The sequence below is a fragment of the Papaver somniferum genome, chromosome 6, assembly GCF_003573695.1.
Source record: "Papaver somniferum cultivar HN1 chromosome 6, ASM357369v1, whole genome shotgun sequence".
Lineage (NCBI taxonomy): Eukaryota > Viridiplantae > Streptophyta > Magnoliopsida > Ranunculales > Papaveraceae > Papaver > Papaver somniferum.
Window position 1 is genome coordinate 165,056,389 of NC_039363.1, and position 72,089 is coordinate 165,128,477.

Genomic DNA, 72,089 nt, shown 5'->3' on the forward strand with positions numbered 1-72,089 from the left:
TGGATAATGGGTAACCCTTTCTCAAAATTCAAAACCCGAAATTGACAAAAATAAGCCTCACGCCTGCAAATTTGGTGATTGTGATTTGGAGCTGTTTGAGTTAGACTAAACCTATGAAACTAAATGGGTATTTTCCTTGGACCTAAAGAAAGCTATTATGAGTGATCTCATCGACCCAATTTGGCTAGAACTCGAGATAATTCAAAACATAGCTTTTAGGGTTACGGGTCCCTGTTTTGATTAAACTTGGAATTTCGGGTGATTTAATGGCTAGGATAACTTCCTAAGATATATATATATACCTATTGAATATTTTACAAGCAAAAAGAAAGCTCATAAACGCGTAGAAATTCTAAAAAACAAATTGCCGCAACTTTGCCGTGAAGAGAAAGGAAGAGGTTTTGGAAGATTTGAGAGAGATTTAATCGGTATTTTAGATATAAATAGATTGTTTGGGTCATATATAAGGAGTTTAGAGAGTTTGGGGTCGAGAGGAGAGCTCAGGAGGCGAGAATCAGAGATTACAAGAAGCCCGTCTCTACTGTTGCTGCTGCTACACGAAGAACACGAAGAACAGAACTGTCGTTCCTGAACAGTGACAACGATAACAGGGAGGGGGTCTTAGAGATACAGTGACAACATCAGTTTACTTTTATAGTTCTTTTGTGGACGCTTGTGGGGGTCGTTGATTCACTGTTTTACACATTTTCATCCTTTTAATCAACTTTTGAGCAATAAGCATGTATTTTGAGCAAGTGATTAAAATGATGAGCTAAACCTTGACACTAGGATGGCGAAGGAAGACCTATTTCACGCATGTGGTAATTTAAATAATTCTTTTATGACTATTTGCATTAGTTTTTAATTGATTTATGATTTTTATTGAATGGATGTGATTTCGTTTGATATGTATGCTTGGTCTATGTATTTTTGATACATCATGCTTGTGATTTACAGTCATTGCTTTTCAAAAATATACTTTTGGCAAAGAATAAGAGTCCATATTTTTAATATTTGAGCTATAATTGATTGGAATTATTACCTGAGTCACATGAATGGAATTTGGTGGAATCCTGAGTCTCACTACCTCTCGATATTGTGACAACCTTTTGTGAATATATTTTCTTTATTTTTAGTGTTTTCTATTTTTGAGTCTGAAATCTAGTCTACAAAAGTCCGAGTGAACGACACTCTACTTACCACTTGAAAAATCACATCAATTTTTGGCACCGCCGACGCGGACTTGTTTATAGATTTGTTTTTAGGTTTATTTTTATTTTTAGTATTTTGTTATCTTTTACCCGTTTTGGTATTTTGTTTGCTTTCAGACTTGGAGCTGAGTTAAAGTAAGGAAAAAGATATGGAGTGTTGAAAAGAAAAGCAAAGCCAAAGAAGGAAAGGAAAGAAAAACCCAAACGGAGTAAAGAAGTTTTTTTTTTTTTTTTTTGTATATAGTTACTTCTATTTATTTTTAGAAATTGTAAATACGGTTTTACTTTTCGTAATTTTTTGTAATTTTTGGACTTTCCTTTAGAATTTATTTTTTGGATATTGGATATTATTTTTAAAACCTTAAGGAAGGGTTAAAAAAATTAAATAAACTGTTTGGAGGGAAGGATGACGATTACGATACGTCTCGGCCCATCGAGTTCGCACACTGACATTGAAGTCGGTGGCCTGAGTCGACTTCAACGGTTCATCGCCCGTCTGTTACGGGAGGTAAGACTCTATCCACCCACGAATCCCCTGTCAGTGGGTTTTATTTAACACAACAAATACCCGTGCAAATAGAATGTCGAACTGGTATTACAATAGCCAATGCAACGAATATCCGACCGAGTTTCCAAATTGGACGTTACAACTTTGACCATAATGTGAAGAATGGTTGGGAATATCAACCTTTTCAAGGTTATGGATCATACCATGGTGAGCTCAATTACTATCCACACGGACACCAGTCATACGAGTAAGAAAATAAGGAATATTATAGTACTAGTTCCTCGTCTTTGGACAATATAATGAAAATGTTGAAAACTAGTCCTTATTATGATCCTTCTGAACCCGTTCTTCCTCTAGAAGAGTCTCTTAAGCAGTTAACCGAGAATACAAATAGGTTTGTGTTAGAAATGAATAAACAAACTGCATTCATGAGTGAGCCTTCGTTATAAGATACTATAAGAAATTCATGTGAATCGACTCAAAAGCTTTTGTTAGAGGCCCAAAAAAGAACTGGTCAAAATAATCTTAATTTCCAATATAGTGTTCCCAATAGTACCCTTGAGGATAGTTATTTCCATAATCAGGATGACGAGGTTAGAATCGATGACACTATTTTAGATAAGGTTCAACCATTTTCATGCTATTATAATGACGATTATGACGAGGATAGTGTTGATGAAGAATTTGAAATGTGTAGGCATAGTGATCAGGAATTTGTTACTCCGAATATTGAGCTTCACGAGAATAATGTTATTTCTAGTTCAGATCCTAATAATTTTAACAATTATTCACCTATTCAAGAGAACGAGGATTTGACTAGAGATATTGTTTTAGACAATGTAGTATTTCCTTTTGATTACGAAGCCGATGATGATTTAGAGGAACCGGTTTATTTTGAGAATACTGTTTTCGAGTCGACCTATTTAGACAGTAGTTGATGATGGTTTCGAGGAACGATTTTATCCTGAGAATATTGTTTTAAAGTCCTACGATTTAGAAACAATAGTCTTAGATGAACTCGTAGAGATGAGTGAGGATGCACCGCAAGATTATAACTTAGAAAAATCAATTGTCCATTTTCAAGAATCTGATGACCTAAAAATTAGGGAAGTTGTGACTAGTCTATCTAGGGACACTGAAAATTCTAAGTTTGTGGCTGATTATCATACTCCATGTACTTTAACTCTTATAAATTTCCCTCACTTGGGACTTGACATATGTGCCTCAACCATTCTAATAGATTATCTTTATACACGTTTTCCTGAATCTAATGATATCCAGAAACAAATTCAGTTGTTAGAAACGAATCCTTTGGTTAATGTTGTTTACCCAGGCTACGATACCCAGATCGATTTTGTTTTCCCACCAAAAACTTTTCTACCAATTGTGGGAATGTATGAGTTTAAAATGTGTCAGTTATTTAGTTTTGAGACTATGCCTAAGAACTTTAGGAGATTAGAATTGACACATTTGATTAAGAATGACCATCACTTTCATTGTGGTCAAATTTGTAAGTCAAAGCTGATTGACTTTAAGGATCCTCAATTATTCAGGTTATTATTGCGTGCTTCTAAGTTTTTAGTTGAGTTTTTCCAGACTCTTAAACGTGAACTTTCGGATCCCACCTATGAATAAACGTAGCTAATGAAAATATTTTATCTAGACTCAGTTATAGAACCTGAACCTGAACCACAACTAGATGTAGTTTTATTAAACAGGAAACTAGGCAAGGGTTTGCTCGGTTTATTCACTTTCTTGGTTTGTTGAAGTTTCCCTTTGTCTGCGATCACACTTTTTAATACAGACGACCCACAGTTGTTCCGGTTATTGCTTTATGATTCAAGGTGACTAATCCTTTCTAGTCTGGCTGAAGACTTTAAACTTAGCACTTCTTGGGAGGTAACCCATTATCATGCAACTAGTTAATATCTTTCATTAACTCTTTTGCTTCGAATGGTAATAGTTTCACCTTGTTCATGCTGTTAATTTTATCTTTAGAACATTGAGGACAATGTTAGATTTAATTTTGGGGGTATGAGAGAAAAATTTTAGTTTCAATAAATATACTCCATAGGCTAGAAATTTATGCCTATTAAGGATGACACTAACCAATCTAAGTGGATGGAAGCATCTTGGTTGTAGGAGTTGAGGAACCAATCTGACTAGATGGAAACATCTAAAGAGTCAATTCATAAAAGCACAGAGCTCAGGTGTTAGAAATAACATGATAGTTTCGCCATATCTCGTTGAGTCCTTTTCATTTCTGTTTTTATTTTATTTTCTTTAAAATATGTTTCTCTAAGTGATTAGGTGGGGCTCACGATTCAAGTTTTTACCGCTGCTAGGGTGAAATATAGTGATTGAGATTCCAAAAAAAAAATATTATGAAAAAAAAAAGATTGAAAAAAAAAAAGGAAAAAAAAGATAAGAAAAAAGAAGAAAAAAAGAAGAAAAAAAAGTTATGAAAAAGAAAAGAAAAAGAAAAACTGAGACCAGACCATTAGACCAAACTGAATAAAATTCAATAAAGTCGAGCATTGGTACCCTTGCATATGCCAGTGAGTTGATATTTGTCAGACCAGTATTTCAGTCATTTAGGATAGGATCATTTTGGTAGTGGCCTTCAGACAGATATGAGAAACATCGTTCACTTAGTCAACATCAAAACCATCTATTTTTTTCAATATCCATCTCTTAATCTATCCATGTGATTTGTTGACTCCGGATATTGATGTCCATAACGCGACTATCTGAGTGGAGCTTTGTCACTTATATATGAATTTTAGTATGCTTGAGTGGAAACTCGTGTACAACAATTGGAATTTCCCATCAGGGTACTTCTTCCCATAATCAATAAGTATGCCATCCAAGGAGGTTCTTTAGTGCATTATAAGGTTCTGCGTAGATAGCTAGGGTCTGGAGTAAAGGTTTTGTGGGTATATCTCTGGTAAGCCCTCCCGAGACTATAACTCGGCCACTAGGGACACCTAGGGGTTTAAAGGCTTATTGCATACGCTAAATACAATCGACGATCCCTGCAAAAGAGAGTTAGGATTTTATTTTGTAGTTTTGATTTCCTTGGGACTAGAAAACAATAAGTTTGGGGGTATTTGATATACGCATTTATGTGTCTAGTATATCTCAGTTGTATATATTGTTAGTACTCGACTTTGTATTTATTCGGTTATTTTATGTATTTGTAGGTGTTTTTGGAAAAACAAGATTTTGCGTCGAAATTGGCTCAAAATGTGACATTTGAACCTCCGTAGATAACGTACCAGAAGCACCCACAGAAGTATGTTGGAGACACCCCAGAAATACACCGGAGGAACCCCGAAAATGTGTTGAAAACATCCCAGAAAAATTATTAAAGTCACCTAAGGGACGAGTGTTATGCAAACTCCAGCAACAGATAAGGGGCGACCACTGGATAAGGGGTAACGCTTTCTCAAATTCAATCCAGGAATTGGCGAAAATAAGCCTCACGCCTGCAGATTTGGTGATCGTGATTTGGAGGTATTTGAGTTAGACTAAACCTATGAAACTAAATGGGTATTTTCCTTGGACCTAGATAAATCTATTAGGAGTGATTTCATCGACCCAATTTGGCTAGAACTCAAGATAATTCAAAACAGAGCTTTTAGGGTTACGGGTCCCTGTTTTGATTAAACTTGGAATTTCGGGTGATTCAATGACTGGAAATCTTCCCTAAGATATATATACCTATTGAAGAGTTTACAAGCGAAAAGAAAGCTCAGAAACGCGTAGAAATTCTAAAAAAGAAATTGCCGCAACTTTTCCGTGAAGAGAAAGGAAGATTTTGGAGAGATTTAATCGGTATTTTTGATATAAATAGATTGTTTGGGTCACATAGAAGGAGTGTAGAGAGTTTGGGGTCGAGAGGAGAGCTAAGGAGGCGAGAATCAGAGATTACACGAAGACTGTCTCTACTTCTGTTGCTGCTACACGAAGAACAGACATCCCAGAACTGTCGTTCCTGAACAGTGACATCAACAACAGGGTGGGGGTCTTAGAGGTATAGTGAGAGCAGCATTTCACATTTATCGTTCTTTTGTGAACGCTTTGTGAGGGTCATATATTCATTGTTTCACATTTTCATCCTTTTAATCAACTTTTGAGTAACAAGCATGTATTTTGAGCAAGTGATTAACATGATGAGCTAAACCCCAACGTTGGGATGACGGATGAAGCCTTATTTCACGCATGTGGTAATTTTAATAATTATTTTATGACTATTTGTATTAGTTTTTAATTGATTTATGATTTTTATTGAATGGGTGTTATTTCGTTTGATGTTGTATGCTTGGTCTATGTATTTTTGATACATCATGCTTGTGATTTACAGTCATTGCTTTTCAAAAATCTACTTTTGGCAAAGAATAAGAGTCGAACTTTTTAATATTTGAGCTATAATTGATTGGAATCATTATCTGAGTCACATGAATGGAATTTGGTGGAATCCTGAGTCTCAGTACCTCTCGATATTGTGACAATATTTTGTGAATATATTTTCTTTATTTTTAGTGTTTTCTATTTTTGAGTCTGAAATCGAGTCTACACAAGTCCGATTAAATTACACTCTACTTACCGCTTGAAAAATCACATCATGGCACACAGAGGCACCTAAGATATTGCGAGATCTCCTACCACGTTTCTAGATGAAGGAAGATCTAACGATGCGAAAGAAAGGGAAAACCATACAGGAAATGGCCCGAGGAGTACCATAACATGCCATTAAGTCACCTTTATCATATCTCAAGAGATATTTGAATTTAGCGAACGAGATGAAGTACATCTGACACTGAGGTGACAACTGTATTCACAGCTGTATTCACAGCTGTCTTGCGCATACTGATTAATTCAACCACCCGCATTAAATGTGAAGAAAACAAGATATGTGTCATGCATCCAGTGGAGGAAAGAGGAGGCATATCAGCATTGTGGAATGATACCATTAGAGGCAGCGGCACATACGAAGCCACCCATCCGCGCCAGCACGTTAACCAAGGAGATAAGCTCTGACAGTGATAGAGGGTAGGTCCCCACTCAAAATGCCTATAAATACCAATATCGGCTAGAGGAGAAGGGGGTCGGAAAAATTAGAAGCGAGACAACTATAGGCAAAAGACGCCATAGTGATAGGAAGAGAGATTGTAATAATAAGTGTGAGTTCTATCTTCTTCCCCTTAGCATCGATTCCCTTCCCAGAGTCACTTGACTTTCAATGTAACCTTATATCATCAATAGTGGATACACAACCCCCATGGACGTAGGTTTTAGTGCCGAACCACGTAAATCTGCGTCTCTTTACATTCTGCACTTATATAATGCTTATATTTATCGAATGAATATATGAGCGTCATAGATGGAACTGTGGCATAATTAACGCTGGGCACCATGATGTGCCCGAAGGCTCATAGTCCCACTTAACAAATCCGTTATTTAGTTTAAAAAAGTTTATTTATTATCAATGATAAAGCAACATTGCGAATGTTGATTGGGGCACCGATGGTACCTTCGTTATTTTGGTGTTCACAATTCATAACCGTTTTCGAAACTTAGTCACGTTTTTTTAACATAATTAAAATACTTTGTTTATTTAGGTATAAGGTTAATTGGGTAATCGACTCCTAATATAATTAATTATGAGTTCTTTATATATCCTTTCTTAATGATGGGTTTATAGAAAAAAAAACTAAATTGAGCTAGAGATATTTTTCCCATATGTTTTTCATATTAATTGTTACCACATCATTTGTCCCCCATGTCCCCATCAAAAAACGTCCTCATCAAAAAAAATATCTGGATTACCCAAGATATCAAGTCCTTAATTAAAAGAATTTTAAATCTATGCCCGAAATATTAAAAGACATAGATATCCTTATGTATATTGTCAAGACCATAATTAAATAAAATTTAAATTTAGGCCCAAAATTATTAAAATATAGTGTGATATGTTCCAACCACCTCCAACCACCACAAACACAGACAACCATCTCTTACCACCACTGCCAGCCACCTCCGACCACCACTGCCGCCCACCGCCGTCGCCACCCACCACCACCAACATATGGATGTGTACACGGAAGTTACACATGCATATGGCATATGTATACAGAAGTTACACATTTATATCACATGTGTAATGCAAATTTATACTTGTATATAGAAGTGTACTCAGTAGTTACACATGGGTACGCAGAAGTTATACATGCGTATGGCATGTGTATCTATAAGTTACACATGCATATGGATGTGTACTCATTATTTATATATTAAAACTACACATATATAAAATACATGTATTACTTTAATATTCATTTACAATAATTTGTTTGTTTCTCAATTATAATAATTGCTTGTTATACACAATAAACGAGGCAAAACACTAGATATGTAAAACGAAATCCTCGAAATAAGCCACGATATCCTACAATAAAATTTTTCTCTTCCCTTCTTGTCTTCCTCGATTCCAAAATGCTTGGATATCTGAAAGAAAATAAACACCCATGGGATTATGTTAGGATAAAAAAAAAGAAAAAAAAAAACAGAATTTCTAGAGCATATGCCATGTAACCAACTTAAAGTAATCAGGAAAAAAAACTATGAAGAGATACATGTAACTAGAAATTACACATGCATAACTTGTGTATACACATGCATCAGACTAGTGTATTCTAGAGTTACACATGTTATATACATGTGTAACTTATATTTACATACATGTATGACTTGTTTAAAACAAAAACAGACCACAAATCATTTCAATTCAATCACTAAAACCAGAAGTTACATACTCAATCAGTATGTGTAAGTAAAAGATACATATATAATTTGCATGTGTAACTAAAGGTTACACACATCTATTTAGCTTGTGTAATTAGAAGTTACACAGTACACATCCCGACGAACATAAAAAATAAACAATCATTCTTAAATCAAATTATTGCCTCTTATTTTCAAAAATATACCATCCATAACCTACAGTCTCACATCCTTATGGCTTGTGTAGTAAGAAGTTACACATCCATATTGATTGTGTAATGAACGACTACGGTAAATCTATTCAAACAATTCCTAATATGTGTTTGTCAATGTCTAACATATGCAAGAACTTTCCAACTATAAAAATTAGTACCAAACAAAAACCAACAAAATACCATTTGAAACCAATAAATAGTCTACCTGAAGAACCAGTATCAACTTACGATTGTTCACACATGCTCTAGCAAGATCATGACTACTAACATATAAAAAAAAAGATAAGAAAAGAAGAATGTAAAGTAAACCCAACTTATGTGTCTAGTACAACTCCATCATCCATGTCAAACCTCTCATCTTCATACCAAAACACCACCACTAACTCCAATCCAAATTATCCTCCGAACCTGATCTAATTATAAATAAACTCCATTTATCGATAGAATAAAATTACAACACAAGTCACTGAAAATCCAAATCAAGTACCACAAATTTCTTCCATATTCACTACTATATGTCTAGGTTCATGCAGAACCCCACAAATTTCTTCCATGTCCAAAAATGTCCAATCTCTTTCACAAAAACTAATATCAACAATCCAATGAAAACAAAAACAACTTAACATACCACAAAATCATTTCAACTCAATCACTAAAACCAGAAGTTACATATTCAATCAGTATGTAATCAAAAGTTACACATCTGTTTAGCTTGTATACCTATAAGTTACACATCTGATTATCATATACATATAACTTGTGCAGCTAAGAGTTACACACGCATGACTTGTGCACTTGGCATGTACACTATATAATATTTCAATCACTAATCAAAAACCATTGCCACTACCAAAAATATGCTGACATACATACAAATGCAAGTGTAATCTATTGGTGCACATGTGCCATATGCATGAGTAATTAGGAGTTACACATGTCGAGACCTTACTTTGTTGTTGCAGGATACTAAAAAGTTATAATTAATTAGATATGACTTCCCTGTAAATATTTATTTACTATGAGATTAGGTTGGATGAAAAAAATAACAAGTAGAATTGAAGGAGTATACCATATAACCAACTTAAAATAAGCATAAAAACAAGACTACTGTAATAGATGTGTAAACATAACTTGCACATTCATATGTCATCTATAACTGAAAGTTACACATGCATTTTTCATCTATAATGCAAGGTTGCACATCCATACATCATGTGTAATCCGCAGTTACACATTCAATTTAAAAATTTCCGCAATGCATATCATGCCATTCTTAAATTATTCCAAAACTAAACATGAAGCCAGTAAAAGCATCAATGCTACCGCAACAATCAGTGAAATGATATGCATGCCAATATATATGAAAACAATTTTAAACATGTATATGGATTTTGTAATCTGCAGTTACACATGCAATGGCTTGTGTAAACGACAATAACACATGTATATGGATTGTGTAATCTGCAATTACACATCCATATGGCTTGTGTACTTAAATCATATATTTTATTTTCATTAACACTAGAAACAGTGGAATCACATAGATCTACTTGCGATATTCTTAAAACAGTAATGTATAATAAATATAAATAAGATCAACGGACACGTAATCAGGTGAAAAAGGAAACATATTGTTTGCAAGTTATATAACTAGCAGCTGTTAATGGCACTTCTTTACAGTCTAAGCAATTTAATTTACTAGATGAAACAAGATTTTATGTTTGTATGCACACAAAAAAGTATTCAAATTCATGACTTTGAAGATAAATAAATGCTAGTGCAGTTGGGAGTTATACACCAAGTAACTTTTGTAACTGAGAGTTACACATGCATATTGCATGTGTAACTAGGAGATGCACATGCATCTGACTCGTGTAAATTTTAGTTACACATGAATATGGCACATGTCATTTATCATGAACTTGCAATCCTAAGTTACCTGAAGCATGGTGTTAAAGTTTTTAGCCCAATCAAAAGAAAAATATCAGATACATACACTAAGATAGGGTAATTGAGTATGAAAATATGGATAAAATTAATTTGGCAAAGTGTGTCATGTATTCATAATAAACATGCCACAAAGATAGGGTAACTGAGTATGAAAATATGGATAAAATTAATTTGGCACGATAAGACAAAAAAATATGAAGTTACCTGGCGATAAGAAATTTCTCTTCTAATCAGTGAAACCAACTCTAAATAGAACTACACCCACCATCTATGTCGTCTCCCACCATCATTCAACAATTAGTCTGAATTTATCCAATAATTACACATGCAATTTAGCTTGTGCGCGCAACAACAATCACACACCAACTAACCTGCAAAAATCAATAAGCAAGAAAAAAACTACTACTAAGCAGCAAACTAACGCAATTCAATGTGGAAAGTTAAAAATAAGAAATCAACTCAACAAAATTAAAAGGTGCAACAACCAATAAGTCACTACACCAAAATCCCTAATTTACCACGTTTAGTAACGTTGCTAATAATTTCAGCAACGCTTATGTACGTTGCCCACACGATGTCACAATTTATTGGAAACACATATAAGCTTTGATTTAATTAATTAAAGCAACGTTTGAAACGTTGCGTCATCCGTTGCTCTAATTAATTAAAGCAACATATGTATTAATTTAGCAGCTCTTATACCCATTGATAGGTGTCTAAAACACCTGGATATTTATCTATTGTTTATGCTTTCTTTGCTAAGTTTTCTTGTAAATTATGTATCTTATGATTAATTTTGAGTTTTAGGTACTTCGGAGAAAAAGAAGAAGAAACGTCGCTTAAAAGAGCTAAAGTGTCATTTCATGTGCAAACTGCTGTTGGAGGCGAATAATCTCTCATTATTTTCTTTTATTTCTTCATCTCTATCTAAAAAGCATGTCATCTTTGGTGATGCATGTTATGTATGAAAAGCGTGACAGCTTTAGTGATGTAGAAAAATTGAAGAAAAGAAGTGAATCTGAGAGGTAAGAGACAGCTGTTGTTAGTGGAAGAATTGCCGGAAATGCGTTGAAGGCACCCGGAGGAATTACTGAAGGCACCCGGATGAATTACTGAAGGCACACGAATATTTGGATTGCGCACCCCACAAATCACTATTTCCGCCCCAAATGCTAAAATATCGTTGTTGGATAAGGGGACGTCATCTTCTCCATTTGAATTTCAGATTTTTGGCGGGAAAACTAGTTTTAATGGCCGCAGATTTAGGGTTTGCAAATTGAATGTGTTAGAATGAGACTAAATCTCTGAAAATTCTTGAAAGGGTCTGTTTAGTCTTAACAGGGATGTTAAGGTCGATCGATTTGTGTATAATTGGCTGGAACGTCGAGATTAAGCAAAACATGTTTTGGCGGGAACAAAAAGGTTTGAAATTCAGTTCTGCGGCAATTTCAGGCGAAGAATTTGGACGTAATCTGATGAGACTCAAACAAGGATTTGGGTTGATATAGGCATGTTATAGATAAAAAGGCTGAGTATGGGAGTTTGGATCGAGTAAATTTGTCCAGATGATTGATGCTCATTAAACAGGGGAAGTGAAGAAAACCGAGATTTCCTGTTAACAAGTGTGGAGTATTTTGACGAGATTTAATCGCTCAATTGGTTTGAGAATATCCTGTTTTGTTGAAACAGGAAAGATAAGTGACGTGTTGGAACTAAAAAGCGAAATCAAATCTTCATATTATCGGAAACAGGGAAGAAAAGTGTATCCACGGAAACAGAGTAGGAATCTCGGCTATTTTGGAGAATATATACTCTTCGAGATTTTTTTACAATCCTTGACAACATCTGGTAAGTTTGAGAAGGAAGAGACGCATAAGAAGACTTGGGGAAAAAATTCCCGGAGCTTGGCAGGGAAGAAAATAATTTAGGGAAATTAAATATTTCCGAGGAAATAGAACCTATTCGAGTCTTAGAAGGGGGACGGAATCTTTAGGGAGATAACAGATAGCTAGGAATCGATAAATCATAAGCTGCAGAATTGTTCGTCTGCTGCTGCAAAAAGAAGAACACGAAAAACATCGCCTGCCCAGGACAGTCGCAAAATGTATGTTTTTCAACTACAACATCCACATATCATTTACCGTTCAGTTGCAAAATACTTTTAGCAACTATCTGTCGCTCTCTTCTTTAGTAGTTGTACGTTCGGTTCTCGCAGCTAAAGACCTTTAGCGACTTTAGAAGTATTGTAAGGTTAAGTCTTATGGGAGAGAATGGATGGCTAAATTGGCCAAAAAGTGTTGCAAATCATGAAAAAAGTGTGGGGAAAAAGTTAACACTTTTTTTGGCTACTTCTTTCTCATAGCATTTGCTCGACGTTTCACTATCAGCGAGATTGAAACGCTAAATGGTGCGGCGTTCAAAAAGTAAAACAAAACGCTGAATGGTTCAGCGCTCAGAAAAATCACAAAATCTAACGGCTGAGATTGAAAGAGCCGAACCATTCAGCGCTCAAAAAGTAACTAAAACGCCGAACGGTTCGGCGCTCAAGAGAATCACAAAATCTAACGGTTGAGATTGAAAGAGCCGAACCATTCAGCGCTCAAAAAGTAACCAATCTAGCAGCTATCTATCTCTCCCATAAGACTTAGTAGGTCGCCCAAACTGACGTGGATGTCCAATCTAGCAGCTAGATATCTCTCCCATAAGACTTAGCCTAAGCATATTTATATCTTCCCTGATCACTATCCAAGTCGGATGCTACAATTACAGGTAAAGTTTCAGATGGGCCTAAAAACACATACTTCAGAGTATCTGGTAATGGTTTAAGGTCCAACTTAGGAGGCTCTTCTAACGAAGGAACTAGGGTAGACTTAGAAATTGGTAGTGGTTCGAACTTTGGTTTCCATCTGTTACTAGTGTCTAACAAAGGGGTTGAATCTAACAAAGCGTTCACCTCATTAATCACATTATCATCATCAAAATCAATCCCAAAGTGAGCTAGGCATTTTTCTAATGGATCTTCTAGCAAAGTGTTTGGTAATGACTCCTCGACTAATGTTCCTATCATGTTCACCTCTTCTATACTCGAGTCATCTAGTTCAGAGGGTAGCTTACTAATATGAAAGATGTTCAGCTCAATAGTCATATTACCAAAAGACAAATTCATAATACCACTTCGACAGTTAATGATCGCATTGGATGTAGCTAAAAATGGGCGACCTAAAATCACTGGTATTTGGTTCTTTGGGTCAGGGACAGGTTGGGTATCTAGGATAACAAAATCCACTGGATATATAAACTTGTCGACCTCTATAAGAACATCCTCGATCACACCACGAGGAATTTTAACGGACCTATCAGCTAACTGAAGTGTTATCTGGGTAGGTTTTATTTCACCAAGTCCTAGCTTAAGGTACACATGGTATGGCATTAAGTTCACACTGGCTCCTAAGTCAAGCAACGCTTTCTCCAAACAGTATTTACCTAATGTACAAGCAATGGTAGGGGACCCTGGATCTTTATACTTAGGAGTAGTGGTATTCTGAATAATAGAACTCACATGACTAGCTATGAAGGCCCTTTTCTGGACACTGAGCTTATGCTTTCGTGTACACAAGTCCTTAAGGAATTTGGCATAAGAGGGAATCTGCCTAATTGTATCTAATAATGGAAGGTTGATAGTGACCTGCTTAAACACTTCCATTATATCATTAAATTTGGATTCCCTCTTCGTGGGAACTAGCAGTTGTCGGAATGGGGCTATGGGAACAAAACCAGGCTCATCAGGACCTTCATTGGCCTCTTTAGAGACTCTATCAGTCTCCTCAGTTTCTGATTCAGAAGGGTGAACTACCGTATGTTCACTATCAGGCATGGAAACCTTGTTGTCTATTACTCTGCCGCTCCTAAGGGTTTTAACAACATTTATATGATCGGATGGTCTAGGGTTGGGTTGAGTTTGACTAGGAAACTTACCTCTTTCTCTTAAAGACTCATTCATCTGACTAACCTGGGTTTTCAACTCGGAAATAGCCTGAGAGTTAGCCTGACCTATTCTCTTATTATCTTCTAAACCTTGAGCAACGGGTTGCTAAAAATCCATAGTGTTACGAGTCAATAAAGCAAGAGACTCTTCTAAACTCATAATCTTCTTATCTGATGGGTTCTGAAACTGTGCCGGAGCTGAAGGATTCTTAGTATATCCAAAGCCTGGGGGAACCTGAGAGTTACTAGACTGACCTTGATTCTGGCCCTTAGACCAAGAAAGGTTGGGGTGGTTTCTCCATCCAGGGTTATAGGTTTCTGAATATTGGTCAGGCTTCTGTCGATTATTAAATCTAGTGTTGTTATAAAGAGCATTGGCTTGCTCTTCAATCGTATGGCCTTCCCAAAAAGGCTCTATTCTTCCACTACCACTAGAATGATCTAATTCTAAGGCTTCTAACCTTTTGGCTATGGCAGCTATTTTAGCATCTGACTCATAAGATCCTTCTACCCTATTGACATTTCCTCTACTTAGAAGAATTTTTTTATGGGGTTCCCTACTATGTTCCCATTGTTGGGTCTTATCGGCGATTTCATTCAAAAATGTCATCGCTTCATCAACAGTTTTATTCTCAAACCCACCTGTGCATAAGGACTCAACCATGGTTGTTGTTGAATAATCTAAACCCTCGTAGAGGATCTGAACTAACCTAACTTTCTCTAAACCATGATGAGGACACTGAGATATTAAGTCATTGAACCTTTCTAAATACCTATATAAGGATTCTCCCTCTTGTTGAGAAAAAGTACATATTTGTGTCCTAACAGACGATGTTTTGTGCCTTGGAAAAAACTTCTGTATAAAGGCAGAAGTAAGTTGGTCATAGGTTTCAATTGACTCAGAAGCCAAAGTATATAGCCACGATTTGGCTTTATCTTTTAAGGAAAAGGGGAATAACCTAAGTTTCAGAGCATCATCATCTAGGTTTTTAATTCGTAGGGTACTACAAATTTCCTCAAATTCCCTAATATGAAAATAGGGGTTTTCATTTTCTTTTCCTAAAAAGATTGGGAGTATCTGCAAGGTCCCAGGTTTCAGTTCATAGGTTGCTTCGGTTTCGGCTAACTTGATACAAGATGGACGAGAGGTCCTAGTTGGGTTTAACAAAGCTTTCAAAGTTGCCATTTCTGGCACCACCAAAGGAATAGGAGTACTAGGGGTACTTTCGTCACTTAGAGATAAGTTCTCAAAACTGAAGTTTCCAAAAATAGGGCTCTCAAAAGAACAATCTTCGAGCTCCCTGCTTATATCAGGAGAACTACTAGGTTTTTCGTTAATCAATCGACGTAGAGTATCTCTTTTCCAAGCCCTATTAACAAAATCGGGCATACACTAAAAAAAACAGAGGAAAGAAATAAAAATCCTAACAGGAAGGTTCTAGCAATCACAAAGCAGGCTGACTCGACTCTACCACAACAAACCTAAAGATTTCTAGCAAACAACAAGCATGATGGTTCACTTAGATTGTTTATAGACCAACTTCTATCTCTCGAAGGGGAATTCGTTACAATTTAAGCAAACCCCTCTGGAATCACTCCGAGTCAAAGTAAGTTGAATCGAGGCGAGGGAAGCGTAAGAGCTTTGATACCCAAGGCCTCACCGCAGTACAAGGCGGCGCAGTCACGCATTCAACTCACAGAAACCGTCGTGAACTTCGAAGTATGCTAAAAGAATAACCAATATCCTTCGAAAATTTTTCCTAACAAGCTTGATACCCTATAGGTCTCTTTCTAATCAAATTTTAAGACTTGGGTTCGCGTTAGGTTTTGTTTTCCTAAGGCGGGCAAGAAGGGAGCGGTGATGAAATCCGAACCCTTATCTTGTCTAGGCCAGGCCTTGCCCTTTACTAGGAAATTAAAGACAGTCCGATTCGTCCTCAAACAATTAGCACCTTAAGGCAAACAGTAAACCGCTTGTAGGAGATTCGCGGGTGTTTAGATGGACTTACCTCCCATACCAGACGGGCGAAGAACCGCTGTCGTCGACTCGGGCCACGACTCCTATGCCGTGTGCGAACCCGAGGGGCCGAGGTGATATTGTAATCACCGTCCTTTCCTGCACACAATTTTTATTTAAAAGTACCCTTCCGTAGGGTTTAAAAATTAAAGTCCAAGTCCAGTCCAATCCAAAGTCAAGAGGAAAAAAAAACTAAAAAAAATAATACAAAAATTTCCTCACACACTCTAAAAAATTAAAAATTAAATAAAAATTAAAAATTAAACCCTAAAATTTTATTTGTCTTCTTTTTCTCTTTTTTTTTTTCTCTTTTCGCTTTAAGCTTTAAGCTTTAGGCTTTTTACCAAGTCCTTAGCTTCCACTTCGAACCTGCAAAACAAAGATAAAAAAAAACGTAAAAAGGAAGAAATAATAAAAATAATAAACCTAAAAAAAAATTCTACCTAAACACAGGTCCGCGTCGGCGGCGCCAAAAACTTAATGTATTTTCAAAATGTAGTTGTAGTGATGGTAAAAACTGGGTTCTTTCAAACTTGTGAAGGGGAAAATAACTTTTAAAAGTAAGGAAAACTTATGGCAAAATTTGTTTCAAGGTTTTAGAAAATAACCAAGACTCTGATTCTACTCTTATGCATAAATGATGATGATAATTATCCAAAAACTCTAATTATTTGTTTAAGTCCCTTATTTCTTAATCCACATATAATCAGGCAAATTCTCAAAAATCAATTGTATCCCCTAAGCATAGATTATCTAATCAAAGTATAACCTATCTAATTGAATCATAACTAATGAAGAAAATTATGCAACAATTTAGAACTCTGCAAAAACAGTGATTGAGTGAATTATAAATTAGAGAAAATAATATAGTTACCCATCATTCATGCATAAAAAGCTTCCTCATTGCCTTGGTTGTGGGAGAATTAGTTCATCTTCATGTTGGAAAAATACTCAAAATATATTATTATTGCTCCAAAGTTGATTACAAATGAGTAGAAATCGCAACAGGAATTGTAGAAATCGCAACAGCAATTACTGTTGCGAAGACGATGTTGAGTTGTTGCAAAGAAACAATTGGTGACGGAAATCAAAGTTTTGTGGTTTAATCAGCTGTTGCAAATTGGTTGAAGAAACTGTTGCGAAGATGAAGAAACCGTGGCCAAATCTGATGAAGAAACCGTGGCCGATTCCTTGTTCTTCAGCAGCAGCAGCGTTGGTTTTCTGGCAACTTTTCTCGATGTGAATTCGACCTCCTAAATTCCTCTCAAACCTCTCCCCTTTTCACAGCAACTTGTGCGAGTATATATAGTGTTTTGGAACCCAAAAATCCCAACATAAATGCGTATATTCTCTCATTAATTTTATATTGTTCGCTGCCCAAAAACGCAATAATTTCTAATTTTTTTCTTCTACACGCGTAAACTTTGGCGAAGAACGCTCTAATTCACTTCCTCCACGCCTCAGCACTCTCTCTACGCCTTCAGAACTCCTCCATGCACAGCAGAAACACGTTTTAGCTTGTGTTGCCCTGTTTGTGTTTGGTGAATCGAACCGAGAATTTCAGCCACTTTCGATCAGTTTCGATACCCATACTATCTTCCTTAGGATGAATCACAACTCTCTACAAATTTTCAGCCATTGAATCGGCCTAAAACTTGTCCAAATTCTCAATCGAAATTCAACAGAAGTGTTTTCTATTTTCCCGCCAAAATTTTATTTTAAAAGTTTGAAGATGGAGTCCCCCTATCTAGAATTGGGGTGAGAATAACAGGTGTCCACTGAGGTCCCCTTAGTAATTAGGTTGCCCCTTAACCAATGATGAGAGTCCGAATAACAAATGTCCTTCAAATGTGCCCCGGGCAACTTTTCGAGCTGATTTTTCCAAAAATGTTTATTTTCAAGAAATACCTAAAAACACACAAAACACCATAATAAGGACAAAATCGAGTGCCAACAATATATAGTATTGAGATCAAATTAGACACAAAAATTTGTCTATCAGCATACACCTCCGCAATTAATTAGTAGTAATCCCCAGACCTCCAATGACTGAGCCAAACACCTTGTTTTGATTTTCCCTTACTACCACCCCAAAACCTGCTGCACCAGGATTTCCAAAAGAAGCACCATCACAACAAAAGAGGGTAAAATTTTCTTCTGGAGCATTCTACTGACATTGTTTTATATATTGATATTTATAATTTCTTGGACCCAGCTTAAAAAATGATATGATGAAGTTATCATAATCTTGGTTCCATTTAAATCCTTTTATTCTGATTCTATTTTCAGAAACCATTTTCAGTACATAGCTCTTGAATCTTGTCATGTCAGGTTTTGCTTTATCAAAGAATTTTCTACTCTTTTGAAACCATAGCTCTTTTAAGATAAGACATGAAGAAATAATCCATACCTCCTGAACCAAAGAGATTTTATTCCTTGCTTTTTTCTAAATATCATTAAAAGATTTGGGAGAAGTAAACATGAAAATATAACTTATCCAGGTCCAAATCTCTACACTAAATTTGCATTCCCAAAGAATATGATTCATAGTATCTTCTGCTTCTTCACAGATACAACATCTAGAAACCATTTTATATCCTTTTTTTGACCATTTTAAGATCATGAACAAAAAGACCCTGAATCAATTTCCACAAATTACTTGAAATACTTGGATGTAGAAATGCATTCCATATATATTTTCACCAATACACCTTCTCCTCTTTTAGTCTGAGCTTGTTAACAGCTGCATAAATTTCAAAATTTCCTGAGACAGTTGCTTTCCAAATTTGCTTATTTTGCATCTCACTTACATCAGGCAAGGATAAAAATTCAATTTTAATTTTAATTTCTTCTGGAATTAGCTATTCCCCATTTTTTAAAATATCTGCAACTTTAACCATTTTATTGTTTTCAAAATACTGAGAATCTCCCAGTGTCCTGGCCAGTGGCTCTTCCCCTATCCAGACATTAAACCATAAATAAATTTCATTCCCTTTTCCAACACACAATCTCAAGTCTTTTTTGTAATGACTGCCATGCCCATTTTAAGCTAGGCTAAACAGAAGAAAGTTGCCAGTTTGAGCTCCATAGATTCAGTTTATTCTTGAATTTAGCCTTGAAAAATAAGGCCAATCATCTTGAGAGTTAACAATCTTCCACATAATCTTCATTAGGAATGCTTTGTTAATCACTTCAAGCCTCTGAATTCCCAAACGTCCTTCTTCATATGGGGTACACACTTTTTTCCAATATATGGTTGTGTATTTCCTCACTTCACTATCCTTAGACCAAAGAAAATTTCTTATGATCTTTTCACAAGTTTTGATTACAGAGAAAGGCCATTTATAGATTTCCATGTTATAAACAGAAATACTATATAGTACTGATTTAATCAAGACTAACCTTTCTTGGAATGATAGAAGTTTGCCTTTCCATGTTGCAATCTTTTTTTGCATCATCTCCACCATTAGCCAAACTGTAGAAGATTTCACTCTTCCTACTACAAGAACTACCCCAAAATATTTGTCTGGAAATTCACTGATATTCATTTGAATGATACCCTGAATTATACTTTTCCACAGTGTAGAAGTTCCATGAATAAAAAACTTACTCTTGCTTTTGTTAATTATCTGTCCCGAACTTAGCTGATATTTATTCAGTAATTGAAGAAGAGATGTTATACTTTTCTTTGCTTCATTCAAGAAGATAAAAACATCAAAATAAATGTGTAGGATGTATACCATTTCTTGTAATCATTGGCACAATAAAACCTTTATTAACCATTTCAGTTAAGTTCCCACTTAAGACTTCTTCCATGATAATGAATAAAATAAAAGATCGTTGGTCTCCTTGCTTCAATCCCCTGCCAACTGAAAAGAATCCACATGGTCCTCCATTTACCATAACAGATGTTCTGGCTGATTTAAATAAAACATGTAACCAATTGCACAAAGAATTTGAGAATCCAAATATTTTTAGTACTTGGAAACGAAAATCCCAGCTTATAGAATCATAAGCTTGAGTAATATCCAGCTTTAGACCAACATTTCCACATCTCCGTTTTTTCTTCATTTCATTTCAGAAGCCAGTAAAATCTGTTTTTGAATGCACCTCCCTTGTACAGATGCTGATTGTTGAGAAGAAATTAACTTGTTCATCAAGATACTCATTCAGTTAGTGATTATCTTGGTAAATATTTTGAAGCTTACATTACTTAGACCAATAGGTCTAAATTGATTGGGAGATTTAGCACCTTCAGCCTTTGGTAGCAATACTAAAAAATTGGAATTTAGCCCTTTTGGAATAACTTTCCTTGTCCAACAGAATTGAATAGCTTGAACCAAGTCTTCTTTTATAACATTCCAACAAGCTCTATAGAAGCACCCATAGAAGCCACTTGGGCCTGGAGAACTGTCAAGATCCATGTTGAAAATTGTGGCCTTGATTTCTTCTTCTTCAGGGATTTTATCTAATATAATTTGATTTTCATGAGTTACTACCTCTGGAATATTGTGAAACAAAGATTCATCAATTGTAACTTCTTGATATTCAAATTTTTTCTCAACATGTTTAACCAATGTCAGCAATTTCTTTTTGATCTATAATTATATTGCCATTTCTAATATCCAGCTCACTTATTATATTTCTTGTTCTTCTAATTTCTAAATTTGTATGAAGAAAAGAAGTATTGGCTACTCCATCCTTAATCCAGTTAACTCTTGATTTTTGATTTAGTTAATGTGTTGAGCTGAACTTCTCTATAACTGAAATTATTTTCAGCTTCAACCAAGGAGTTTAAGGCTTCAACATCGAAAAGCTTACCATCTGAGATTTTCATAGCTTCTAGGACTTCAATTTCAGCTTCTTTAATTTTAATATGAATATTTCCAAACACTAAATTTGTATGAAGAAAATAAGTATTGGCTGCTCCATCCTTAATCCAGTTAACTCTTGCTTTTTGATTTAGTAATGTGTTGAGCTGAACTTCTCTATAACTGAAATTATTTTCAGCTTCAACCAAGGAGTTTAAGGCTTCAACATCGAAAGGCTTACCATCTGAGATTTTTATAGCTTCTAGGACTTCAATTTCAGCTTCTTTAATTTTAATATGAATATTTCCAAACCCATTTCAATTCCAATCTTTTAATACTTTTTTCAATTTCTCAATTTTCTTTGAAAAATGAAAGCTGGCTCCCCACTTATATGTTCTGAACAACAAGACTTAACTACTTCCGTAAAACCTGGATGTGATAACCATACATTGTGGCACATTTTTTGGTTTTGGTATATTAATACTACCACCTAACAAGGGGGCATGATCTGAAGATATTCTTGTACCAATCTTGTAACACCAATCGGCATATTTCTGCAACCATGAATTATTAAAAACAACTTTGTTTAAAGCACACAAAATTCTTTTGCTTCCTTGCTGGCAATTAGACCAAGAAAATTGAAGACCAGAATGAGGGGCTTGCACCAATTCACAAATATCTAAACATTCACTAAAATCCAGTATTGAACTTCTATTTGGACTTCGACCTCCTACTTTTTCATCAATTGAAGTAATGGCATTGAAATCACCAATAACTAACCATGGCTTCTTTATTGCACTTATTGCTACCATCTCAGCCCATAAATATCTCCTCTTAAATCGAGGCACATGAACTAATTGTTAAGATGTCCGAGGGTGTAGTTTCGTGTTTGAGCAATGGAGGAGATGAATTTCCCTCGCAACATAAATGGGCAAGTTAAGATACAATTTTATAGTGGGTGAATATCCCTATTTTATATTTGGTTCTACTCGTGGAGTATTTGATCATGGAAAAGAAATTGAAATCATTAATGAGTACTCTTATTATCTAGGTGACTATAAATTATGCATTGGACATCTTAACCATGGTTACAGGAAATACTAAACTGAATCATGTAATTGATAAATTAGTATAAACCCACACAATTAACTGGTATGATGTATAAACCCCTAAATTTTAGTTACACAAACTCTTGTCAAGAATTTGATAAGGATTAAAACTAACCAACAGTCGTTATCTATAATGACCAGTCCTTCTAATTCCAGCACTACCAATGGTACTTCATCCACTATAAAAATTACGTAAGCATTAAATTCAGAAAAAGAACTTGTTCATAATTAACTCTTCTGAATATCTTAACCTACCTTCACTGCAGTAAGTCTAGTTGTCCCTTTACCATCCTATCAACAAATACATGAAGGTATATCGGTAATTCTGCTAGGAGGTTTGAAATGGTGAAGCCCATGCAAGAAATAACATACTCCTTAACTTCATACAAAAAGAGATTCAATACATAAGAAAGTGAACATTTTTTTTCTTGAAAAGAAGAGAGAACTTTAGTTGGTAGATTAGCTTGTTAAATGCTCAAATACGACATGAAAAGAAGATAGAAGTTGTAATAGGAATATACCAACCTTATTTTGACCTTTGTTATCTAGACGCGACAGTGCATTTTAGATTGGATGGGCGTAGAAATTATAATCAAAACCAACACCCTGGAAAAAAAATTGTGTTAAATATGAAGCAAACAACAAAATTAAATTCTATAATCTCATGAAATATAACAATTCTCACCGCAACATTAGGCCAGACCACTCAGACAAGTTCCTCGCACTTTCTTAATGCTTCAGAAGTGACTTTGTAATATCGTTGATCAACATCAATATAGGAGCATTAAGGACCTGTAACATTGCCAATTTACACGCTAATCAAATTATAAAATCAACACAAACGACACAAGAAGTAGTAGTTCCTTGTCATCAGATGAAGATAGTGAGATACCGAATGATTTGGGGAAAAGAGTTCGTACGCCTCTTTGGCTCTTTCCAGCTAAGAAATTTTAATATTTTCATAAATGAGAGAAGAGTTCACTTTGGTAGGTAAGGAAATGGTATATTATCTAAACTATTGGACAACAAAATTTCAGATAAAAGCAAAATGAGTTTAACATCCTTACGTGGGAACTATCATGGGTGAACCATAACGTTAATATTAATTTTTCACCTTCGATGGTCTGTTGTGCAATGATAAACAACCATATAAAAGAGAACACGCTAATATAATGTGGTAACGAGATACATGAAAGGTACCTACTACTTCTACATGGTGGATATCACAATTGTCACTTGTGTGCATCCCCAAGTCCTGAAAGAGTATAAGTTTATTTTGGAAGATAGTTAAGTATACTAAAGAAAAAGAAAATATACTAATTGCTTATTTTAAGTAATATTTTGCAATGATAATTTCGTTCTCCATAGATTGATAACTTCATAAATAAAAATGTAATCTAGTTTACTTTGAGTTTGAGCTGAAGCAGTAAACCAAAATCTTTGTGTCTATGCAATGATTAGATCTAGCTTCTTTGTCCACAACAAACCTTCAACCAGTTGAGTTAGTCAACTTAAAAGTTATTTCCATCACCGCAATAAAATATCATCTCATCGAAGAAAATATAGCAAGTACCATTAAGATGTGAGATATCTTTGACGAAGTTGGTGACCTTTTGAACACTGCCGAAGATAGATGCATCTACAAGACATGGTCAAGACTCAAATTTAGATGTATCTACAAGACATATAACAAATAATATTAAATACAGTTATAAAAATAAAACAAAATTAGTTGTTTACAAGAATAACCACCAGCTTTCAACAACATTATTCGCAATCTCTTCTAAATTTCAGTAGCACATTCGTCTCCATAAAATTTCAGTAGCACATTGTGTAATGAAAGAAGTAGACTCAACTGTGGCATCCGATAAAAATATGTAATTAGGGATGTAGAACTCATTCTCGGAATAATAAGACTCGGAACCAGTATAACATATCAGAGTTTCAACTGGAACTATGGAACAAGCATTTGCTTATTAAAAGCTCAAAATACTAAGATTTCAAAAACATTTAATGGAGCTCAAAACGAAGGTTTTTACCAAGTTGCATGAATTGATCTCTCAAGAGACAAGTCTCCATAAAGAGCTCTGCTTAAACCTCAACTTCACCGAAATTATATCCATAACCCATTATTCAATAACATGAAAACCAAAATAAAACAGAACGTAGTTAACCCAGATCAACAAAGAACAATTATAGATATCCATTTTCTGAATTGAAACATCCAAGGTTCTTAGACAAGCTATGATCCAAAAGAAAAACCTCCATGACTTCCCCAAACACAAAGAATGATTGTAGATATCCACTTTCCAAAACTACTTTATCTTGTTGATTCTCTGTTTTAGGCTAATCTTCCCAGTACCTGAAAATAAAAAACTAAAAGGTGTTACAAACTAAAACATTAACTTTAGAGGAAAATATTGCTAGAAAACTGAAATACAAACCACACAAATCTCAGATCTATGAAATTAAATTCTACTAAGAAAGACCCAAAGGCAAAAGGAACCAATGTGAAGTTATACAGTAAATAAACCTTAAATGCATGTCTACTTATAAATACAAAAAAACAAACAAAAAAACAACAAAAGTAAACCCTAGAAAATCAAAACCACCGGATGTGAGAATATACATTAACAAACTTAAAACTCAATACATAAAACTGAAATTAAAGAAAAACCATGTTATAAAACTCCAAGATATCCAACAAATAAACATAAAAATTACTTATTCTTAAGGAATTTTTACCACAAAAAAGAAGCTAAACTCACGAAATCAAAAACAACTAAATAACAAGGGGTTTTATTGAATAAACTCCATCTCTTTGGATTTGTTAGAAATCAACTATATTGACTAGTCTGCTAGCACTTACGAAGGAATGATAGGGAAAAATTACACTTCTAGGGTTTAAACCAAATTTGATTACCGGGATTTGACTTCTGAGAGATGGGTTGTCATTTACGTTGAAGGTTTAGCAATGATAGCCTTTGATTTCTGACCAATCGAGTTGGATTTCAAAACAGATCTAGGTTTCGGAAAAAAAGAGAAGAAAAATAAAGAGGAGATAAAGAAGATATTATTTCTGTAGAAATTAGAGAAACTCGGATTGTTGAGAAAATAAAAGAGAAAAAGAAGATTAATAATCAGTTAATAATAAAACAAGGTTTAAAATACAATTAAGTACTCAGTTAAATTAATAAAGTATGACCGTATCCTTTTTTTCATTTTTTTATCCGTAATATAAAATATGAAGCAACGTATATACGTTATGCGCAACAGTGAAACGTCTGCAACGTAAACATACGTTGCAAAGTAGAAAAACCAAACGTTGCAAAATCTTGGAAATGGTGTAGTGAGTTTTAGAGAAAAAACAAACTGATACAACGTTTGGTATCCAGGTTGCAATTAGTTAAGGCGTATGTGAAAACTAGTAAACTGAACTATACATCATATCAGGTTTACTCAAACTTTTACAAATTCAATTATGATGTGTAACTAGTAATTACACTTCCAATTATCATATGTAACCAGAAATTACACATCTATTTAACGACGTCCTTTCTTCATTATAGGAATTTTTCTTATGATATATCTCATGAACTTGAAGGATCTATGAATGATGCTAAAATTGATGTAACTCATGTTTCTTAAGCATTCAGAGCTTGCTTTGAACTAAGCCGAAGAAGATAGTTATGTAACATAAAAAAAAAACTCTTAAATCTTACCGGACAATAATCTGTAGAATTATCACATATAGGACAGTTGACGCCTTGAAATGTTTGAAAATATCAGTAACCTTTACGCAATTGTTTAACATAAAATACTCATTTCATATCTCACATAATCAATTAAAAAATTTCTTAAATGATTAAGAACAACAATAGAAGAACATTTATGATTTCAAACCAGATCGAAATCTGAAAGTATAAGAAACTAAAATATCGTTGGAGGGCTCACAAAGATTAAGAAGCTCTGAGTTCATAAATGAACTCAAATTTTCGTCCAGAAATACAGATTAAAAATTAGATCAAACTTCAATTCGAAACTGTAGAAATTTTGTTAGACATTTTTTTTTTTTGAAAATTTCAATCTCAAAAGAGAGATCAAGATGCAATAGTTAGAGATCTATATTTTGATCATGTTTTGAATGATGATTTATATATGAAATCAAATAGATTGGGCTTTCATAAATAAGTCAACAATATTATTTTCTGAAATCGACTTGCAAATCAACACATCAGTAGTTCAAAATCCAATGAAACGATTATGATATGTTAAACTTACCTTTCCCGTCATGATTTGATGATTGTATTTTCATTTCTGGTTTTTCTTGACGATTTTCGTTGAGTTTGTTATTCGATATGCACTGATAGTTCTAGACGCAGTTGTTACCTTTGAGAATTTAATTTCGAAGGAGAAATCTTGTTTGAGATCTGAATAGATACCATTTTTACAGCAGAAAATCTCATCTGAAGGAAAGAGAAATAAAATCTCAAAATGAAAATTTATTATGATTTTCCTATTTTATATATTCAAAAGGGTAGTTTTGTCATTATTAAAATTCGTAATAGTTAATTATGGTCCAGATCCGAAGAGAAATTGATATTTTGGGCCTAGTAACAGCATATTCCTAAAATATGGAGTTGACAATAAAGGATCCATTTGGTACAGTTTTTGTATATGTCAATTAACTATGACACAATTGCCTTTTGGGGGGAGACAACGAGTGGCGAGGATGTTGTAGTCCGAAAGGAGAACATATGCACCATTCGTTTCCGGAGATATTTAATGATCCACCGTCCATTGTCTCTCCAAATAAACGTTTTTTCCATACACAAAGAAAAACTTTCAGAAAACTTCCTCCAACTGATTCATCCTCAACCTAGATTTGCTCGGATTCACCGGGTAGATCTAGGTATATGTGAATTATTATTATCTATAATAAATTACAATCCCTATTTAGGTGATTGTCAGGGTTTCCATTTATAGTACTGTATATTATTTTCATATATTTGTGATGATCTATTCTAGTCAATCAGATTACTTATTATATATTATCATAATAATTTCATATAGCCTCCTTGAAGATGTTTATATCGATTGTATCAATCGTTTCAACCATATTTTCGAGGGCGATCCATAATGGCTTAACGTAGATCTACATGTCTATGAAGATCCATGGCTACCTAATTGGATCATGATTTCGATGCATAGTGCAGATTACTCCTCCACAGGGAGCATCCAGTCTTAATGAAAGACGAGTATTTTTCATTTCAAATGGTGGAATTTGTATTCAAACACCATCCCTAAATCAATTTCCTCAGTAAAATGTATGTATTTGATATTTTTGTATTGTTGTATTTGCTCATGTATTTTAGTTTGGATGTAGTTGATTGATGTATATAATCTTATTATCTAATATATGAATTTGGGATTGCTGCTCCTGTTCCTTAAAAAAAAAGAAGTTTGAACACATTAAAACGTATCGCAGCCTAATCAAATCTTGGTGGTTCGTTTTGGGGGTTTTAATAAGTGGAAAACTGTTGCTTAATATTTGTTCAAAGTTTTACCCAGGCGTACAAACCGTAAGGTTAATTAGGAATACTACATTCATTGGAAACCATAATTAGTCAGTTTCATCGAACTTATCTCTCAACATTTTTTACTGCAAAAAAAAATCTTTGAAATTTGATTCTTCTGTTGAATGGATGTATTACAGGGATCGTGGTTTTTAAGGGTGAGGATTGCGTTTTCAGATTGTGTCGGTTTCACTATTGCGGTTTAAAAGGTGGTACGCGAATTAATCTTTAGTATGCCTTTTGCTTAGGTGTTCTGCAGTTATTAAAACCATCTGAACTCACCGCAATCAGTTTTGCATACCATTCATAAAAGGGAACAAACTACAATTACTTTTTTATATCCACTTTCATCGCTGTTGCGGTGGAGTTTGTGGAGACAAGTTTCGAAGAACATCATAATCTCCATCCATGTACTACTTTTCAGTCAGTAAGTGTAAGTCATAGTCTTACCTTGCCCTTTTTGGTTTCCCATAGTTGTTGTTTCAACTTGACTATTCTATCTGTCTAGGAATTTTTTGTAGTGTTTTTCTTTTTTCTATCAAGATCATATTTACATAATTGGTTTCTATTTTTAACAATTTTGCTTTTTTTTGTTTGTTTGAAGACGATATGGATTTGTCTACAAAGACATCAACGAACACCAATGTTTTTAAACAATATGCCCGACACGCAGTGCAATGCCTTTACGGAAGTTACATATAAAAAAACCATGACCACACTAAATTGTTCGGCAGGATGTACAATGCTAAGTTTTCTGAAGTAAAAGTTGTGTGATTTACTAAGTAGCCTCAGTTTGTTTTTCTTAATTTTTCTTTGCTTAATGATTTTTATGTATGGCTAACGGCTATGAAACGTGTACTTAACTTCGCTTCCATTAACTTTCTTCCACATTATCCTTTTTGTTCTGTTGTATCAGTTTGGTACTCTGACGGCTATGGAGGAGATATAAATTTCTTGAAACTTTATTCTGTAAATGAAATTAACTACTGTTAGTGATGCAGTACGGTTCCCTTACCATCTCTCATGTTGGATTAGCCACTTTTTTTTAGTCAATTAATTTCCCATTGAAGTTTTATATTGGTGTATTTGCAGATCAGCTCGGTACAAAAACTGATCACTTCGTTCACAAACAGATGGCAGTAGTGGATCTATAATCTTACACATGCAAGGTCCATTTTACTGTTACTTGATTAGTATTTTCAGTACTTTTGTTGTATATTTTGCAAGAAATCTCATTCTCTTAGTTTTTCGGATAAGGTGAATCGCGATGTGGGTTGTTCCATTGTGCAATACTGGCAGGTTTCAATATTTTTATCATACAATGGCGCCACAATAACACTTCAAGAGAATTTGGTAGTTTGTCTAAAAAGTACGAGTTCTCTGTTAATTGCCGGTCTGCAATGGAATTGCAAAGTTAATTTGAAATAATTGTCTACAGTTACGTTACACTTTGAGGAAATTGATTTACGAAAATGTGTATTGTGCTTCAAGGAAATGGAAGCTACGCATTAAATTTGCAAAAAGGAATTTAGTGTGAATTTTTGGAATTCAGTGTGATCTCATGTTAATTGACCCTCATGTTTAGGCTGGGATTATTTTGTTTTTAAGAAGATAATCTGTCTATGATTTTTGTTTTGTTGTTCTTTTTCCTTTTCAATCACTATTAATTGGCCTTACTTCTCTGCAGGTGAGCCAATGGAATTTGTTTAATGTTTTCTCATCAGTTCCTCTTCTTTTTAAAGTTTGAGTACGCTAATGAAATTACTACTGGAGGCAAATGTATGTAGAGTTCCATGCACCCATCCACAAATACCATAATTATAGTTAGTTTTTGTCCGCTCCGTGTATTTCGAGTAAAACGTTTCTTTTTGTTTTTTTTGCGTTTCTTTTTGTTTTTTTGTTTCCTTCTATTCGACTACATCATCGGCCCATGAATACTCGGGGAATAAAAGCCATACATTAAAATGATGAGAACATCAACTAGCATATCTGGTATATGTTCAAGAGTGATTAGGATGCATATGTAGAGTATCACGACTCAAGTTCGATGCAATAATGTCGTTATAAAGTTGTAACACGCAATGGCTCGAGAGCAGAAAGAGATAGAAAGGAACTTGGTTTGTATTATACTGTTGATTAAAATTACAAGAAGACAAGCAAAGTTTTTTGCCTTACTCAATCATTGTTTTCATACAATACAACTTGGTGTCCTCTGGGGTCTTTCTAATCCATCTAAGTAAAAAAGCAAGCAAAAACAAAAACCCAAAAATTTTCAGTACCACAAGCATCAACATCCTCTCCACTCTGTAACTCTATCTATCCAACTACATTATATGGTGGGGTGTATATTATTGTCGAAGTTTTAGATTGGGGGATGAGCTTGGACTTGGCTTCATAACCTCAAAAATATTAAAAACCTTTACCTAGTGTTAATGTGGTTTAGGGTTCCATGACTGGATTGCTAATGTGGGTCTCCTAACTAACATGATATTAGAAGATTTCTGAAATGAAGTTTGTGGTGAACAGAGAGTAGGACAAAAACAGGATTTGGCAAGAAGTGCTGGAAAAAGTGAGAGACAGGTGAGAGAGGGAGGAACAAAACTCAAGACCAGGAATAACATTATAGCAGACACGACCAAAACAAAGGCCTGGGAGTGGGGAAATTAAGCTTTGAGGCGTAGGACTCAATCACTACAAAAGAACAAAAAGTATGATGACATCAAGGATCTTAAGGCTTAACGGGAGGAGGGAATACAAACTTATCTCGAGTATTTCCTTTGTGAGAATTCACGGATTAGCCCTTGTGGTTGAACATTATATAAGGTTGATAATTATAGGATTTCCAAAACTCCTGAAAGGGTTACCAAATTGTCCCCGTGATTACCAAATTCCCTATGATTATAGGGTTTTTCATTACTGTTTAATCAGATAACGCCTTTGTCCACGTAAAATTACGAAGGATGTTTTTAAGGCATACCTAAAATTTTCTAGGCACACCAATTAGTTTCCTATCCAGGATATCGCATAAGGGGTATCTTCTGAAGGCTATTCAATTACCTATTTACCCTTAAACCTTCATAATTATTAATCTGCTCTTTTCCTTAACATATAAACCTAAATTTTAAATCCTAAATCAGTTTCATCTTCTCTTCTTCTTCTCCTTCTCAACCAAACCTCCATCAAAAAATAAATAATTCATCGCACGAAAAATTTTAATCGTCGATTCCTTAAAATTAGATCGTCGATTAAACTCCACTATATAACAATATGGGTCGTCGTGTAAAGACTAAAGCATCACGTTCTAAAACCTCTCAATCAATTGAAGAACCAATTGAAGATGAAGATGTAGAAACTGAAAACCCAAAGAGAAATCGAAAAGAAAAATCATCCAATTGAAGAACCAACTCAAGAAATGAGTATAATAAAGTAAGTTATACAAACCCATATCACTATTTATTATTTTTGATTGTTATAATAGGTTATTACGTCAAAAAATAGGGTTTTTCGGCGGTTATAGTTCATGGTTCGGCTCAAAATTAAGTATATATTTGCGCCGAACTGCTCTTGAAATTGATCTCTGAAAATGTAAATGAACATTTAGGCTTAACAATTTAATTTAGTTTTGAACCGAACTTTGTTAAATACCACCCATGTATGTAGATTCGGCTTATTCGACACTTTCAGTTTTGAGCCAAACCATCTCCTGGTTTCCGTAAATGTAGGTTCGGCTTATTCCATGATTTCGTTATGTGCCGAGTATATGTTTTAATCCATAAGTGTAGATTCGGCTTGTTCGATACTACTAGATTTGAGCCGAATATGTATTGTTAGAATTTTTCATAAATTGTGCAAGTATAGGTTCGGCTTATCCCATGATTTCATTATGTGCCGAATATGCGTTTCATTTCATAATTTTGGATTCGGCTTATTCGATTCTACTAGTTTTACCGAATACGCATTGTTAGAATTTTTCATAAGTTGTGTAAGTGTAGGTTCGGCTTATTACATGATTTTATTATGCGCCGAACAATCAACATATTTTGTATCAAACGATTTTCACTGGTATGTTCGGCTCATACGATTTTCATTATATAAGCCGAACCATTAACATTTTTTATTCCAGAACTCTCAGGAATAGGTTCGGCTTATACGATATTCTAAATATGTGCCGAACAATCAACAAATTTTGTACCAAACAATTTCTAAAGGTATGTTTGGCTCATACGATTTTCATTATATAAGCCGAACCATTAACATTTTTTATTCCATAACTCTCAGGAATAGGTTCGGTTTTCTAGGAACATTTTATAAAAGCCGAACTAGTGTCTAGCAAATGGGTTGGAAGTGGAAAATATATGTTTGGCGCATACCTAAACAGTTTCAGCTAGCCGAACTGTTCATCAAGGGATTGGTTCGGCTCATAGATGTAAGCCGAACCTCTTCCTGGTTCGCCAAACCTCAATGAAAAAATAAAAACTTTTGACAATTTCGCGCTATAAAAGTGAGATTAAGCATAGTTGATATGTATTTGGGAATCATTTTTGTAGTTGATATGTATTTTCGTAGGTTTTTTGTATGAAGAATGACCCTCCTTATCCTCCATTGAATCAAGATTTTTTTTTCTCACTTTCTCCTTCTCAATAAAAAAAAATTTCCCCCAAAATTTATCATCTACACAAACAAACCTTATTATTCTGAAAATTATCTTAATCACTAAACAAAAATTTTAATCACTAATCCAGATTATTAACACTAATACATAAAGGGCAGATTTGTCATCATAAAAAAAATTGGTTAAGGGGCTTTCTGATTTTGTTATTTGACATACCTTTTTGTCGTCACTTGGTATGCCTAAAAACAACCTTCAAAATTATGGGTTCGATTGTAAATGAGACTCTTAGAACCGTACTTGAGAGTTTCCTACCTCATACGGCTCAGCAATCAATTATTCCGGTTCGGGTAAATAAGAAGTTGCAAATGTTATGGTCAAGCACAAAAATAATACTCCCCTATTTTTAAAAAAGAGATACTAATTTTACGAAAAATACGAGGAAACGGAGATAATATTGCACCTAGGTGCATTGACATGCGACTTAGATTTTGTTATACGTTGCAAAAAATATGAGGAAGAGTGAAATGATACACAACTAACGTTCAGAACTAGATTATGCAAAATCCAATCTATACCTTTTTAGACTCTTTTCCCCAAGTAATGCACGTTAGTTTGTTCATGTACTTTTGGTTGATGATTTAACTTGATGTCTTATCTCAATCTGGTCCGGCTATTCCTGGCATTTTGGAAATGCCATATAAGCTAAAATTTGGATATAAAAACCCAATTTTATTAATTAAATGTATACTCAAGCTAAAAAAAGAAAAAAGCACACCATTGTGATGGTCTTAACACCATTTTAGGGACCAAAAGGATTCAAGAAAAGGCGGGAAGTATGTATTAATAATTGTGATTGTACCAAAAAAGTGAGTCCAGGTAGGGTAACTCACATCAACACACCGTCCAATTCACATCCCGTTATAGACGTACGGTCATCAATGGGGCATCCTAGTTAGTAATTCTGAGAATAATGCCCGAATGATTCGAAAACTTACACGAACTGACCGAATCAGAATGATACTTTCGAACTATTTGAACTCCGAACCTAGTTCCTAGATTATATGGACCTCACGAATGATTCGTGAACGTATCCGAACTGACCGAATACAAATGATATTTCCGAACTAGAACTTTGTTTGATTTTTGTATATACTTTAAATTTAAATACAATTATTCAATTGAAATTTTCTATTGGTAGTTGTTCAACCAGTATTTATATGTTAATTTTTGTGTAAAAGTCTATAATTTAGTTTTTTAATGCATTTATGCGATTAAATTGTTTATTTCTTGTTACATAATCCCGTTAAAATGTTTTTTTCCATCTTATAAATCATATACAAATAAAATTAGTCTCGTAATAAGGTCATAGTGCTTATCAATTTATCATATACATAAACCGAATTTTAAGTGCCGAACTCACATTTATAAAAAGAATATGCACGTACATATGTTGTTCCAAACTACTGTCCGAATAACGAACCGTTGACCGGATTTTGACCGAACCCGATCTATCCGAATCCATATAGTTCCCGTATATATACCGTCCCGAACTACTACCCATACCGAATTGCTAACTAGGGGGCATAACCTAAAAGTAGTCAATTTGTTAATTTTCCAGTACAGTCGTGTCGTGTATTCTACTCTCCTCCCATCTGAAGTTTAGGAACCGGCCCATCCCATTTGAATTGACAGAGTATTTTCCTCACATGTATGCACATTAATAGCCCTCTTTTAGACCACTAATCAAGGGAATCACAGCCACTATCATGGCATCATATGAGCAAAATGAAAAAACTGTCTTGAATGAATGTTTACACTCCTTCGACATGAATTATACACACCTGCAGGAGTTGTATCCGCATTTATCCAATGCAAGCAAAATCTAAAATCTGACTCGTCTGAGTGTTATTAATCTGAGTGTTATTAATCTGAATCTGATTAAAAATTTCTAAATGATAGAGCTATCATTTTATCGAATTCTTTCAGATATATGCCCAACTAGCCAGGTGTAAAATACTTCGAAACAAATTGTCTATGACTCATCCTTCGAGTCAGATAAATAATTTGAATCAGATTTCAAGTCAGACATCAGAAAATTCTGAAACTAAAAATTCTGAATCAAATCCAAACAAACAACGTGCTAGATTTGTCCTAAGTTGATACTTCCTTGCAACAATTTCACTTGCTCTTGGTTTCATCAGTGACAACTGTTTGCCTCAATGTACGGCAAACAATTTTATAATTCAAAAAACAAAGGACAAGGCCTTTAGGGGAAATTAATATTTAAATTGATGGTAATTTAGTCAAAGCACATGATAAATCTCCCAACAACAAGAAGAAGATCAAAACAAAACAAAACAAACAACACTTCTCCACTCTCCTCTCATCCTCCTCTATCTCTCTCTGCTACTCGCGAACTCCGCCGGCTTTCGCCGACGGAAAACCCAAAGCTATCATCAGATTCCGGCCACACCCACATGAACAAATCCCACCAATAATTATGACCCAAACCCATTCCAAGCTTTCAAAAGAAGAGCAAAACATCGGTGGTGGTGGAGGTGGAGGTGGTGCTGGAGGAAGAGTAACGACAGATATGAGAATCATAGTACCATTACAAGGTGTTGTACAAGGTAGAGGAGGTTTAGTCTTAGGTTCAATTATCCCTTGTGCTCTTTTCTACTTCTTACAGCTTTATCTCAAAAGAAACCGTTCTTCATCATCATCATCTCAACCTGATGATAACAATAATTCTTCACCGCCTAATCCGTTATCACCGTCACCGTCCTCGGGACAACTGTCTGAAGTTGGTAGTGGATTGAATCGTTCATTATCTCGGACACATTTGATGTCTCCTAGAAGTGGTGGTTCTGTTCATATATCTTCTAGGGCTAATTCAATTGTGAAATCTAATGATTCTGCTTATTATATTGGACTGAGTAAATCTAAAGAAGATCCTTATGATGAGGTTGTCAATCCTAATGGGTTTATTCAACTTGGATTAGCTGAAAATAAGGTTAGTTTTGCTTAATTCTGTGTTAATTTTATGTTTAATTGAAATTGTTTCTTGCATTGATGGAATTGTGTTTAGTGAGGATTTTCGAATAATGGGTTTGTTTTGTTTATGTAGTTGTCATTGGATTTGGTTAGAGATTGGCTTACTGAGAATGCCAAGGAGTTGGTAATGGGTGGAAATGAGGAATTGAGTATAAGTGGGATTGCTACATATCAGCCTTTTGGTGGACACATCAATGTGCTGTGATTGGAGTTGGAGGGGGCATAGGTGAATGTCGTATTTTTGTAGGATCTAATGTTAGTTGGTTTGTGTGATATTGTTACTGAATATGAAGCCAAAAACGAATGCTTGGTTTTGTTCATTGATGAGTTTAAATAAAGTTTAGAAGTTAGAACACACTAAAAGTACAGGAGATAGTAATTTTGTTATCAACAATTGAAAGAAAAGCACTGTACTTTCTTTTAACACAACCTGGATCATGTTAACCTATGCACCCAGGCATAGGATTAGAGTTAATTACCAATCATTATTCTGTTACGCGCAATAATCAAAAATAAAGAAAAATGAAATAAGCAAGAGTTATTGCTACTTAGCTCCTTTATAATGGAAGTGATTGCTTTGACGAAACGAACAAGCTCCCCATATCTCCGTAATAGCAACATGACAAAACTTTGGAAAACAGAGTGAGTCGCGTGTTCAACACGCTGTCCTTAAGACATTAGCGCTCGGCTACACTCAAAAGTGATGATATAGCCCTCACAGGACGGATATCTTCAGGATAAAACACCCTAATACACCTACTACTAGCATATGTAGTAGATGCTAAACTTAAGCTTGGCAACTTCGAAAAACATTAAAGAAAATTGCGAATGATAAAGAAAGCAATACAAAATATTTTTCCTTGGGGATCTTTCTAAAATATAGAGAAACACCTGTCCCAATGATTTTACAAAAGTAGTGAATTTGTTTATATAATTAACAAATACAACTTAAGAAGAAAAACTCCTCGATGTGGGACTAAAGGTTTATATAGTCTCTTAAAACTACTAAAAATTGTAAACTGCACGGGACTAATAAGTTTCATTCACAAAATCATTGTTTTATTAATCATTTTCCAACATATTTTACATTATTTGTCCTTAATTCTCTATTTGCATTTCTCTAACTCATCATCTTCCTCACCGTCTCTCAAAACCCACAACTGATAATGGATATTTTGAATTCTAAAAAACAATCAGAAAACTATGTTTGCCAGTAGTATGAGAGGAAATCATCAAAAGTTATTAATCAGACTCCATGAAAGGGAAAAATAAATAATTAGGATCATTAATATCTCACCACATTCGATCTCAAAACTCCAAAAAAAAAATCAATCAAAATCAGTAATCTTTTTTTACAGTAAACTTTTTTTCCCAGTGAAAGCAAGCCAATAGAAATCATGAGAAAGTACCAAAAAATTTAGATGTACCCAATTAGTTCTGAAATCAATAATTAAGATCCATGTATGTAAAAAGAAACTCCAAAATAAACCTAAAAGTCTTTGATAAACTATCATATGCATGGATTATAATCTTCAAGGATTAAACTTCCCTTTAACTTAACTTTTCCACTTAATAGTAAATTGCTTTCCTCGAGTTTTCCTCTATTGGTTTTTATGTTTTCGTGACAAGAAGAGAGAGACGTGATGGAAAGAAAGTGCTTAACCGGTGGAAGTTTCTCTCTCATCGTTTTGGCAAATAAGTTGAGAGATAAAAGGGCAATTAAGGAAAGTAGAATAAGAGGAACGCATTTAAAATATTTACTCCGTGGTTTTCGAGAGAAATTTTAAATTTCCAAAATAAAGCTACTAATTAACGAGCAGTTAGCCTATGCACTCATGCATAGATTAACATTTGCCACACAACCTATAACAATTTTTTTTTCTCGGAAACACATATTAATTATGTATTTTCTTTAATTAAATGTTTTCGAAGGGCGGTACCGTTGTGCAAAGCCTGCGGAAGCGTTAGATTTGCACTTCTACGAGGTATCTCAATATCGCCAAGAACACAATCACATACACAAGAAGAACAAGTATTTAACGAGGTTTAATCCTCGGGAAGAAATAAATAATTTTATATACCACCGTATAGGTTGGAATATACAAAGTTTTTAGACGAGAAGAAGAAAACTGTTACTTAGTTCTGGTGTGTATTCTCTAGTTCTCTCTATGGCTATTTATACACATCAATAGGAGTGGACACATTCCTTAACAAGGAATACTTTCCTACAAGTATATGGTTTCCTAATCTTAGCTGTAAGAACAAACCTCTTAAGCTTCTATACTTAGGACACAAGTACTTGGTTTCCTTAACCAACTAGATTTCCTAATCTAGTCATTGACCATCGTACCAACAATTCTCCACCTCGGATCATGCATTCATGCATGAGACGATCAATAGACAAAATCACCTCCATCTTCCAACGTCGATTGAACCATCATTGGCTGCCTACGTATCCTCAATAGGAATCAAACCCAACTGTAGTTCTCTTAAATGGCCTTGCTAGAAGACCTCCACCAGGTTTATAAGAATCTTTACCCCAAAAAGGACCTTTCACCAAACTGAAAGGATGTGGATCAATTTCAAACAATGTCGAAACTTGATCCCACATACTAATTTAGTCAACATATCAGTTGGATTGTCTTTGGTATTGATCTTCACAAGTAGAATGTCTTCTTCTTCAAGAATTTCTTTCACAAAGTAAAATCGTACGTCTATATGTTTGGTTATAGCATGATGCACTTGATTCTTAGCCAAATAAATTGCACTAAGACTATCACAATGCACATGCAGTTGGTCTTGCACAACTCCTAAGTCATCTAGCAAACCTTGTAACCATATAGCCTCATCAAATGCCTCAGTCACTGCCATATACTCCGCCTCCATAGTTGAAAGAGCCACACTAGACTGCAAGATTGATCTCCAACTTACTGGTGCCCCTGCTACGGTAAATACATACCCTGTAGTTGAACGCCTTTTGTCCAAATCACCAGCATAGTCAGAATCCACATACCCAACACACAACTGATTCTTACTTCTATCCTTCACAAACTCCAAGCCAACATTAATCGTACCATAAAGATACCTCAAAATCCATTTCACAGCATGCCAGTGTCCTTTACCAGGACAATGCATATAACGGCTGACCATACCAAATGCATGTGAAATGTCGGGCCTTGTACATACCATCGTATACATCAAGCTACCAACAGCTTCAACATATGGACTTAGGCCATATAATTTTGCTCTTGTTCAGTAGTGTGAGACATAAGAGGAGTACTTACAGATTTAGTTCCTTCGTAGACACCAAACTTATGTAACACTTTCTTCAAATATGCCTTTTGAGACAAACAAACTTTACCCTTCTCTTTGTCACGTTGAATCTCCATGCCAAGAATCTTCTTAGCTTCTCCCATATCTTTCATCTCAAACTTAGATGACAACTTGTTCTTCAAATTATCAATCTCTTTCTTGTTATTCGATGCAATCAGCATATCATCGACATACAAGAGCAAATATATGAAAGACCCATCACGTATCTTCTTAAAGTATACACAATGGTCATAGTGACTTCTTGTGTATGTTTGGCCTATCATAAACTGGTCAAATCGCTTGCAACATTGTCTTGGAGACTGTTTTAGCCCGTACAATGATCTCTTCAGTTTACATACACAATCTTGTTTTCCAGCAACCTTGAACCCACTCGGCTGAGTCATATAGATCTCCTCTTCTAGATCCCCATGTAAGAACGCCGTCTTAACATCTAGCTGAACTAGGTATAAATCATATTGTGCTACCAAGGCCAACAAAATACGGATTGGTGAGTGTTTTACCACCGGAGAGAACACCTCATTGTAGTCAATACCTTCTCTCTGGGCATAACCTTTTACAACTAACCTTGCCTTGTAGCGAACTTGATTCACCCAAGATCCTTCTTTCTTAGCATATACCCACTTGCACCCTATGGCCTTCTTACCGTTCGGAAACTTCATAAGAACCCATGTGCCATTCTTGTAAAGAGACTCCATCTCGTCCTGCATTGCACCTTCCCATTTTTTACACTCTGCACTATGTACAGCTTCTAAATAGGAAGTAGGAGTACCATCTTCAACAACTGGTAATGCATAAGTAATGTAATCATTCATCCAACTAGGCTTCCTGGTTTGCTGGTTGCCATAGTTTCCGTGACCATAGCTTCTGTATCTTCTACTGACCCTTGTTCCTCTTCCTCAACAACGACACTATCATTTGGAACTTCAGTAGATACTTCTCTTGTGGACCCAATGTCTTCAAAAATATTCTCAACAGATACAAACTTAACTGGAATTGGTGGAGTTGCATCAATCTCCACCTGCTGCAAAGGCTCACTAGTACTGGTGCTTCTGTTCTCCACCTTCCGAGAACCCCAGGACTTTACCATAGATATCTCATCAAATGTGACATCTCTACTCATGACTATCTTCTTCTCAACTGGATTCCAAATCTTGAACCCTTTTACTCCGTTCTTCATACCCACAAAGATTCCTTTCACGGCACGGCTATCAAGCTTGTTTTCACTAACATGATACCACGCATGACAACCAAAGATATGAATTGAGTCATAATCATAAATTGGTTTACCAAACCATTTATCCATAGGAGTCTTACCTTCTAATACAACTGATGGCAACCTATTAATGAGGAAGCACGTATACGTAACTGCCTCAGCCCAAAATGCCTTACCTAATCCAGCATTAGATAACATACATCGTACCTTCTCCAGCAAAGTACGATTCATGCATTCAGCTACCCCATTCTGTTGCGGTGTCTTCTTAACTGTGAAGTGCCTCTTTATCTCCTCATCTTGACATACTTGCAAGAATGGATCACTCTTGTACTCTCCACCATTGTCCGAACTTAGTACTTTGATCTTTCTGCCAGTTTAAGTCTCAGTTGCCTTTTTCCACCTCACAAAGATTTATAGAACTTCATACTTATGCCTCATGGTGTACACCCATACGCGCCTAGAATAATCATCAATGAACGACACAACCCAATGTTTCCCTCCCAATGATGCATTCTTGGAAGGACCCCAAACATCTGAGTGAGCATAGTCAAGAACTCCACTAGTATTGTGGATAGATGTGCCAAAGCTTGTTCTTGTTTTCTCGCCCTTAACACAATGTTCACAAAATGCTAACTTGCAGGCAATAACACCTTTCAACAACTCTTGTTGAATCAACCTATGCAACTACTTCTCACCTGGATGTGCAAGTCTCATGTGCAATAGCTTTGTTTTCTCGGTAGATGCACTCTCGATGTGTTCAGAATTAGACACATCTCCTGTTGTTGTACTCCCAATCAAGTAGTACAAGTTATGATGACGTGTGCCCTTCATGATTACCATAGATCCAGAGATTACCTTTAGAACACCATTTTCTGAGACTATCTTATATCCCATAGCTTCCAAAGTTTCGAGTGAAATCAGATTCTTCTTTATGGCAGGTACAAATCTTACCTCCTTCAGTTTTCTAACCATACCATCATGCATCTTGATACGAACACTACCAATCCCAATCACCCTGCAGGTATGATTGTTTCCCATACGTACTTCTCCATCAAGCTGATGGTGTTATAAATAGAACCAGTCCGATATGGACATATATGATACGTTGCTCCAGTATCTAATACCCATGTACTATCTATAATAGTAAAAGCTGATGGTGTCATAGTTAGCGAGAAATCAGAAGCATCATCTTATTCTTCATTACCTTTAGCAATGTTCACCTCGGTATTACTATTATCTCCTTCTCTTGCCTTACGCTTGGTATAATCCTTAACCCAATGACCAAAGTCATGGCACCAAGCACACTCATCTTTCTGCAGTCGCGTTCTACTCTTAGAACGTCCTCTACCTTTACCATAACCACCATTTTTATTTCTCTTGCCTGATGAACGACCTCTTGCAAGAAGAAAATCATTATTAGCTTCACTTACAAGGTCTTCACGATCCATCTTCCTGAACTCCTCACTACGCAATGTTGTAGTGACCTCAGCGTATGTCATCTTATCCTTGCCATGCATTAAAGCTTTAATCACGGGTTCATACTTTTCAGGAAGATAGTTTATCAAACACAAAGCTTGTTCCTCGTCGTTGATCTTCTCATCGTAGTTAACCAACTCAGCAAGAAGTTTATTATATGAATCTAGGTGCTCGGTTAGGGTTGCACCTCTCTTCATGTTATAACGATACAAATTCCTTTTAAGATGTATCTTATTGGCCACGTTTTTCACAAGGTATTCCTTCTCTAGATTTTCCCAGAGATCCTTAGCTGAAGTATCGTGCTGATAATTAACTCTTATTGCAGTTGCTAAACACCCTCGTATCGAAGCAAGACATAATTTATTCATCTTGTTCCACTGCTTATCAGACATCTCCACTGGCTGACCTTCTAGAGCTTCTTCTAGGTCAAGATGAACAAGAGCATCCATTACGTCTGTTTTCCATAAACCAAAGTTATTGGTTCTTGTGAAATTTTCTACCTTGAGTTGTGATATATGTGAATGAAGTATTTCTTCTTTTGTTTCTTTATCTTTACTTGTGGACTCCGAATGTTCTCCTAAAGGATCTTTCGTATCAACTGGTTTATCTCCGTCAACCATTGTTCTTAAACAATTAAATATAGATAATAAAAAAAAACAGAACCTTTGAGATTAGTATTACCTCAAGCAATCTTCAGAAAAAAACTTTCACTTCAACTTCAATATGAGTAACCCATATCCAAGAGCGTCTCCTTGCTCTGATACCAATTGTTGCGCCAAAGCCTGCGGAATCGTTAGGTTTGCACTACTACGAGGTATCTCAATACCGCCAAGAACACAATCACATACACAAGAAGAACAAGTATTTAACGAGGTTTAATTCTCGGGAAGGAATAAGCAATTTTATATATCACCGTATAGGTTGGAATATACAAAGCCTTTAGACGAGAAGAAGATAACTCTTACTTAGTTTTGGTGTGTATTCTCTAGTCCTCTCTATGGCTATTTATACACATCAATAGGAGTGGACACATTCCTTAACAAGGAATACCTTCCTACGAGTATAGGGTTTCCTAATCTTAGCTCTAAGAACAAACCTCTTAAGCTTTTATACTCAGGACACAAGTACTTGATTTCCTTAACCAACTAGATTTCCTAATCTAGTCCTTGACCATCCTACCAACAGATACAAGGATAATTACTCTGTTTTTACCAAATCAGTCAGATGTATGCATATTATCTAGAAAATGATCAACGATTTTGACGTCGTGAGCAGGAAGGGTTTACACACTATCTAAAAAATGATCAGCGTGGCCAAATCATTATGTCTCATTCGCGGAAGGCACATGAGAGGTTGAGCTCAGGTCTTCTATCCTAGTGACCCATATAGTAAGAGGTTTACAACAGTGGATTCGGGTGTGGGAATCCGAACCATCCTTTTTTTCTTTTCTTTTTTGTTTTAGTAAGGGTTATCATGACCCGTTTTTACCGTCTAGTGAGCCCCCAATTGTCCCTGCTTGAAGCCCAGATTCTTAAATTGACCTATGACTATGCTCTTTTTCCTCGAGCAGCACGAGAGCAACACCACTCCAGTCTCTTCTTCCCGCAAGCAGAAGTGCTTCTTTACTTTCTTTTTCAGCACCGTTGTTCTTATCTTCTTCTCGTACATCACCACCATAGCCTTCATCTACTTCTTGGATTTATACAGGTAAGGGAGAGAGTTTGGAAATGAGTTTGGTAATGGAAGTTGTGTTAGAATACTACCCAAAATTGAAACATAGGGTTTAAGGGGAAATTTTTGGGTTTTTTTTCCTTTCTAAACAGGGCTAATTAGAAAAATGTGGTGGTGTTATGAACTGGCTTTTATATGATTTTGAGTTTTTATAATTGTAATTGTTTAATTTTGAATTTTAGCCAATTAGGGTTTTTAATTGGTGATCACTGTTATATTAAAATGGTGACTACTTTTTGCAGGGCATGGATACTGCTGATGAATCGCAGGGGATGTCGGATATGCCTGTTGGATTGAAGTGGAAAGAGCTAGTCAAGGAATATTTGATTATGCTTTCTACTTGGGATGATGGTAGTTTTACGAGGAATTGTATGTCTTATCTAGTGTAGATAATGGCAGTTTAGTTTTAGAAAGCGTTGAAACTTTCGATCATCTCCGGGGTGTTTCAACAACTTTCAACGCCACTTCCACTGGAGTTCTACACTGTCATGGTGGAGAAGGTAAAAATGGCAGAGCAACTAGCCAAAACTTATCTTATGATCTAAGAACGAAAGAGTGGTCTAGACTTTTGAACGAGCTCCAAACGCCTAGGTGCCATCATGTATCCTTTTCTCCGATAACTTCAGATTGTTTTATCATGGGAGGTAGCAATACAAGTCTTTTAGAACACTTTACTTTGGGGCATAAATCAATTTTTATTCACCCAACACAAGATAAGTTTGATGGTTTGACCAGTTTAATGGTATCTTCATTTGCGTATAATTCCGGCAACAAAGAGATTTATATGTGGTGTAATGGTGATAGGCATCTTATGTACGACATACCGAACAGAAAATGGGTTGATGCTTCTAGAACTTCTTCACAGATGTTTGCTAAGTCTCCGGACAATGTGGAGTCTCCTATAATAAGAGGCTGTATGATTTCAGTGGTTAACAATCAATTCTGGCTCTTCAAACTTTCCAGTAATGATTGGTCAGAAGGAATTCAGCTTCCTTCTCCTCTAAAAGCCAGGGAGAGAATCCATCTTTCACTTTTTGGGAAAAATGTTTTATGTGTGTTGTATGTTTGCACGAAGGGAAAGCTAAATTGCTATATATATGAAGTTGGGAACAAAGAATTTTCATTGGTTAATGGCGGTATATACACTTTATCAAAAAAAGTTACAGATGGTAAAACATACGACGTTTTGGAAGCATCACACTTATCAACTGCATCATCTTTGTAAGTATCTCTTCTTTTGTACCATATGGTCATGGTGTGGCCATCTCCTATCTGATGAAATAGTCCTTTTGAATATAAGCTGCTGCCTTCTTATATACCCCTGTATGTTTTGCTTTGGTTTGAAGAAGTTGAGTGAATCTGCATTATAGATTGGGATGGTACTTTTGTAAACACATTTGGGCTCAAATTGATACGTGGTCTTCACTCGTGTGAGTAGGAGAGCCCGATTATAGAGTATCTGCTTGTTCTTATGCCTAGGCCACCTTAGGAAATTGGTTTTGTCAGAGTTTCCCTATTGATTCTATGCAATTTCCTTGAAGTAGAATCATGACCACAATAGAATATTCTCTTTATCTGGTTTGTTTTGGTGTGTGCATGCATGTGGAGGAAAAGTTGTTTGCATAATGTTATTGGTGGTTGGTTCTAGGCAAGTTTTGAGTAGAGTGAGTCTACCCATAGGATAAAAGGACTTCATTTTAAACCTTGCCACTTTCTATTCAGCCCATGTGACAGTGCTGTATGTAGCTCTTGAGTTTTTTCCTTGAGCGAATACTACACTTAGATAGGATGGTGGTAACTGAAAATACGAATATAAACTTGGATAGTAAAAAATATCAAGTTCCCATCCTGCCACTTCCTTTTTTCATGTTTACCCTTATATAATTGATAGTCAAAATACTATCAACTTTGATTTCTCCTTTGTAACTGAACTTTTATTTATGTTTTTCTTCTCCTCAAGATATTTGATGAAGACTAAAAGGGAATCAAATAAGATAGACAAAATTCAGGTATTTATTTGCTTTACATTTTCTCTTATCAGTAACCAAATTTTATATCTACCTGAGTAATTGTAATTAGTTTATATCTTTTGGATGAAATACAAATTATCTAATACTAATTTACTGTGTTTGAGTAGAACATGGAGTTGAACTTCCACTCCACAGGTGTTAAAAACCAGTACTGTATCAGAATGCCAGAAGACAAGGATGATATGTTAGGTCGAAGTTTTAGTCTTTTGTTTAAAAATAAGGTGCAGCATAGTATCAACCACTCAAAATTTCTTCCAGCCATAATTCCTAGTGATGGGAAGAGGCCATGCATGCATGAAGGATGGAGTGTACCGTTAGGAACTGTGCTTAAAGATAAAGATTTGTGGATTCATAATTCTGTTCGCAATCAATATGAAATGTCTGGATTATGGAATACCATCACATTGTAAGTATTTTTGTTTGTCAGCCGTTAAAAAGTATAATATCGTATGTCATATAAGTTTAGTGAAGTATCTAAATTGTTACATTGATGATTGAAAATAATGCAGAAAGCTACTGAAGATACTTGTTTCACACAAGAAACAAGGTCGCTGGATAAAAGGTATAAATAGATGGAACATAGTTTTTCAGGAACATGACAAGCAATTCATGAATCCACAGTCGATAGATTGTCTGGTTTTGTCAGGTATGCTACTTGAGTTTCATATTTGGAATTAAGTCATGCTCAAAAAGAATTCTACTCACACTGTGTTGCTGGTTTCAGCGGAAGCATCCGAAGACACAATATTTAAGTCCCTGGCAACATTGATTGAATCTACGATTACCTTTAACATAAATTGTTTGGGTCCAAATATCAGAACTTTACTGAACTGTCTTCATGAACAGAGGTACGATTTTGTGGATCTGTAGATTTTTTTTAAAATTGTTTGTTTATTAGAATCTCATAAGGTATTTTACATTAAACATTTGTCTACTGTATATGAAAGTCCTATCACTTTTGATGTTTTTTTAATAAAATTGAATGAAAATAAATATTGTTTATTAGAATCTCATAAGGTATTTTACATTAAACATTTGTTACTGTAATGAAACTCTTATCACTGATTCACTTTTGATCTTTTAGTCCTTATAGCCAGAGTATGATTCGTCAAAAGAAGTGGAAATACCTGCTTGGGCATCCGTCATTTATGACATCGGATGAAAATGTTAGCTCTTTGATCCAAATAAGAGATACATTACGCGGGGATAAAGCTATTGATCTCAAAGTTCAGTTGAAGGAGCTTGCGGGTGAGTCATATGTCTCAACTGGGAATTGGAATAGCTTGATCCTACAAAATGGCATTCCAACGTTTATCAAGGAACGTGTGAATTTGTTGATAAAAAATGAACTCAAGGATGCGAGTGGAAAACCTGTTACTTATGATATGTCACAAGTGTCGGGAGTGATCAAATTTCTGAGGGACACTCTTGAGCATGCCAATGACAATTATAAATCGGTAAGTCAGTAGTTAACTCTATTCTAGTTTATTTATTTGTTCTATGTGCTATTTTGTCTGCGGTCTCCATCTAGAAAACCACTTATACTGCCCTCCTCGAATTACAAAACATGATTTATAGACCCCCAAACCCAGCTCAAATTGGTCATGTGACAAACTTGTCAACCCATTTAGCCTTATTGCAATTTTAGCGAACTCGATTAAGGTTGAGCCGTTTAAACTGGGTTTCAACTCAGTACAACTAAAAAACCCAATCTGTTGTTGAGTTGGAAACTGAGTGTCTCTTTCTTTCACAGCAAAGTTTTCCTTTTTGCATAATCTGATATAACCAGTTAGATCAATAAATCATACATGATGTGCTTTAATAACAGATGCGAGGTCATGCTTTCTATACTAATGAAGATTATGCAACCGGCATTAACTCGGTCGCTCCAGGATTACTACCATATTACTTCAATTATCATGTAAGTGGTTGTATACTAATTTATATGAGTTATGCATGTTATCACTTATAACTTGTTCATTTTATTGTTTTGTTTGGGTTAAGTTTTAGTTATTTTAATTACAGGGTAGCTTGAGGGCACGCTACGAGAAGGCATTTTGAGTGATATGTTGTATGCTAAGAGTGACAGTTGACAACCGGCAAACACTTTTTTGAGTAGACGTTTTGAGTGATGGAAGAACTTCGCAAAACTTTCTGCAGAACCAATTAAATGACCTAAAGTGATGGTGTAGTTATTTGTTGTTGATTTTGCTAAAAATATTTTGAATTGTTTGTGTTGTTTGCTATGTGAATGCGCTGATTACCTTCCTTCTTATAACTCTGCTATAACTATTAAAGGCTTAAGTCTTCAAGTGGACTATGATCTTATTGTCTTTAATGGCATTACTGTGTAATAGTGCTACCAAGTTGATTATGCCCTTTTTGTCTATACGAATCGTCTGTGAACAAAGTTGCACACTAAGAGCTGTCATTGCTAAGGTTATGTTGAATTATTACTGTTGTTTGATGTGAAAATGTGCAGGTTTAATCTGATGAAGTTTATGGGTTTTGCTTAAGGCATTGAAAAAGATTTACACCATGTTTGTTTACTCCTGACTCATCTGAGTCGTCTGGATCTGAATCATCTGGATCTGAGTGAAATCACCTGACTCATCTGGATCTGAGTCGATATGTTTGTTTTGAGTCAGATCTGACTCATCTGACTCGGGAATAAGTGAGTCAGTGGTTTGGTCCCATGAGTCAGGGGTATTTTGTTACCTGACTCAAATGAGTCCGAGTCAGGGGTTATGTCTGAGTCAAAGGTCGAGTCAGATCTGACTCAAAATGGAAAACAAACGGTCTGACTGCTGATTCGGTCCGAGTCAGGGGTTGACTCAGATTCAGACGCCGAGTCAGCTGCAAACAAACAAGTTCTTAGTGTCATTTATTGTGTGAAAAAGCAGGTCGAATCTGATAACATCACTTATCATGATATTACCTTTTTGTTTATATAAAGAGTCTCTCTACTTAGGTTGACTATTGGAGAAGTATAATTTGCTTACTTCATTGTATGCACTATTTTAGCACCTATTATTGCTGTGTTGGAGTCTATAGAGATTGCAGGGTTGAAATGATCCTGAACAAATTCGGGAAGAGTACTGTAGCTCTATGAAGGGTCATCATGATTATTTTGATTGTTTTAGTTGGAGATCAATGAGTGGAAGAATCACATCATTTTGTTATTCCTCGTGTCGTGGTTGGTTCTCCCAAGAAATGCAGTTTTTCCTCTTGGAGCTTCCATTTGATTTATTTGCTATTACTGTTCTTGTCAAAAGGTAAGGCTAATCAATAATTCTGCCACCTAACAAAATCATTGTAGGAACGAGGATTGAATCAATTGATTGTAGGAATTAGAATTGAGCTACTTAATTCTTTCGTAACAGCCACCAATGTGTTCTTGAAGATGTGCCGGGACTAGATGGCCATTTGGGGAACCCTTGTCTACCTGTGCCAGAGTTAGCACTGGTCAGGTCCTATTGTCTATTCGTTGCAAGGGTACCAATGGCAACAATGATCAGGAGGCCCCTCGTTTAGCCAAGTTTAAGTTCCTTGTATATCATCATTGTCTGCAGGAAGTGGTATGATTTTCACCAGTAGTATATCCAGTTTATTTAGTAAAATATATAGAGCGGCGAAAACTCCTTCCAGTCTTCGGTAGATATGTAATTTATAGCTATTCGTGCATCTTTATTGTTGGATTATTCTAATTTATTCTGTCAGAGGGCTTGTTGTTTTCCGAATTTAGGATCTAATTTGCTGACCCTTGTTATTATATTCTCTAGGGGATTATCAGAATTCAGCCATACGACCCATACTTATCATGTGAGGTGGAAGTCAGAGTCCTACTCTGTAGGTTGTGTTGTTTAAGCTGTCATAAGTATCCACTTTATTAAGACTGAAGCTTGCTTTCTCAATTGACCTTGAATTAGTTAATTTTGAGGATCCTTGTAATTAGTGTCAGGATTTAGTAAAGAATTTGGAGTTGCTGATAGCGATGTACGTGAATTTCACGTAGTTTTTGTTTGACTAGATGTGATACCACAACTGGAACTTGGAAAGCCTAACAATAAACGAAAGCCGGATAACCGTATGAAACAGAAATTACAGAGGTAATATTGTTCGTTCGTTCATTTATGTTGAGTCAGCTGCTTGTTTATGAATTAGAGGAACTTTAGGTTGTTTTTGAAGAACTTTGTAATTGATCTTATAACATAGTTCTAGCGTAAGAAACAAGGGTTTTTGATGAACTTTGTAATTGAAAATTGCTCCTTGGAAGCTTGGATCTAGGGTTTTTACTTGTGCTCATGTTGATCTCAATAGGAGGAATTCGGATGTTTTAGGATAGAAAGAAAAAAAAGGTTAATAATATGTATTTATGCATCCTGTAGCATGTTTGTTGCCATTGAGAATCGTACTCATCATTTAAACTAGTATGGACGTATGGTTAAGAACAATCATCACTCTTCTGGAATCAAATACCGAATAATAAGAGGATTATTAAGAATTTTACTGCATTTATTGATAAAACGTTCCATCCACTTCGTAATTAGATACATTCAGCCCACTTCGCAACAAATTACAGCGTGGGTTGATCGAGATTTAGTAATCTATACATAATGATCCTGCCTTAAAGACAAGTGGAAATTTCCGTACTGTCATCTCATTATCTTTTTCAAGTTCCATGGTATAATATTGTGTGCCGTGCTGTTGGTTGAAGGTTAGGTACTCTTTATACCCGTCTCTGTATTAATTTCTGCAACAATGTCCGACTCTCGAGAAACTGAGAAGAACATCAGGATCTGGAGGGTAAAGAATTTGATCAGAGAATTAGAATCTGCAAGATGCAACAGCACCAGCATGATTTCTCTTATAATGCCTCCGCATAATCAGCTGGCTCGAGTTACTAAGATGTTTGGTTAATAAATTTGGTAGTGCTTCGAATATTAAGAATGAGGTTAACTGTCGGTCTGTGCTGGGAGCCATTACTTTTACTCACCAGAGGTTGAAGCTTTACAATAAAGTTCCACCGGATGGTTTAGTTTCTGTATACTGGAATCGTTGTGCGTGGCAATGGGAAAGAGAAGAAGGTGACCATTGGCTTTGAAACTTTCAAGCCCACCACTGAGTCGTAGTATCTTTGTGACACAAATTCCACACAGAGGCTCTTAATTGACTATTTGAGTCTGATGATAAGTTTGGTTTACAGTGATGGATGGGAATGAGTCACATTACACGTGAAGTTCTTCACGAATTCACTGTTGATCTCCCAAATAAGCATGGGCAGCGAGGACAGTCCGTTCCACTCGTCTTTGAACAAAGGAATGCCGCAATGCACGAAGAAGACTGCTGATTTAGCTATGCAGATCTACACCAATCCAGCCACCAGTCAGCCAAATGTCTCAGGGTTAATTCTCCCTAGCTCTGCTGATATTGAGACAGAATTGAGTCAGTCTGGCATGTTTGATCCTTGTTTGCAAGCTAATATATTGAATGTTGTGGATGTTTCTATGGTGTTGAAAATGGGTTCAATTAAGCAGTTAAGCCCGCTTCAGAAAATCTTGCCAGTGTAAAGTTAGTCCAAGAGCACAGAGTTAAAAGTTCAAACAGTCTCTCCTTAATTGGTTTGGGAAAATAATCGTTTAGTCCTTTTTTGGGTGATCCCAAATCAGTTTAGTCCTATGGGAAAACTCGTTTACTGTTTGGTCCATAATTATTTAAAAATATTAAATGGGCGAAAGTAACTTTCCGTGTTAATATCTACTTATTTTTTTGTAACAGTTCATTCCAGAAATGAAGTCCATATAAAAACCTAAAAAAACAGACTTCATTCCAGAAATGAAGTCCATATAAAAACCTAAAAAAACAAACTTCGTTCCAGAAATGAAGTCCATATAAAACTTCATTTTCTTCATCGTCTTCATCATTCTTCAACATCAGCAACAACTTCAACACGAGCAACAAACATCAACAGAGTTTGATAATGAACAGCAACACGAGCATCAAAACATCATCTTCATCTTCAAACAAAATCATCAACATAATCTTTATCATCTTCAATAACAACAACACATCATTCTTCATCGTCTTCATCATTCTTTAACAGCAGCAGCAGCAGCAGCAGAGAAAAAGAATTTCGAGAGGTTTTTATATGGACTTCATTTCTGGAATGAAGTCTGTTAAAAAAACAGACTTCATTCCAGAAATGAAATCCATATAAAACTTCATCATCTTCATCGTCTTCATCATTCTTCAACATCAGCAACAACTTCATCGTTTTTCAAAACAACAACAACAACAAACATCGTCTTCAACTAATATTTATCATCTTCAATAACAACAACACATCATTCTTCACCGTATTCATCATTCTTGAACAACAGCAGCAACAGAGAAAAAGAATTTCAAGAGGTTTTTATATGGACTTCATCTTCTTCATCGTCTTCATCATTCTTCAACATCAGCAGCAACTTCATCATTTTTCAAAACAACAACAAACATCATTCTTCAACTACTCTTTATCATCTTCAATAATATTTCTGGAATGAAGTCCATATAAAAATTCATCTTCTTCATCATTCTTTAACAGCATCAACAGCAGAGAAAAAGAATTTCGAGAGGTTTTTATATGAACTCATTTCTGGAATGAAGTCCATATAAAACTTCATCTTCTTCATCGTCTTTATCATTCTTTAACAACAGCAACAACAACAAAGAAAAATAATTTCGAAAGGTTTTTATATGGACTTCATTTCAGGAATGAAGTCCATATAAAACTTCATAGTCTCCATCGCCTTCATCATTCTTTAACAGCAACAGCAACAGAGAAAAAGAATTTCGAGAGGTTTTTATATGGACTTCATTCCAGAAATGAAGTCCATATAAAACTTCATCGTCTTCATCATTCTTCAACATCAGCAACAACTTCAACACGAGCAACAAACATCAATAGAGTTTGATCAAGAACAACAACACGGGCAGCAAAACGTCATCTTCATCTTCAAACAACATCATCAACAAACACATAAAAACCTAAAAAAACATCATCTTTGCAAAATCGTCACATCATCTCTGCAAAATCTTCATCGTCGTATGTAAAATCATCATCGTCGTCTGCAAATCTTCATCGTTTTTGTTTCTTGTTCTACAAAATTAAAACCCTAGAAAAAAAGAAAAGTAGATCTGGAAAAAAAGATGAGAGAGAAAGTAAATATGGAAATGATTTATTTTCTCTTGATAATTGAATTAATATGGGCCAAAGGATATTTTTGTCCCTACCAAACGAAAATTACATCATGCATGACGTCACCGTAGGACTAAACCATTATTTTTAGGACCAAACAATAATTTATATTTCCAAAAAGGACTAAACAGACAGTTGACTGACTCAACTGGACTAGACTCATCCTAATATATTATATCTAGGACTATATGGTATTTCCTACAATTGGTTTTGCAACTGAAGATAAGCAGTTTGGTTGTGCTCTTAATATTTCACCAATATATTTCAAGGGATCCCATTTTTGGAGGTTACGGTTGTATCGGGGAAGTTCCCCACTATCAACCTGGTATTAGGAGTTTAGGACATCGACGAGTTGTCTGAGGAAGAATACAGGGTAGACTCCCGCCCGAAGCAATTAATAACCATTATCCAGATACCAGTGCAGGAAAAGAGGTGGAAAAGTCTGTACTGGCAGCAGCAGCACTCACTGCTGGAGTCGTTGTCAGTTTCCGTTCACTCCCTAAGATTTGTAGGTTACTTCGTTAGCTCATAATTTTGGGTATTCTTGTTTGCTTTAAAGGAGCAAATAATAGGAAGGTGATTTCACAGGGTACTTTATGGGAGCATAAAAGGAAGGTAATTTCTCAGTCAAATGGCTATATAAGAGGAGGTTGGAGGAGAAAAACATGAATTTTATATTTTCATTATGTTATTTTTAGTTTACGCATAGCACTGCATATTAAGTTTGGAATCCTAAGATTCCTTAGTGCACTTTTGGCAGGTCGGCGTGGAAAGCTATTATGAGACATTCAATTTTGGGAACATTATCTATATACCCCTATTATGAGGTTCATTGAAATATACACTCACCAACTTAAATTATATCCCTAAGATTAATACATTACTAAAATACCATTTTTTATAGTGTATATACAAAATCACTACCACTAAACAAAAACACAAAATACTACCTCTACCACCACCACTACCAACCACCACCACTAACTGTCAACTACCACCAACACCGACATCGACACCGACACCATCACTGTCGACCACCCACCACCACCACCATCGCTGCCAACCACCACTGACGACAACCACCATCACCGCCAACAACCACTACCACTGTCCACCGCCGTCTCCGTCCACAATCGCCAACCACCAGTACCACCAACCACCGGGAACCACTACCACCACTGTCGACCACCACCGCCACCACCACCACCATGTGGAGTCAACTTGCCGAAGTTGTCTCCAAATATGAGCCAACTAGCTCAAGTTGTTTCGAAAGTGGAGGCAACTGGCACAAGTTATCTCCAATAGTCCAATTGAATGAAGACACCTCACTCAAGTTGTCTCCGAATCTGATGCAACTAGTTCAAGTTGTCTTCAAAAATGAAAGCAACTAGTCCAAGTTGTCTCCAAAAAAAAAATATTATACACAAATGAGTGAACATAGTGTGAGTGGAACGCACATCTTGTGACATATAGTCAGTTGATGCATGACAGATATAACATGCATATAAAAAACTGCAATTGCACCAGTACCATCACCTCACACTTCATAACTCAGCCATAATCATAACCTGCAGCTCCATGCCTTCCACTTATTCCATCTCCAACTGCAACTGCAACTGCGCCAGTACATCTTCAAGAAAAACTGCTAAACCTCCATATTATTACATCAATACCAGCTGCAATGTTAACTCTGAACATACATCTATCCTTGCATCTCAATTCTTGATATGCAAACCACCAACACCTTCATATTATTACAGTAACAAATTCATAACCATTCTTTCCCAGCTTCATCTCAACTGCAACACTGCACCAGCTCCAACATCGCTCCACATTCCACCTGCAACTTCCAGTTTCAACACACAAACCTGCACATCATATCCGACAGCAATGTCCACCTTCAATAACTCAATCAAACCAACATCATATGAATTTTCAGACTCAGCCACTATCCCAGCAAACTGCACCACCAGTACCAGCCATTTGCATCTTGTCACACAACTGCAACACCAGAGTCAACCACCAGTGACAACCACCTGCAATTGCATCTTCACCTGTACAACCATTTTCTGCAGCTTCATAACCAATACCATACAAGCAACATACATTCAATTTCTAACTCTTGCAACAAAAACCAAACCATTTCTTCATACATCTACCAGACCCATAACTCCATCATTATAGATCCTCGTGCAATTTCATACATACCTAGCCATCTATAACATCAAACAGATTCGTCGTAACAATGATATCTCATGTCACAATCCCGGGGCTTAAGAAACCCTCCTTCAATAATGCCAATTAGTTATAGCTGCTACTTTTCCTGTTACAATCTAAAGCTTAGTTTTCATAGTATCAGACAGAAATTCTTGCTCCTCATCAGAAATCAACCGAACTACCATTCCAACTCATATACAAATTATCTTCATAACCTCACACCACATTTCATTAACACAAACAGTTTCAATTCGACATAAATTCAACCTTGTTATCAAGACAAAAGCTGAACATATATGAAAGAATTTAGGGATAGATGGTGCTGTGGTGGTGGATTATAGTTAATTAAAATCAAAACCTAAATAAAGAAATCAAGTAGCGAATCGTACATGTTTAATAATGAACAATTTGCACCTCAATTTATCGAGATAGGCAAAGAAATCAAGTTGCCGTTGAATCAACACAAACAGATCTTCCAAAATCTTTGCAACCAGATTTAAAATCATAAACATTGAATTATTTGGATTCAATGAATCGAACATGCAAAGATCTTTCTGAATTTTCGTTGAAATTACGAAATCAAAAACCAAAAAACCAGATCTATCGATCTTTGAATCTGTTAAATCAATCTTTTACTTAAGAAGATGAAAAACAATTAGTCGCCAGTTGAAATCGAACTTGCAAAGGAGACGGTGGCGACGGGTATTGGTGATGGCAGAGGCGGGGTGGTGGTGATGGCAGAGGCGGTCGTGGTGGTGATGCAGAAAGAGAAGATGAGAAGACAGAGAATTGTTTCTCAAATCTGAAATTAAAATTAGAAAAATAATACATTTAGAGAGGGTATTAGTGAAGGCACACTCATATGAAGGGTATATATAACATTCCCATTTCAATTTTCTTGAAATTTATCGTGATAATTGGTTGATGATGGAGTTTTGGTTAATAAAAATTTTGGTTAAATTTTTTATTATGAGATAAGTTCAAAGTTAAAGATGGACTTTTGGTTAAATTCTGGCATGATATTTGGTTTTATGAGCATTCAATTAAAACTTGTTACCCTAATCTTTTTGCTTTGACAAGGGCAAAGCATTTATCTGTAGAGCTGCACAAGACCCGGTCTGAAATCGGTGTACCGGCCCGGAACCGAAAGTACCGGACTCGTACCGAACCAGAACTGGAGTAGCCGGGACAAGTACCGGTTCCTAAAACTAAGAACCGGAGTAGGCCGGTACTGGTACTGGTTCTAGAGTGAGTCCCGGTCTGTACCGGTCCATATATCCCGGTTAATCATAGCCTTAGATCTTTTTAGGAATCTTACATCCTGACCGTCCCTATCCCTAGGTATAACCTATCCCTAAAATACACTGGTTTCAGGAGATGAACGTTATTAGCCATCATCCCTGATTCGTCGTCTGACTTCTAACTCAGTTGAATACTACTTGGTTTCTCTAGTATCAACTACATACGAAACTGCATCACCGGAACGATTCAGGATGAATATAAATCTCTAATGATGGTACATTCAAATAACTCTCTTCAAAAAAAATCCTTCTCAATCTGGATTGGAGTTAAAGAAGTTCTACAAAGAGGACAAGTTATTTGGTTATGAATCATCCAACGACCTAAACAACTTCCCTGGAAAATATGACTGCAATTTACTAATGGTTTTATTTCATCTCCGTTCTCACATTCACATAGACAAATTGAACAGCTATCTTGATCATGCACGTTAATTTTACCTGCTAAAATCAATTCCTCAAGTTTCACAGCCGGTAGAGCTGCTATAATGAGATTGGCTGATGCTACAACCAACTGATCAGATTCTGTCTGCGGATACATAACTTCTTCTGTATCAGTGAATTTGCCGAAACCCATAATTTGAAGAAAGAAGATGATGAATATCTTGATGATACTTAAAATTTAACACATCAGTACAATAAAGTTTGGAATTTTAGGGTTCCTCGCAGACATGATGGACATTGGCAACATTGCACAAACAATGTCAAACAGATACATACATATTGTATTCTTTGTTTCTTTGCAGCACAGATAACAAGTAGATATGGTTGATTGGCTGTTGCCTGTTACAGTGTTGCTGGATATTTCAAAATTCAGGTAAAGAACCGGTACCGGAGTGGAACCGGACCGGTATTACCGGTACAGGTACAAGTCCAGGTACAGGTACAGGTATAGGTACTCGAAATGAGGTACCGGTCAACTCCAGGTACAGGTACCGGTTCCAACAGAAAACCGGACTGAACCAGCCCATGTGCAGATCTATTTATCTGTGGCTGAGTTTGGTGCTGGATTGCATAAACGCGGACCCGTAGATGCGGACATGGACATGATAAAATTCTTGAAAAACTAGAACGCGGACACCTATACACATATTTTATTTGTATATTATTTATATACAATCATGTATTTATACAATATGTTTTTTTTTGTGTATAAATTTCAAAAGAAAAGAAGAAATCATTTTTTTTATTGAGAAATTATGTCAATTGCCCAAATATTTTTAAAACATGGTTCTATTGGATGAGTAAAAATTAATATGAGTGAAATGGACACCAAAAAAATAACAAGAATGAATCTGGATTCATCCTGGCTTAAACTTAAAAAATAACGAGGGTGAAACTGGATGCATCCTGATGTAAATTAAAAAAATGAAAAAGTATTTGAAAATGAGTAGGATGAAATTGTTTACATCCTAGCTATTTTTACATTTTCGTCCATTTTAAAAGTATCAAATTTTACATGTCTTTTTCACCCAGGAATTGTCGTTATTGGATTAATTGACCAATTTTATGTTGTTTATTCGATATGAATCTATAATGTAATTAAGGCTGTTCGTGGTCGGTTTTGGTTCGGTTTCTAGCCAAACCAAAACCGAAACCAATACTATTGGTTTCTAAAAATCTAAACCAATCCATTAACCATTGGTTCAGTTTCCAAATGGTTCCAATTGGTTTCGGTTTGTCCTAGTGGTTTTTGGTTAACCAATAATTATGTCAAACCAAAAAAAAAGAAAATACACAAATTTACAGATAAAATAATCGTAGTTGCCGATAGTATTGGTTACACAAACTTACAAACAAAAATAAATAAATAAAAAAAAAATCAAGAATAGTTAAAGCTTACTCTAAATCTAGAGATCAAAAGAAGATATATAATATATCTTAATTTAGTTATTGACAAATAAAAAAGAAGGAAGACGGGAAGAAAAAATTCGAGTAGCAGCAGATGTAGTTGGGGGTGGAGAAGGGAGGCGACTGAGAGAAGGAGAAAGAGAAAGAGGGAGAGTATTATAATGAAATATTAGATTTAGGGTTTCTATTTACCCTCTAAATCAATGGGTATAATCTAATACTTGTAAATCAACGGTAGAAACTAAGTTTAAAAATTAATCGGTTTTCCAATGGTTTTTGGTTCGGTTTTAGAGGTCAAACCAAACCAAAACCAACACTATCGGTTTTCCACTTTCTACACCGTAACCAATCCATTAGTAAATGGTTCGGTTTGGTTTCTTCCTATTTGGTCTGGTTTGGTCCGGTTTCAGTGGAAAACCGAAACCATGTTCAGCCCTAAATATAATTAATTAATATTTCAATTATATTCCCTTAAGCTTGTTATCCAGTATTCTTATCGAAGGAATCGGTTTAATAATTAATGTAAATGTTTGTCTTTCTTAATTTAGTTAATAATAGTGAAAAAAAAAGAAGTTTAAATGAAAATGAAAAAGAAACGCGTCAAACCTGAGTCATTAGAGCGTCCAAACCCGACACGTGACAGACACGCAAATAGGTACGTCGGACACGCGTCGTGTCAGCGTCCCATGTGCGTCCGTCGGACGAGGACACAGCTTGGAAAATGAAGCGTCCGTGCAGCCCAGGTTGGGTATCATCATTGGTAATATTGTTTCTTGGAATCTTCATTTTTATAAAAGAATTAATGTTGCTGTAAGGGTTGAGTTTAATCTTCTACTAGCTGATTTGCACCCATTTAAGTTCAGTCTGAACCATAAGGATGAACTGTATTGGCCTTTAACTTCTAATAAGTGTTTTACAGTCAAATCAATCTATGACAGACTGTCTATGTAGGATATGACATAATATTTTGCCGTGTTCTGATTTATACGGATCTTAAAATGTCCTCCAAAAATTGGCTTTGTTATTTGGATTATTGCTTTCAACTAGGGATATGTTACTAAGAAGAAGAATTGAAGTGCCAGAGAATTGTCTTTCTGTGCTGCTCCAGAAACTGCATCTCATTTATTTATTCATTGTGAATTTGCTAAGTCAGTTTGGATATTTTGACAGCTAAGTTGAAGTGGCTCTATGCTATGCCTGAAGATGTTGTTCCTGCTCTTCAAGCATGGCAGCTCACTCTTTCTGATAAGGCTAAAAGTGATATTTGGAGACTTGTTTGGGTGACAATAATCTGGTGTTTATGGAAGGAAAGAAATAATAGAGTTTTTAATGATAATCCTAATCCTGCTGGAGCTGTTGCTCACAAGGAAATTTATGTTTTGTATACTTGGTCTCTTGCATTGAAAGATTTTGAGGATGTTGATTCTAAGAAGGTGATGAAACATTGGTGTAAAATTACTTTGATTTTTCTTACTGCTCTTAGCTTATTTTGAGCACTCTTTTCTTTTCCTTTCTTTATTGTACTTTGGCATGATATAATTCTTTTATACCCTCTTTTTTGATCAACTCATCTTTCTTTATCGATTACAAAAAAAGTTTGGGTTGGGAAACTATTGTTGGGTTAATTGTCTCGGTTCTAGTCTGCTATATTACTGAACTTTTAACATGTTTAGTGCTTGAAGTTTTAACTTTTAACATGTTCCTTCATCGATTTTTCTCTAATTTTCTTGGGGTAGTCTGGAATTTACCCGCGATTCGGGAGTGTTTCTAAATGACACTAAATTGAACATCTAATGTTGAGGGAAGATGACAGATTTGGATTCGTTCTAGAGTCCAGGCTGTAGGTTCAAGCAAACAACTTGAAATGTAGAAAACTTCCAGTGCACAACTCAATCTTTACATGATAAAAATCTTGTAAAAATGTTCGGTTTCTATTATTATCCGTAGAATCCTCTTTCTCCTCAATTGTTTGGCTTGATTTTTTTTTCTCGACGCCGTGTTTGTCTTTTTTTTTCTTTCTTAACGCTATGTGATAAAAAAATCATGTGATATAATAACTATTCCTCATATTTCATGTGATATTCTATCGGAGAAAATCTAACAAATTTTGATCTGGTTCACGTGGGAACTTAATGTGGTGGCACCCGTGCCTATACTTCACACTTTCCTAAGTTGTGGTGTTAAACATTCTCCAGGAGTTTGAATTTTTCTTTGTGTTTTGTTTAGGTCAAAAAAGAATTTGAAAAAAAATTTGTCATCTTTTTTTGAAGGGAGATTAAGAATATAATATCAGTTCCATCAAAGTTTCTATTATTACAATGTTCTACCAATTTTCTTCTCTCTTAAGTTCCTCCCTTCCAGTTCCTTTCACTTTTACAGTTTCTGTAATTAATTTGAGTGTAATGAGTTCTCAAAAAAAACTGGTCCGATTAAGTGGTATTTTATATTAGAACTTTGTATTGAATTGGTAATGGCCATGGATAACAGTGGTGGAGTAGTGAAGGTTGTTAGTAGTAAATTGATTTTTAGTCTTCCTTTAAGTTCATTGAGGAACTTGAAATTGATTGATTTTATGTCTACTGGATGTGTCAGAATGTGTATAAGGTTATATTTAAATGTTATTTCTAAGTTGCACGATCTTTGGTTAAAAAGTGTCGACACCATTTAAAAACACTATAGTCTCTGGACTTGCATATTCTAGTATGGTTGAAAATTTTAATTGCCGCGTCAAGAAAGCATAATTTTTATAACTCAGTATGAAGTCGATTATTCAAGTTGCTATTTCTATGTATTCAGGGATGAGGACCATTATAATGGCTTCAAATACAAAAAGGGGAACCACAAAGAGAGTTATGTACTTCCTTGTTCAACTGTAGAAACACTGAAGAAAATAAACAACGACGCTAAGACACTGCATTGAAGAAGAAAACATAAAACTTTCAAACTATACAAGTAGTGAGCACGTTCGTTGCACGTCAGTAATACTATTTTTTCTACTTTGCAAATAATTTAGTGGTGATTTGACATCATATGTTATATTTTTTTATCCGAAATTAATCGTTGTTTTTGTACTTTTGAATTAATTTTCTTTATAGATTTTTTCAATTTTTTTTATGGTATAAAATTTTAAATTCCTTCTTAATCCATATCTAACTTTTAAAGGGAAAGCATATAAAATATTGGAAAAACATAAAAAAATTAAATAAAATAAAATTTGATATTGTTATTTATGCTCGATGGGTGGATAATTCAAAGGCTTTTCAAATATATAAAGTTCAGAAAAATCCGACATATGGTTTAGAAGATGCGAGCTTCTAAATATTTATCTTTAGTTTTATAAAAATGACATTTTCGTAAATACAAAATTTTATGATGGAAACCTTTTTGTGAGGGAATGTTTTTTGGATTATTCTTGGATCTAATGGTTAAGAATTAATATAAAGAGGATCTAACGGTTATGAAAGGTAATTCTTTGATCTCTTATTGGCATTAAATGGGGGAAAACATATAAAAATTTGTAGGTTATGAAAGTCTGTATCGGATACAACAACACTCACTGCTGCACTCGTTGTCAGTCTCTGTTCGCTCCATAAGATTTGTAAGTTACTTTGTTAGCTCATAACTTTGGGTATTCTTGTTTACTTTTAAGGTGCATAATAGGAAGGTGATGTCATGTTCCATACGAGTCCTTAAGGGGAATCATATGTGACTTTAGTATTTTGTATGGTGTGGTTATAGCTAGAATCCCTAATAGGTTAGTATTTAACCCCCGGATAGTGGCATGTGTTAGATATCTAGTTGTTGGATGCTAGGGTTTAATCATTTGTCTATTTATTGTGTAAGAACCTTCTTCAGTTTAATTAATGAAATATTGAGTTTAGTTTTAGAAGCTGCATTCCTTAAGAAGTTGAGCTGCACCTTGGTTTTACTTGATCCATTTGTACTAAGTATAGTACAATTGGCATCACAGCCATCTGAAGTTTTTTCCAACGGTGGGTTTCGATACAAAATCAACGAATGATATTTACGATATCTTCACCAGAGATAGACAACAAATAGATGAGCGTCTCAAAGGTGTTGAGAAATAAATCAAAGAAACTTCCACACTTTGTAGAGAAACTTCCGATGTTGTTAAAGGTCTCACAGAGAAGATGGATTTGTTACTAATATTTGGATTCCCTCATGGAAAATCTACTATCAATGACTCCGGTGGCCTATCCGTTGAACATGAAAATCATCCTATCTTTGGTTCCTTTTCTCAAACCCAGAAAAACCCAGCCTTCAATCGCATTCCTAAACTGAATTTTCCCAGATTTGATGGAGAGAACCCTCGTGAATGGCATTACAACAAAACACACGTTTAGTGGCAAATTTTTTTTTCAGGAAATCCCCTTTCTTTGTCTCAAAATATTTTATGGGATGGATTTCTTTTTGTCGCGAAGTTGTCTCAAATACCCCGTCTGGGAAAGTATTTCGCGACAAAATTACGAATGGTCACGAGAAAAATTAATTAACAAATAAAAATTTATTGTCAACAAATATTTCTTTCACCAACCAAATAAAATTGTCTGGGAAAGTTATTTTAAAGACGAAAACATTAGATACCAAAAGGCATATTTTTGCGAGCAAGATTTTTGTCGCAAAAATGTAAATTCGAGGACAAACTAATTTGTCTTTAATGATAATTATTTAAGACCAATAAAATTGTCTCAAAAACAAAATTTTTGTGTCAATTTAATTTGTCTTTAATAATAATTATTTAAGACTGAAAAAGTTGTCTCAAAAACTAAGGTTTGATGACAATTTACTTTGTCTTTGATAGTAATTATCTGAAACAATTTTTTTTTGTCTCTAATTAATTTAATCAGGGACCAAATCAATAGCCTCTAAATACCAAATTTTGAAGAATAACTTGTTCGTCTCCAAATATTTCATTGGTGACCAAATTTCTTGCCTTAGAAAGAATTTTCGGAGACAAAACTCCTCCGCTACGAAAGATTTATTTAGGTGTCTAAATGTTTTATTCAAAGACAAATACTTCCCCTCTAAAGTTAAAAAAAATTGCCTCCAAATATCTTAATTAATGACCGTTAATTTTTTCCTAGAAAACAAATTTATTAGACAACTTTCTTCTTCATTAAAGAGGTTTTTTTGGTCCCAAACTACTCTTTGTTTGCCTTAGAAAAGAATTTCAAAGACATAATTATTCCTCACTACAAGCTTTATATTAATGGAAAAGGAAAATAATAACAAAAATTCATTCAATAGAATCATAATAGATACTGAGAATCATTTAAAAAAAAAATTAGACTGAAACATGAAACACTATTTACATATTCCATACAGCGGTATTACTGCTACTACTACCTGCTATGCTTGTACCATCTCGACTGTCATCATGATTATTGTTTAATATGCACGTCTTCACATATATTAAAGAAGTGTCTCAAGTAGTCATCATCAATTGTCTTCAAATCTATTCAGACAGGTCCATTTGACATCTTCGGGATTCCATTTGCTTGGCTTTGGACCAGATCTCCAGAAGGCATAATATATCTTATCATTGAAAATATCAACTTCATATCCTTGCTTTCCTTCTGATGCTTTGTTGTTGGATCTGAGTGATCTTATATATCCTATACAATAACTACATGTTAGTTTACAGGTCGATGAAATTAGGATATATAATTAGACAAAAATCAAGCTAATATGACTTTGTGTTGCTTACAAATTTTATCGATCTTCATCTTTAAGTTAATAGAACAGAAGTACCTGGCTTCTCTTCGGATGCAAAGAAAGGAGAGAAGGTGAGATACAAGTTTAATAAAAAACTGAAACAAGCATAAAATAAGAGTTCATACAACACATATCAATTGCCATTATACAGTTGTCAATTCAAACAGAATTGTCTAACTAAAAAAACGAGCATTTCGAGTAAACGCAGATAAAAACAATACTTCAAATGTTATGAATACTTCAAGATAACACTATCCTGCAAGATAAAAAGAAAACAGTGGAAACAGATATGAGCATCTCTGATGGTTTGATCTTTCCTAAAAATGATGATGATAGTTTAAAAACTATGAAATACCTACTGTGCATTGCAGGTAAATCTTAAAGCCAGTTCTGAAGCTGAGACAGGTGATAGAACCTCAAGTCTATGATATGCACTAACAAATTTTCCGGTTAATAAATGTACACCGAATGAACAAAATTGATATGTTCAATTGTTATCCGGAGCTGGGGCCCAACATCAAAATATCGTCGTGATACAACGTAGAAAACTAACAAGGCTAACAAGACAAAAATTACCTGATGCAACAGTAGAAAGATTTGTAAGGTGTTGCAACCAATTCTTCTCCGTGTTAAAACCCTTGGAGACCAATGTTTCAGCATTTACATAAGCTCCACACTGCAATTTCCACAAATTAATATTTATACTTGGATGAATGAATGACTTCCAGACTTAAGAGTCCCAATTTTATATCTCCTCTTATCACTTATTCTCTCAGCGTCCCCAGCAACAAAAAGAGTATCCTTCATGGTGCCACTCTAGATCATAACATCATCCCACCACAAAATACAGGCAATATAAGAGAGTCAGAAACAATTCTCATTTACACAGGAATACACCAAACACCATTCCTCATAAGCTCACACAGTTTCGTCTACCCAAATTGAACTATAAAGCTTGTATATGAATATACAAGAAGACCAGTACCCATCCCGACTTTGAAGCCACCTGACCAGTTTGCTATCAATTGAGTGTTTGATTAACTCTACAAAGAAAAGCATGTTCAAGGCACATGAAGAATAAATTTTAGACATAATAAACCAACTTCCACAAATGTGTAACATGATAAGGTAAAAGCAGAAAAAACCTTGAGTGTTAATAGTATTTGAGGGGGAACAGTGAATGAAACCCACCACCAGATTTAGCTATATTTGAAGAGGTCGCGGAGCTTCTCCTTCTTTGGTGCCTGAATTAAAAAAAAAACACAAAATCAGTAAAACAAATTCAAAAGATGAACCCTGAGGATGAAATCAAAACGTAACCATGAGGATGAAATTAAAACCCTTATTAGAAATCGGTATCCTAATAAGAACAAAACCCTAGTTAGGAATCAAAACCCTTATTAGAAATCGGTATCCTAATTAGAAATCAAAACCCTATTAGAAATCCGTATCTTAATTAAAAATCAAAACACTAACTAGAAATCAAATCCCTATGGAAGAAATCGACAGAAGATGTGAACAAAAGGTAAAAATCAAAACCCTAATTAGACTTCAATAGAGAGTCAAAACTGAAATCTGACGAGATTGTAGAAAATTTACCATTGATTAAGAAACTTGAACACGTTAAGCATATAATGAAAGTGGTGAATCACCTTTAGCTGCGGGATTTTCTATTGGTGTTGCTCTGCTAGAACTCTTTCCTCTGTTTTTATTTTCTTATTTTTCAGGGGGTTAGTCCACGAGTGAGTTGGGGGGAGTTTAATATATTTTGAATCTTGGGGATATTGAGGGAGTGTCAGAGAGTATAGGGAGTTTGAGTAGTTTGGTGTTTTGAGTGTAGGGAGTTTAAGAGACTCTCCCAAAATCTCTACTTTTTTGAGAGATTTGGAGTGAGGCAAAAATACACTAGAAACTCCCTAGAACTCCCCAAAACAAACCAACTCCCTAGCATTCTAGTTTTTACCACTAACAGAGAGTTTAAGAGATTGTTTCAAACTCCCGCACGACTAAAAGGGTTTTCTAGGGAGTTTGGGAACTCTTTTAAACTCTCCCACGACTAACAGGGATTTTGAGAGACTCCTTCGAACTCCCCGACGACTAACAGGAGAAAACCCAACTACACCCAACTCCCTTGAAGATTAACACCCTGTTTGTTTGTTACGATTGATGAAGAGATACCAGACGAGACCTTGAGAAAGGGATACCAGACACGAGAAAGAGGAAAAAAAAGGTTCACATAAAAGATATCGACAGCGAATCTCGGTTAAAGGTGTAGTATACGAATTTTAATATTTATTGAATGGGGGATATTTCTCTTGAACTTCTCGTGCGGATTGAGACAATTAACTTTTTTTTTTTTTTTTGTAATTTGTCTCCTCTGAATCTGACTCGTTCGGGTTGGCCGAAATTATCTGATTCATCTAGATCTAACTCAATATGTGGTCATATCTAACTCATCTAACTCAAAAATATGTGAGTTAATAGGTTAATTTCTTGAGTCAGTGCATTTCATTCCCTAACTCAAAATTCTCTGAGACATGGGCTAAGTCTGACTCAGCTTGCGAGCCCGATTTGACTCAAATTAAAAAATAAACAGTCTGACATTTGATTCATATCGAGTCAGGAGCCGAGTCAGATTTAGACGCCGAGCCAGTAAAAAACAAACACATTGTAAATATACGTGTGAGAAGTACAAGCTTCGAATGAAATCAAACAATTTCATGAATCAGATTTATCTTGAACTCGACTTATATAAATCATTAACCATATCCAGTGAAATTGACGTATCTCAGATTCGGATGAGCCTATCATAGTACCAATATATATAAATTTTAAAGTATATCCAGTTAGATCCAATGAGAATGAATATGAAGAACTGCTATCGACATTCAAATAGCATCCACTACGGTCTGCTATCTCTATGTAATTTATGGAATGAAATCTATGTTGCATCTTATTGCTTCTAGAGCTATTAAAGACTCGGATTGTTGTTCATCTGTTGCTTTGGATGCACCTCTCATTGCTGCTTGGGACATGCCTTCACATATATATCAATTAGTCCTACATCTACTGGAAAATAATGCCTTATAAAAGAATCATCGAGGTTGATATTTATCCAGAGCAATTGGAGGTTTCCAAACTGAAATATTATTGTCAATATTATCATTTTGAGTAGATATAACACATCCACATTTACATATGAAATGTATCACGAATAAAAGGAAATGATCTGGTCTAAATTGTTCATTGTCAAAAATAATTGAACATTTATGCTTCCAGATAAATCATAGAATACCACAAATTAATTTGATCTTTTCGTAAGTTAAAAGCAACCAAATTTGGATGTCTTTTGAAAAACTTAATGGTGTTAACTGATGTCGAAGAATATTTTTTGGATTTGGATTTAGATATCTGATATTCTTTTTCCGATACAAAACTTAAGTAACTTACAAAATTTTACAAAGAACTCTTTCCTGAATACTTTTGGAAAGATGTTGCTTGCAGGCTCTTTTAACATTGGCTTATTTTTCTCCCTATCTATTCAAAGGTTAGTTGTTCTTTGTTGGACCTCATCCATTTAAGCAGTGGTAATACCTCGATATCTTTCGCTCCAATATCAGTGGTTGGAAAACAGTAGAAACTAGACCATTTGTAAAATCGAGATGTCACTTAAAATATACCACTTTATATTGTGGTTCAAAATTTGTCGTCGTAATCCAAAAAATGTCTAGAAAGTCAAAATTTATTATGTAACATCGAACTTGCACATGACCCATAATCTAAAACTTGGACCCAAGCTGTACTTGTAAAAAATCCACGAACTATAAACCATAAACATAATTAAAATAAAATCACCATCAACCGTGGAGACTAAAAACACCTAAAGTGTAAGCAATTTCATAACATTAATTAATCAAATAGCATCACGTACATTAAAAGGGACGTAAAACATTTTTTTTTACTCTTAGGATACAACCTGAAACAAAAACAAAATTTGTTATAATGAGAAAGTTAGGAATACGAAAGTGGCACACAAAATTTCTAAAGAAAAGTATTTGTTGCATTTTATGTATAATCCATCTACTATTTTTATGGTTGAAAAAAAAATAATTGTATTTTATATAAGTCTAAGAAAAGGGCCCGTAGGAAAACTAAATATGTCGTGCCACTTCCACAAAATGTCGACGAACACGTGTTTTTCCTATCGTTGTTTTCCTTATCTTCCCCGGTGTAGTCAATATCGGCCGTATCGGCCGATATATCGGGGATATTTCGGATATTGGCCCAGAAAGATACGATAAGAAAGATATCGGGGATACGATATTCGCCCGATAATATCGGCCGTATCGGGCATATCGGCCAAAACGAAATTTTCCGGCATTTTCCCATTTTGAGCCGGTATTGGTCGTTTTCTATAAAGTTTAGGGGTAATGTTGATGAGCATGATGAAAATGATGAATGGTTGGATGCACATAACTTGCATGACTTGGTTGTAGAAGGTGATAATGTAACTTTGGATGATTTGCAAGATATTCTTGGGGAAGAAAGTCGACCAGTTGGTAGTAGAGATGCATGTAGCTCTCGAAGCAACTCTACTTACCCAACCGACTCTGAGTCTGATGGATATGATACTGATCAATTGATGTTAGACACTGATAATGGACTACTTGATGGAGCTAATGGAGTTACTGAAGATAATGATATCTATAATTTAGAATAAAATTGTATTATCCCTGTTTAGTTACCATTTTAGTTTGTAAACTTTAAATTTGGTGAAGTTAATCTCTTGTTGCCGGTTTGAACTTTAAACTTGTTTAATTATCCTTTTAGGTATTGAACTTTAAAGTTATTGAAGTTACTCTTTTGTTTTTTTTGATAAAATTGATGGTATCTATTATATCTTATCCGAAAACATGTGGAGAAAATGTTTAATATAAAATTATAGTATCTAAATTTAGAACCGATATTATACCGATATTTCAATGATAATATCCCGGATATAAAATGGTACCAGTGTATCGGTCCTGGCCGAGATGAACCGATATCCGATATTAACTACATTGATCTTCCCTACGGCCTACCTAACCTAAAGGAAGAGAAAGAATAACCTCGTTTACTCAGTCAGTTTTTTTTTGTTTCTTCCATCTTCCCGAACCTTAGATATTCTTTAGATTGAGAATGAAATCTTCCATATTAAGAATTTTTCTTATCCTCCTCTGCATATAGATGTCGCCAGATTGAGTTACAATCTCCGATTAAAGCTGAGCAAAATTAATTCTTTCCCGCTGTCGATTTCATACTCCCTCCAAAATAAATCTGGATAACGATTCTTGTCAATCAATCAACTAACTTTCGAGGAAATTGAGGTTTTTGGGAGGAAAATGAGGTTTTAGTTTCTTTTGGCGGGATGTTTCGCGCTATTTTTTTTTGGGTTTCAAATTTTATCAAAAATTCAGTCTATATAAACCCTAAGGCATCGATGGAACATTTACATCTCATCTTCTCAGAAACTTATTTCTTCAAAATCCTAAGGTACTCATTATATTTTTTTTTCTTTTACATTACATTTTTACATTTTTCTAAAATTCTTAGTATTTTTTTTTGGTACTTTGATTGTGAGCAATAAAATCAATTCAATGCCAATATGTGATTATGGTTGTTAATTGGTTCCTCTTCCATGGAATCAAATCAATTCCAATTAGTTACATCTGTCTTTTTGTTTTTGAGTATGGTTGTTGATGGGTTCCTCTTCCATGGAATCAAATCAATCCCAATTACTTACATCTGTTTCTTTGTTTTTCAGTATGTTGTCGATGGGTTCCTAATCCATGGAAACAAATCAATCCATATTACTTACATCTGTAATTCCCTAAGAAGATGTTGCTTATTATGATATTTCTAATGGTACTTGTAAGTAGGCAGGAAGGAGTGAATATGGTCACTAGAAAACTGTAGCATTATTCTAATTTTATTAAGCACCTAATAGGTTAAGGCGTTAAGCTAAACTAGCTCAAAGGTCAGCACTTTTATGTGATAGTGCATCTATAGGATTTGCAGTTGTGATGTATCCTAACAATGTGGTTGTTCACGTTTTTCTAAAGTATTGTCACCCAACTTTTGTAAATGAAGCATGACCATGGTTCAGAGTTTGAACATATCTTCTCGTTTGTGGATTGCCTTGGCCATGTGTCATACTGTTGTCTTTTTATTTCCACAAGAATGTTTAGACTTTGATAATCTTGAAGTATCCTTTTTTTTTTTTTATGTTGCTTACACTTCTATACTTTTTTTTTTCCAGTTTGTCCTATTACAAATGTCGCCCCAAATCACTGCTTCTACGGGTATGAAGAATCACAAATATTGTGGAAATGTCAAATACTGCCGTTATGTTAAGTTTGTTTGTTCTGATAATTTTTTAGCTTATTGACATTTTAATCATGTTATTTTTCTGTTTTCAAGAATCAACTACCGTAAAAAGAAATGTCAAGGGAATAAGTCGGGGAATCGGGCTCGAAAGACTACTAACGGCGTTGAAGGAACGAAAATTGGCCGTAAAGTTCGCTGAGCCTGTAGGCGCGGCGGTGTGCCTCAACCGATGCAAACTGGCCACTGAATCTGGGGTCATTGCCAGGGCTTTCTCTCCCCTGGAATACACATCGTGGAAAAAGATTCCATTGCATGACAGGGAAGCCTTTAATGGAAAGGGTTACGGTATGTTTAATCATGTACAATTTCTTGCTTATTTGTTTAGATTACTGGGACGTAGTTTTCTTATGCTTTCATTATTTTGCTTTCTTTATCTTGAAGCATCCATGTATTTCCGGCCATTATTAATTATGCAAAGGGGGTGTTGCTCTTTGGAGATAGACGGTAGATTCCTGGAGATAAGCTTTTTCGTAAACATGTTTTGGTTTGTCTACTACCGATATGTTCAGCTGTTAAGTCTTAGATTGGCTTATTTTGGTAATTAAGAAAAATACCTCACACTACGCCTACATCAGGGTCCATGATAGAATTTCTTTGGCAGAGAGTACTTTGACTATCTCGTTAGATTATATGAGAATCTAACATTCACAACTTATTTAATGGTTCATCAAGATTGTATGTGTACCTGCTTTAACTTATATGTGCGTTGTATGGTTGTGATTATTCTGACAGTTTAATTTGTGTTTTTTCTCATGACAATTTATTTTTGTAGTAGTGCTGTTCAGCATGATCTGCCTTGTACGATCCAATACAAGAGGGTAATGAACACTTCAGGTCTCTAAGCTATTAACATCCAATGCAGGACCAATAGTGGCTCAAATAAGACCTAGACCTAGTTTGTCATCTTCAATAATTGTCCCCATTTCATTTTCGCTCTCACAAGTAGACCTAGACCTACTTGTTTGGATATTTTGTTGGTATCTATTGTGTATCATCTTGCACTTCTGTTAGCTGACTGGTGTGTTGAACCTTAGTGCCGAACCCTATATCCAGTCTTTTCTGTAATAATGGACTGATAGTACCTTCTAGAGTTTTAGTCGACAACATTGTGTCATTGTTAGAAGTTTTTTGCTGAATGCACCTTCTTTTGTATTGTGCAAGTTTCAGTTATTTGCGGACATTCTTCCAATGTAAAATGATATGGTTTCTTGAAATTTTCTGGGAAATCTGCGTGCAGTAATGTTTTCAGAAGGTGGATTGGTTTTAGCTCTATGGCATTACTAAATTGGTTATATTAATTTATCTGGTGCCATTCTTCCAAATTTGATGCTCTTAAAATGATCAAAATAGTGAGATTGGCAGGGAATTATATGTTTATTCCGACAGTTCTCCAGATAACAATCTAGGACTGGATTATAGATAACTGATTGGAATGGCTTTTGGATTGCTGGGAAGTGAAGTGTGCTTGCAGGGTGGATATGGTTGGTTTGAAGACGCTGCAGACGAAGTCTTCTATTATACGCTTCAAGAAACACTTGGCATAACATTGTTCCTTTGTGGACTGCTAGGTAACCCTCATCGACTGTAACTTTATATATAACCAGTATCCACTGCTAGATTGTAATTATCCGTTCATTTAATAAATTCATGCATTTCTTAGGTGCTATTTTTCCCGTGAGGCTTTGATGGAGAAACTCTATCCTAT

The 72,089-nt window shown here is 35.2% G+C and overlaps 3 protein-coding genes, 1 long non-coding RNA gene and 2 pseudogenes across 5 annotated transcripts; all 6 read left to right on the forward strand.

Annotated features, from left to right (window-relative positions):
* The first annotated feature begins 15,376 nt into the window (after nucleotides 1–15,376).
* LOC113292044 lies at nucleotides 15,377–15,476 on the forward strand (annotated as a pseudogene).
* Nucleotides 15,477–28,516: 13,040 nt separating this feature from the next.
* Nucleotides 28,517–30,252, forward strand: LOC113286373. Of its 2 annotated transcripts, none has more exons than XR_003329253.1 (3): nucleotides 28,517–28,600; nucleotides 28,772–29,536; nucleotides 29,855–30,252. It is a non-coding gene; the product is annotated as an uncharacterized LOC113286373 (long non-coding RNA). The 2 variants fall into 2 exon arrangements; XR_003329254.1 differs by lacking the exon at nucleotides 29,855–30,252 and having other exon boundaries at nucleotides 28,772–29,167; nucleotides 29,260–29,828.
* Nucleotides 30,253–35,062: 4,810 nt separating this feature from the next.
* LOC113286375 (probable aminotransferase ACS10) lies at nucleotides 35,063–36,188 on the forward strand. Its single transcript, XM_026535008.1, has 2 exons — nucleotides 35,063–35,792; nucleotides 35,907–36,188. Exons 1-2 carry the CDS (start codon nucleotides 35,280–35,282, stop codon nucleotides 36,036–36,038), a joined length of 645 nt encoding a protein of 214 aa, XP_026390793.1. The 5' UTR covers nucleotides 35,063–35,279; the 3' UTR covers nucleotides 36,039–36,188.
* Nucleotides 36,189–43,428: 7,240 nt separating this feature from the next.
* On the forward strand, nucleotides 43,429–47,988 carry LOC113286376. Its single transcript, XM_026535009.1, has 9 exons — nucleotides 43,429–43,562; nucleotides 43,829–44,807; nucleotides 45,547–45,595; nucleotides 45,724–46,022; nucleotides 46,126–46,262; nucleotides 46,341–46,464; nucleotides 46,701–47,073; nucleotides 47,445–47,537; nucleotides 47,642–47,988. Exons 2-9 carry the CDS (start codon nucleotides 44,224–44,226, stop codon nucleotides 47,675–47,677), a joined length of 1,695 nt encoding a protein of 564 aa, XP_026390794.1. The 5' UTR covers nucleotides 43,429–43,562; nucleotides 43,829–44,223; the 3' UTR covers nucleotides 47,678–47,988.
* Nucleotides 47,989–48,829: 841 nt separating this feature from the next.
* On the forward strand, nucleotides 48,830–49,642 carry LOC113291741. Its single transcript, XM_026541238.1, has 4 exons — nucleotides 48,830–48,891; nucleotides 49,020–49,194; nucleotides 49,399–49,465; nucleotides 49,572–49,642. Exons 1-4 carry the CDS (start codon nucleotides 48,830–48,832, stop codon nucleotides 49,640–49,642), a joined length of 375 nt encoding a protein of 124 aa, XP_026397023.1.
* A 50-nt stretch (nucleotides 49,643–49,692) lies between these two features.
* Nucleotides 49,693–51,251, forward strand: LOC113291742 (annotated as a pseudogene).
* Nucleotides 51,252–72,089: the final 20,838 nt, after the last annotated feature.

Excerpts from the sequence above, each read along its gene's own strand:
- LOC113286375 (XM_026535008.1), top strand. The coding sequence starts at position 35,280 with ATGACCCAAACCCATTCCAAGCTTTCAAAAGAAGAGCAAAACATCGGT. Across the intron at positions 35,793-35,906 it reads TTGGATTAGCTGAAAATAAG|TTGTCATTGGATTTGGTTAG; the intron begins GTTAGTTTTGCT and ends TTGTTTATGTAG.
- LOC113286376 (XM_026535009.1), top strand. The coding sequence starts at position 44,224 with ATGGGAGGTAGCAATACAAGTCTTTTAGAACACTTTACTTTGGGGCAT. Across the intron at positions 47,074-47,444 it reads CCAATGACAATTATAAATCG|ATGCGAGGTCATGCTTTCTA; the intron begins GTAAGTCAGTAG and ends CTTTAATAACAG. Across the intron at positions 47,538-47,641 it reads CATATTACTTCAATTATCAT|GGTAGCTTGAGGGCACGCTA; the intron begins GTAAGTGGTTGT and ends TTTTAATTACAG.
- LOC113291741 (XM_026541238.1), top strand. The coding sequence starts at position 48,830 with ATGCAGTTTTTCCTCTTGGAGCTTCCATTTGATTTATTTGCTATTACT. Across the intron at positions 48,892-49,019 it reads ATTACTGTTCTTGTCAAAAG|ATGTGCCGGGACTAGATGGC; the intron begins GTAAGGCTAATC and ends GTGTTCTTGAAG. Across the intron at positions 49,466-49,571 it reads GGAAGTCAGAGTCCTACTCT|TGTCAGGATTTAGTAAAGAA; the intron begins GTAGGTTGTGTT and ends CCTTGTAATTAG.